The sequence below is a fragment of the Paramormyrops kingsleyae genome, chromosome 25 (assembly GCF_048594095.1).
Source record: "Paramormyrops kingsleyae isolate MSU_618 chromosome 25, PKINGS_0.4, whole genome shotgun sequence".
NCBI lineage: Eukaryota > Metazoa > Chordata > Actinopteri > Osteoglossiformes > Mormyridae > Paramormyrops > Paramormyrops kingsleyae.
Window position 1 is genome coordinate 14,069,241 of NC_132821.1, and position 72,089 is coordinate 14,141,329.

The 72,089-nt window shown below is 42.4% G+C and overlaps 1 protein-coding gene, 1 non-coding gene and 1 pseudogene across 5 annotated transcripts; all 3 read left to right on the forward strand.

Moving 5' to 3' along the window:
* Positions 1-10,364: 10,364 nt before the first annotated feature.
* LOC140582761 (uncharacterized) lies at positions 10,365-13,181 on the forward strand (annotated as a pseudogene).
* On the forward strand, positions 13,056-16,202 carry LOC140583089 (HMG domain-containing protein 3-like). 4 transcript variants are annotated; one of them, XM_072707710.1, is made up of 5 exons: positions 13,056-13,161; positions 13,449-13,762; positions 13,956-14,085; positions 14,347-15,030; positions 15,225-16,202. In XM_072707710.1, the coding sequence occupies exons 2-5, from the start codon at positions 13,697-13,699 to the stop codon at positions 15,362-15,364; spliced, it is 1,020 nt and encodes a 339-aa protein (XP_072563811.1). In that variant the 5' UTR covers positions 13,056-13,161; positions 13,449-13,696; the 3' UTR covers positions 15,365-16,202. The 4 variants fall into 4 exon arrangements, 3 of the variants coding, with proteins under 3 accessions (XP_072563811.1, XP_072563812.1, XP_072563813.1); XM_072707711.1 differs by lacking the exon at positions 13,056-13,161 and having other exon boundaries at positions 13,197-13,564; positions 13,645-13,762; XM_072707712.1 differs by lacking the exon at positions 13,056-13,161 and having other exon boundaries at positions 13,197-13,507; positions 13,645-13,762.
* Positions 16,203-25,466: 9,264 nt separating this feature from the next.
* Positions 25,467-25,550, forward strand: trnal-uaa (transfer RNA leucine (anticodon UAA)). Its single transcript has one exon. It is a non-coding gene; the product is annotated as a tRNA-Leu (tRNA).
* The last annotated feature ends 46,539 nt before the right edge of the window (positions 25,551-72,089 follow it).

Below are 72,089 nucleotides of genomic sequence, written 5' to 3' on the forward strand. Positions count from 1 at the left end.
GGGCAGATATTATTCCATTTGTTATTATCTCAGCTGAAGGGTTAGTATACAGGATCCGTACCCATTTCAAAAACCCATCCCCAAACCCCATTCTTTCCATAGTTTTAAACAGGTACTGCACTCAATCCTATCAAACGCTTTTTCAGCATCTAATGACAGAAATGCATTATCACAAGTATTCGATTTCTCATGTAATATATTTAATACTCTACGAATATTATGCAATCCTTACCTCCCCCAAACAAAGCCATTTTGATCCATGTTAACAAGCCTAGGCAAATGTATTTCTAATCTTTTTGCTAGCACCTTGCAAAGAATCTTTAAATCATTATTCAGAAGAGAGATGGGTCTATATGAACCACAAGCAGTTGGTGGCTTGCTGGGTTTTAACAGCAGAGTTATTATCGCCGTATTCAAAGAGGGAGACAAAGCCCCATTTTCCAAGGATTCCAGGAACATGTCTAAAAGGGGGCCAATTAATTTATGATGGAAAATTTTATATAACTCTATTGGTATGTCATCAGGCCCTGGGGTCTTCCCTCCTTTCATACTGGTAATGGCCTCAGACAGCTCCTCAGATTTTAGGTCCTCTTCAAGAGATGCCATGAAGCCCGAACCTGTGGATTTAAAGTCCAAAGCATCTAGAAAAGCTTTTTCTCTCACTACAGCACTTTCCGAATATTCAGAGCTGTGAAGGGTCTGATAGTAATTCCTAAAGACATCATTTATCTCAGTCTGATCCGATGTTACCTCACTCTCCTTTATCTGAATGGAATTTATGGCTCTTTCAGTTTGTATCTGCTTAATACGCCAAGCCAGTAACTTGCCCGCTCTCTCCCCCCTTCATAATAAGTCTGTTTGAGTCTTAGCAAGCTTTTCTTTACGCGTTCCAATGAAAGTTTGTTATATTTCATCTTCAATTTGTGCAGCTCCAGAAGAAGATCAGGTGAAGTTTTTTGGTATACTTCAAATTCAATTTTCTTTATTTTCTTTTCAAGGTCTACCATTTCTACTTGACAATGTTTGTATTTATAATTTGTATAGCTACTCATTCATCCTCTTATAAAGGCTTAAACTTGCTTCCCACTGGACTGAAGCAGATGTTTAATTTGTGTTCATTTCAAAATAATAATCTATCTGTTCATCAATGAACTCCAAAAATTCGGGATCTCTCAACCAGGTCATATGTAGCTGTGAAACTGCATCAATCAAACAAAAGTCCTGGCAGCAACAGGAGGACAGACTCTTTCTACAATGTGCCTAACATTTTGATGTGTTGCTCTAAAACTAGTTGGATGAAGGACAACTACATATTAAGAAGCATTAACATTAAGAGTCTTTGCTGTAGGTGAGCATATATTACACAGGTCTACAAAAAAAAAATTCAGGTGCCAAGGTTTTTTGAATGGATTTAGGGTATTCTGAGGGTGCTGAAATCAAAAATTTTGCTGAATTGGTTCTAGTTTTTGAGATAATGGAAATCCACAAAAATAATGCATTCCTCCAATGCGACTTGTGTGTGATAACAAATGCAATAGCTTTTGGTCTGTCTTTTGACTCGTTAACAGTGTCTTAGGTAATGAAATGAATGATTAGATATTTTTTATTCCTTTTTGTGTGATGTTAGACTGTTTACTTACTAGTTGTAACTAAAATAAAAACATTCTTGCAATTCTGAATGCTTTTCAAAACGTGTTGCCTTAATTAAATAACTATTAAATGTCTCCTGGGGTGGCATGTTGGTGCAGTGGTTAGCACTGTTGCCTCATACCTCTGGGACCTAGGTTTGAGTCTCCCCCTGGGTTACATGCGTGTGGGGTTTGCATGTTCGCCCCATGTTGTCGTGGGGTTTCCTCTAGGTACTCTGGTTTCCCCCCACAGTACAAAGACATGCTGAGGCTAATTGGAATTACTGAATTGCCCGTAGGTGTGCATGTGTGAGTGAGTGTCAGTGTGCCCTGCGATGGGCTGACCCCCCATCCTGGGTTGTTCCTCACCTTGTTTCCGTAGCTTCTGGGATAAGCTCCAGACACTGAAGTTTACCTTTCATATGAGAAAATGCTTTTTACATATTGATTCTCTGCAACATAAAAGTCTCATCCATAGGATTCGGACTCGGCTGTAGGACTGATAGCGGTTTTATTCTCTCCATCATGGTTGGTTTCAGTTGGCATTGGTGTCAGCGGTATGTAAACTGTGTAACATGAATAACTGGGGTAGGGGCGTCGCACCCGACGTGCTAGGTTTTGGGAGTGCAGGGTTGTCGGCAGATTATATCGGTACCCGGCCGAAAACGTATATACTTCAGGGTGCCACCGTGTCCATTTTTGTCCCCTGAACCTGCCTTCCAACACCCTCCCGCAGCAGGACGGGTAAAACATATTTGCACACGCAAATACTGGGACTAAAAGAACTCGGGGTGAGGGACTCAGATCCTCTCATTACTTAGTCTCCCTGGGTAGAATAACCGCCAGTTTTCCCCTACCAAGGCGGGGCGAAATTTCTCCGCTACAATTGCTCAGAATCGCTGTAGCTTTCCGATGGTATGCGGGGCGTTGCGGTTGCTTAGCGTGACCGACGCATAAGAAAGCAAACATTCTTTATTATCATCCTATGTATGTTAAATTACGATCTTCCACATTAATCAAGGTATTGTAAAACGGAAATTATTACAGCTCCAATAGCTTATATTAAAGTCAGCCAAGAGTCACAACATGGTTTTGAAATGGCAAACACAGACACAAATCAAATGTGTATGAGCAAGCAACATGAGGGATCTGTTGTTTGAGTAAATTATATTATAGTATACACTATATATTTGTGGTGTGGTGGCGAATTGGTGCAGAAGTTTTAGAACTGCACTATCGATTTATCACTTTATTTAGAAATATAAATTCAGTTCTTATCCTTTTTAAAAGTTACATTTTTTGAAATTGTCTTTCAAAGTGTCCCTCAGAATGACACTGGGGCTGGGGTGGGCGGGGCTACGAGGGGGGGAGGGAACGCGGTCAGAATGGTATATTAAGAGGAGACCTCCGCATGTACAGTTACTCTACCTCTGCTTCCAGCGAGACAAGAGCTCCAGATTCTGCTCAAGATTTCATCTTTTGTCGAAGAACTCGTCAAGAATGGCTTCCAAGGCGTAAGTTATGATCAATTTATGATTGCATTTGAATGTGTAGAAACTGCGGATAAACTGACACTGTGCTTAAGTCTCTTAAACTGACTACTATTGTTAAAACTTAAATTGCATCCACTACAAAACGAAAACAATATTTCGAAGCAACTTTTTTTAATTACTAAAAACTCATCTTTTTAGAAAGGCATTTTGTTAAGGTACTTTATAGATTCTCCTGTTTTATCTCTTTATTTTTTTTCTGTAGCACTTTTGAGATTGCTAAAATATAAAGTGCAATGCAAATAAAATGTATTTTATACTAATTATCATTAAATTAGTAGTAAAGATGGTATTAAAGTGTAGAATACCATTTTTTTATTTGCAGTGATCACAAAGGGCTTGTATTGCTTGATATAAATGTAACTAATTAGTAAACATGTTTCAGTATTTGTGATCATGTAGTTTACTAATTACTTTTCTCAGTCTGGGACCCATCAGGATGACAATAGATATGCAAATGTTATTTATCCAAACCACTGAGGAATGAACAATGTTGATGATGATGACTGGAATGGGTCCTGAAAATCATGAATTAAATCTAATCTTAAGTAACACTTCCTTGACTGTTACATAAAACTGTTAATTGTTTTTTTTTTTGTTTGTTTTTTTATCCGCAGTACTTCCAACAGGCATTTCCTGCTCTGCCCCGTGTGCAAGAAGACACAGGCAAGCCTCTCGGTTCATCTGACTAGGGTGTGCATGAAGAGATCTTCGAAAGAAGCCATCCAAGAAGTAGTGGAGAAGGCAAAGCAGGATGTGCTTGAAGTTCTGCAGTGGGGCAGGGTGTTCAGCTACAGGCACCTGCGAGACACTATGAGCAGGTTGGTGGGAAAACTCTTCAGTCTTTTTTACACATCTCGCTTCGTTTCTTCAGTATGACATTTACTAACAGTTTTTTATTTACTTATTTATCTGAAAGGATGATCCAGGAGCTGGAGCGTCGCCACATGGTGGTGCCTGACACCCCCTCCCCAGCAGTAGCGGCGCAGACCAGCAGTGTTCCTGTGGTGGCTGGTACAACCGTGCAGCGACCGGAGAGCTCGGCGACTGAGCAGTCGGAGGACGCAGTCAGTGTCCGCGACGGCGAGATCTTTCAAGTGTGAGTATGAGTGTCTCGGCTTTGCAGCTTCATTGATACCTTTTGCTTTTGCTTGTGGGCCAATTGAAGGTGCAATTTTAAGACGAAATATGTTTTCCACCTGGCAGTACCCGGGAGGTGCAGTGGCCACAGACATTAAATTCTTAACTAACAACAATTTACTTTGTTCTTGACAGCACACTTTGGCAGACGGCAGCCCACCGAGTCCCGGGTCGACGCTTGGATCAGGAACCCAGGCTGGAAAAGTAATGTTCCCAGCGCGGCCAGCGTTCTGAAGGACTGGAGACCAGTGGGTTCGGTGGACACTGCCATGGACTCTAGCCACATCCAGGAGCTCATCCACAACCAGAAGTGGAAGCTCTTAATTTCTAATCAATTGGCCCAAGTACATCCTGATTGCACTGTACTATTTTCTTGTATGCAGTTTTTATGTGAAATATAACTCTTTAAATGTGCAATAAAAAATATTCGGAACATTATACATTGAGCCTATCCTGCTAATATTAGTAGTCACTGTATGTCATGTCTGTGTCACAACAGTACGGATTAGAACAATATGTGGTACCATCAGTAATGCGATCTGGGCCCTTTAAGGCTGGCTCGCTCCAATTAGTGAGCGAGTGCTTTCAGGCAGAAATTTCAGGGTCAAAACGGCGAAATCGAAATTGGATCATACTGGCAATATTGCTCAGAATCGCTGTAGCTGTCCGATGGGTAAGCGGGGCGTTGCAGTTGCTTACCGCGACCGACAAATAAGAAAGCAAACATTCTTTATTATCATCCTATGTATTTTAAATTACGATCTTCCACATTAATCAAGAGAGTGTAAAACGTAAATTATTACAGCTCCAATAGCTTATATTAAAGTCACCCAAGAGTCACAACATGGTTTTGAAATGGCAAAGACAGACAGAAATTAATTGTATATGAGCAAGCAACATAAGGGATCTGTTGTTTGGGTAAATTATATTGTAGTATACTATATATATGTGGTGTGGTGGCGAATTCGTAAATTATATTGTAGTATACTATATATATGTGGTGTGGTGGCGAATTCAGGCAGAAATTTCAGGGTAAATACGGCGAAATCGAAATTGGATCATACTGCCAATATTGTGTAGCGGATATAAAGATCCGTAGTTTTTATTTTAAAGTTTCCCTGCTAGTCTCTGGGCTCGCTGGATCATGCGGTCATGCCTTAGCCTATCTAATGAGTAGCGTTGCTGGGCGGGTCTCTGGTGGTGAGGGGAGCGGTAAAATAAGGTCAGTTGGGCGAAGTGGAAGCACAGTCGCGTGAAGTTTTTTTTTTTTTTTTTTTTACTTTTTACAAGGAATCGCGGCTAGTATAGTTGGAGCCCGGCTTCGTTTTGGCAGGACGAAAGTCTGTTGTTTTTTTTTGTTTGTGTTGGAGTTGGGGATTATTGGGGCTGCGGCATCCCAAGCGGAGAGCGTGGCGGGCAGCCTGGTGTGCATACGCCGGACGCCATCTCGGTCTGCAGCGGCAGACAGAGACGCGGAGGGGCTGTTTGAGTGGTGTCGACGACAGCGGGTATGACGAGTGGCATCTTCGGGAGTCTAAGTCGTGTCCTGGCATCCGGTGGAACTGAAGGAGCTGGGGAATATAGTGGAGGAGGGCACCCGGATTAGCGGTGCTGAAGTGGAGGCAGCGCGCGCCGGTTTTGAGATCCAGGGCCCCGGAGCTGTGTTACACGGGCGTATACTCGGGCGATTTCGACCTCGGATGCAGCGCGAGTGAGTGACCCTGCCATACAGAGGCCTCCCCCTACAACTCATCTCGACCCATTCCGTCGTTGACTGGTAAACCTGCTCCTTTTCTTCACTCTCCTCAATCGGGTGAAGGTCTCGGCAAAGTTGCAGATCTGGACAATTGTATGCATAAGTGTGTGTTGGATGTAATTAAACGCAGTCGAAGTGTTTGTTTAATGTCATTTACGCGCTGTATTTTGAATAGGTGAATGACGATTGGTATTGTGCTATGCTTTGCTGTGTAACCCTGAGATGTTTTCTTTCTTTTTTTTCCGTTTTGAGTTAAATCTGTCTTTTTCTGTTATTGATGACAACGGGACAAATTGGTGAATTGCTAAAAAAAGGGGATGTTTGAATTATTCAATTTCCTCTGCGTCATCGGGGCCTAATTCAGCTCTGTGGCCTGAAGTATTTTCTTTCATGCCGTCCGTTTTATACTGAGGGGGTTCAGTCTTGAAACGGCAGCTGGCAGGAGGAAGTGACGTCACAGGCACCCGCCAAGGCAGGTAGCGGCAGCTGCCACTAAGGAGCTTGGCAACTGCCAGGTCTCAGTGGCAGCTGCCACTTCTGTCCGTCGCTAGTGGCGCTTAACTGTGGCAGGTCCCGTTCGAATACAGTGCCTGCCGAGGTACAGAGACAGCCACCGCCGCTCGTGGAAGTAAACCCGAGATGCTGTGCACGGCTACGATAAACTGGAATACGGAAATAAATTGAGGACTTGTTTAATCTTTGTATGACTACGAATTATATTATTGTTGCTGACTGTACATCTCTTTAAGATAATATTTGAGAAAGCAATGATTGTACTGTTTATTTATTATATTTATTCATTTTACAATGTAATAATATTTCTTATTACGTTGAAACATCTCTAGTTACTATTGTTATTTGGTATGTAAATTATTTAATTTCCTCAACTTGTATAGCTAAGGAAGCTTTCTATAAAATTACGTTAAAATTCCTGCATTTAGTTGTACTATTTATAATTATAACATTCACAAAATGAGCTGGTCAAACTCTGAACCAGACTTAACCAGATCCGTCCCAAATGTGGGCTAGATTCGAAGCGGAGCTGCGCCGGATCCTGCCCAGAAGTGAGCCGTATCAGCATTCATGCCATGTACTGGGCCAGAAAAGAAAAAATGGATCCGTGGTGGTATTGGCCCGTTGTGCAAAAGGACACCGGCCCAGTTATGTAGAGCGGATCTGGCCCTGATCTATCCGGACCAAGTGTTTTTTGATATCTGGGATGCATTTATTGTAAGTAATTTGCTTAGCCCGCTGAGATTCAAAAACAGAAAAAATAGTTTTTTCACCAGTCAGATATTGATGTGTGGGACCTCTGATGCAAATAATGATTTTGTCTATGATGTTTTACAACAACATTGCTTGAACAATTTAAATTGTGTAAATCGTAATATGCAAGTCGCTTATTTGTATTTATTCTATTTTGTTTGACCAGAATTTGTCATACAATTGAATTGTATAAAGTTGAATAAATTACCCAAATATATTCTTTCAGTGTAGCTGGGAGCAGAATTTGCACATAATTACACAGCACACAAGGAGCTGAACCGCTGGGAAACGGGTGAAGTTCTTGTCCATAAAGACCTTGTAGTTCTGATGTTCTAGAACATCACCTAATACTCGAAATTCGCAGAGGCTGCAATATATGTGTTGTACTGTAATTCATGCAAGCGAGTTTTCTGTGGTAGCCAATGGGCTGTGTTTAATTTACAGAAATAAAAATACAGGGCTTTAAGAAGAACAAAATGAAAAACAGGAGACCACTCAGTGAAATACTCCAAATATCAGCACTGTTATGGTGCGGAATGCTGGACCAATATACGGTTGTTTTGTGTTATATCTGAACTGTTATATTTTATTTGGAAATTTAGCTACATTTACGTTCACATTATGTTACAAAATTTATACATTATATTTTTCTTAAGTTAGCACTAAAATGCCTGACATATTTAACATTTCTTTTGCTATTTCCACGAATTTGCGGGGTTAATAATTAGTCAGGTTCTAAGGCCAAAGCTGAAGCCGTGACTTTGCGGGAAATACACAGTATAATGTATGTTCTGGTCACTCCCGGGACAAAGACGAAACTGGGTTTTCAAGCTTCAAAAAAATAAAATATTACAACTTTTTTTTTCTTTCATTTTTGGGTAAATTGGTTTGTCTACTGTTTAAGTTTAATATTTTCTATGAAAAAAATAATAACCAACATACATTTTTACTCGTTTCTAAATAGCAACTCATAAAATGTCATTCAGTGTAATAAAAAAATCCTTTAAAAATAATGTATGGTATTAGAAAATTGAAAGGATTACTTGACTTATTAAAATATTATTTAGGCTCTTCATTGAAGCTCCAATGATCTTATTAATGGCAATGTGAAATCTTTAAACAATGCTCATATTCTTCCACCCAGTAAGTTTTACCCATTCGCCCTCAGCACAGTAGGTGTGCTCAAAGGGTCTCGCCTTTCATACTCTGCATGGCGATCCGGATATTTTGATTTTATATGATAAATTAATCCCGACGTTGAGAAAGTCTTTGTGGATGCACCCCCTCTAGAAATTTCGGTCTTGCGCGCTTTACAAACGGCTTTCCATGTGTCTTTCTCAGATATATCGAAATGCGCCCACACAGCCGACATGCTGACACACACACACACACGCAGGGTGCGAACTAGGGGGGAGCAGGGGGAGCTATAGCTCCCCTAGTGGTGACATGAGCTCCCCTGGAAACATGATTTCTGAAATATTCATTTGATGACCAAATAAATGCCATTTTGGGCATGGGTTCTCTCACAGGTGTAAAATAAGTAAAATAAAATCATATTTAGAGCTTATTACTCATGAAAAAACATAGCCTGCTTGCACGCTCGTGGGGGCGCTGCCTGCAGCCCCACCCACTCCCCACTCACACGAGCTAACCACGCCCCCCCCGGCGCCGCAAAACGCCCACCCACTCCCCACTCACACGAGCTAACCACGCCCCCCCGGCGCCGCAAAACGCCCACCCACTCCCCACTCAAATGAGTTAACCACGCCCCCCCTGGCGCCGCAAAACGCCCACCGGATCTCGGCTCCCCACTCAAACGAGTTAACCACGCCCCCCTGGCGCCACAAAACGCCCACCGGCTCCCCACTCAAACGAGTTAACCACGCCCCCCCCGGCGCCGCAAAACTCCCACCAGCTCCCCACTCAAACGTGTTAACCACGCCCCCCCGGTGCCACAAAACGCCCACCGGCTCCCCACTCAAACGAGTTAACCACGCCCCCCCGGCACCGCAAAACGCCCAGCGGATCTCGGCTCCCCACTCAAATGAGTTAACCACGCCCCCCCTGGCGCCGCAAAACGCCCACCGGATCTCGGCTCCCCACTCAAACGAGTTAACCACGCCCCCCCGGCGCCGCAAAACGCCCACCGGATCTCGGCTCCCCACTCAAACGAGTTAACCACGCCCCCCCGGCACCGCAAAACGCACACCGGCTCCCCACTCAAACGAGTTAACCACACCCCCCTGGCGCCACAAAACGCCCACCGGCTCCCCACTCAAACGAGTTAACCACGCCCCCCCCGGCGCCGCAAAACTCCCACCAGCTCCCCACTCAAACGTGTTAACCACGCCCCCCCGGCGCCGCAAAACGCCCACCCGCTCCCCACTCAAATGAGTTAACCACGCCCCCCCTGGCGCCGCAAAACGCCCACCGGATCTCGGCTCCCCACTCAAACGAGTTAACCACGCCCCCCCGGCGCCGCAAAACGCCCACCGGATCTCGGCTCCCCACTCAAACGAGTTAACCACGCCCCCATGGCGCCACAAAACGCCCACCGGCTCCCCACTCAAACGAGTTAACCACGCCCCCCCCGGCGCCGCAAAACTCCCACCAGCTCCCCACTCAAACGTGTTAACCACGCCCCCCCGGTGCCACAAAACGCCCACCGGCTCCCCACTCAAACGAGTTAACCACGCCCCCCGGCGCCGCAAAACGCCCACCGGATCTCGGCTCTCCCGGAGACCGTGGTATAGTTCGCACACTGCTGACAATCCAATAAAATATATTAGATATTATTGTATTTTTATTATAATTAATTATTAGTATTATAAAAGAGCTGAACCAATTACACTGACCCTCCCTTTGTATAAATGAAGTTTTTGATGTCTGTCTAGCTTTATGTCTAGACATTTAAAACCTTAAGCGAGGTTTAAGCGATGGTCCTTTGTCTTTACAATGTCTGTTGGGAGAGGAATTTGAGAAACCAGACAGTGGTCGCCAATTCACATCCTTTTGTTAGGAGATATGGAGCCAGTCATCAAAAACCTTAAGCGATATTCAAGCGATTGTCTTTTATCTTTACAAAGTCTGTTGGGAGAGGAATGTGAGAAACCAGACAGTGGTCGCCAATTCGCATCCTAGGCAGAGGCCTAGACATCAAAAACATCATTTACACAAAGGGAGTGACCAGAACTTAATTATTATACATTAGCAATGAAACTCATCAACTTTTTTGGCTAAGTCTTACTACATATTCAACAAGGCGTGGTATATAGGATGATGACTGATCAGTTGTGACTTTGAAAGCGGAGTATCACAAGCTGGGAGCTACTAAACTCAGCAAAAAAAGAAACGTCCCTTTTTCAGGACTGTGTATTTCAACAATAATGTTGTAAAAATCCAAATAACTTTACAGATCTTCATTGTAAAGGGTTTAAACAATGTTTTCCATGCATGTCCAATTAACCATAATCAATTAATTAACATGCACCTGTGGAATGGTCATTAAGACCTTAACAGCTTACAGAAAGTAGGCATTTAAGGTCACAGTTCTAAAAACGCAGGACACTAAAGAGTATGTTTAGAGAGAAGATTGAAGATGACCGTTTGCTATAACTTTCAGAGAAGGTGTTTGAGTTTAGTTCTGAAGAGGAGCTGCTTTCACTGAGACCGGAACTTGACTGTCCTTACTGTAAAAAAGAAAAAGCTTCGCATGGCCATCTTTTACGCCGGCATTTGAAACCAGCTGTACATTATAGTGAAAATGATACTGGTGAGTATATGTGAAATTTATGCTGTAAATATTTGTTACAGTTTTTCAGTTTTTCAATGTATTTATGTTTATGTATATGCATGTTTTCCCTAGACAAGTTTACTATACCATGCTTCTGTTCTGAGAGGCAAGTAGCAAAAAGAAGCCACTGGCACTGTCCAAAGTGCCATCAAAAAATCAGCAGATCATCAGACTTTAGGAAACATCTCCAAAATCATGGTTAGTTAAAATTAATTATTTCTTTGATCAACTTGTGAATAGTTCAGTGGGGGAAAAACATAATAACCTTTTTTTGTTCAACAGGTTTAGTGGTTATTGGCAGTCCAACAAGTAAGTATCTCATGCTATGTCTTTGAACAATTTATTGCTATATATATATATATATATATATATATATCTTTTCAGAGATCCCCTTTTCATACTTTTCTTTTCACCTACAGCTCTTGATGCAAAAGACCTGCCCACTGCTCAAGACCACCCTACATTTAATCATCTGAAGTGTAAAGTTTGCCATTTAGGATTCACCAACATTTCTAATTTACGTAGGCATGAGAAGGTGCAGCATGACAAGGAAAGGCAATCAATTATTTGTATTGATGCGAAAAATGGAATTTTCGTTACTCCAAAAGATCCCCATGGACCTAGGGTGCCGGTTCATGTCTGCAAATCCGTGCTCTCTTAAACAATTTCCTGTGAACTGCCCATTTGCAAAGACTTCATGGCAATTGCTTTAAAAAGTGGTAATCCAGGGATGGAATGCCAGCATCTGGTAAGGACTAATAAAGCCTTGGCATATACTCCCCCCCTCCTCTGGCAGAAACATCAATTCAGTTAATGAGTGACAGAGGTCTAATCTCAAGAACTGCACAAAAGGAATGTCTGGACATGAATGCAAAAGCACATTCTGAAGGCATAGACTGTGTTTTCCCAGTTTTTTGGGATGAAACTAGCATTTCTGAGCGATTTATGTATTTTTCAGTGTTTACAAATAAGAAGGACAACTGGTGCAAGTTTGCAAGGACCCGTGTCACTTTTGATAGTCAGTCAGGAAAGTGGCATTGCCTGTGCAGAGTGAAGCGAAGAGCCAGTTGTACACATAGGTACCTTTCTATGTGGTACATGTTTCAGGAACATCCACATTTTTTTAAATCAACTGCTAATGTTCATTTGGAGGATACTGATGATGTGGAAGAAATAGTCTCAGAAACAGAGGAACCTCACAGGCAGTGTGCTGAAAGGTATGCAGATGTTAAGATGACAGAATATTTGTGGACACACAAAAAAATTCCAGAAGACCTCCCACATGAGCTCATCACCAAAGAAAAGCCTCTTCCAGAGTCATTTACACCATTGGAAGAAGTGTGCCCATATTGTCCTGGACCTTGTCCTCCAGCTCTGGATGAGAGCCGACTGGTGACGAAACATGGCACAGTTTATTTAATTTTGTCTGTGACCAAAGGTAAGTAAAACAATTATTAACTTTTTTGTGTTACCATTTAATACATTGTAGTCACAGCTAGGTGAATGATGAAATAAAAGTACATCTATCTTTCCAGGGGTTCCTGTTTATGCAAAACAATGCCCAGTCTGCAGAGTGCATGTGAGATTTCAAGACTATAACTCTGGGTTTCACAACTTTAATGACAGAGTCTTTCTGTCACTACCTTTATGTTCACTTATGACATCTGCAGTTTCGGTGAGCCCATTAATACACTTGCATGAAATGCAATAAAATTATGATGTACAAATACTATATAACATGTAAAAATCTTTTATAAATCAGTTATTTTGTTGCAGCTGTATTTGTATTCCATGTTAGTTAATGATATTTTTGTCATTCTTGACAGAACCATATAGCAGTTGGCCGTTTCCTGAACACACTGGAAGATCATTCAAGAATCATCATTCCTCACAACACTGTCAGACAAGCCTTCTACCCCTATTGTGCAATGAAAAGATTTTCTTATGATTTTTTCTGCTATCGCTGTGGCCACAACCCACCAATTTTAATTGCAGATACAAACTGGAAATCAGCATTTGATATACCTGGTGAGAAATTTCCGCTGTAATTTAATGTGAATTAAAGAAAAATGTATATTTCTATTCACTTTTCACAAAAGTGTCATTTTTTAAATTTTGGTGTTACTGCGGTGATCAGGAGCTGGATGTAAGATGTATTTTAATTAATTAATATGGAGCACTTAAGGCATTTTATTTTCTTCTTCGTAGTGTTATGCTTGTGTATCTTGGCAAGCAAATGAGTTATAGAGGGATCTTTCCATTTCACATTGTATATATACTTTTCAAAACATATTTTCTGTCTGTTTCTCTGTCAGTCAACCTTCTGAAACGCCCAACCATCGCCAATTCTGGTAACGAGGACATACAAGTTAATGTGAGGACAAGATGGGAGTTGCTTGAAAAGGAAATCATAGCATCAGGATTTTGCGATGTTGAGCATTTAGAAGTCTACTGTTTTCCGAGGATACAGATATTGATTCTTAAATGAAAAATTAAATTATTTTCTCTTAGACACTGCAACCATCAATCCATTCACAAGTATGACTACATATTCTGCGTTCACATGCACCATGGATTGGAGGACACACAAGAATTCAAGACATCATCCCCAAGACAGAGGTTTTTAAAGGTCTCTCTGAAAAGGATCGTGCATCAGTATCAAGGGGAACATACAATATTGACGAAGATAGAATATTAAGCGTGTTGGACTCAAAATTGGTGAAGTTTCAGCGAGGTTCACCTTTTTGTGAAGACATGGTGACTATGCTCAAATATTGTTTTTCGTGTTAATAACTAACAGATTTTAATTTTCACTTACACAGCCAAGGAAAGAGGATTTAATTGCAGCATGCAATGCTCTTGGAGTGTCAGAAGCTGGGTCGCGGAGTGACCTAATAAATAGGCTTGAAGAGCTTCTACTTTACAAGTTCATCAAACTTCAGAAGACTGGAGGTAAGTCCAGTGATTTCAGCAGGGTTTGCCAGCCCTGGTTCTGTAGGAGCCTCTGAGCATTTCATTCTACCCTGCTTTTAACACAGCTGATCACAAGTTATCAACACTGTGTAAATAACAGATGTGCTTATTTATCAAAATTTTACATGGACATTTGCAAGGTTACTATTTACTTCTATTAGAAGTTTTTTTTTAATGGTTTATGCTCAATGGTTTTTAATGGTTTTTGGCGATTGTGAACAATTTATTTCTTTTTTTAAGGTGGTGTTTTGCACATGGGGTGTACACACTCTGTTGTGTACTATGAATCTCCATTGTGGTGGCAAGAATCAGCCCGTGACCATGGGGATGCCCTGTTGAGCTTCCGGCATCCTCCTACAGTCTATATTTCAGATATTGCTGGACGTGTGGCTCGACATGTGAACAATCGCACCAATCAACGCTTCTTCCAACCAAATGATGGACGGCTTTGTGCTGCTACAGACAGCAACATTCAGGATGCTGCCAACAAAAAACTGGAAATACATTTACCCTGGGTGACTAGCATTGGATTTATGTCCACAACCACCATTGCAAAAGACAGTCCAGGGGACAGGTTGTCCTCTGCTCACCCAGAGACTGGATCCACCAACAGATTTTCCCTCTATGACCGGTTTCACCAGAAAAACCAAAAAAAACCCGAAGAGCTTCTGAGGAGTGTAAAGGTAGTGCCAGATCTAGCAGCTTTAGTGAATTCATCTTCCGCAGAACAGATAAACAGGGAGCTCTCATCCAGCAAATATTCATTGTGCCAGATGAAGGACATCCATTTCATGTTTTCCCTGCGACTTTATTTTCATCTTCACAACACGAAGATAAATAAAAAATATATCAAAGACTTACAGAGACAGACCAAAGAAGTCCTGGAGCTGTGTCCCAGTGGAAAACTTACATTTGGTAGACCAGGTACCCCAGTGCATACAAAGGCTGTATTTATTGTTTTGCTTAGTGATTCAATCACTGTTTAAAAGTAGTGTTTTATGAATGCTTTGTAAAGTTGGTGTAACTAATTTAAGCTTCATCATATGAAATCATTGTATGATGCATGCTAATGCTAGACATATACAATTTACATATTTCTCGTCCTTTTTTACTTACAGAGAGGAGAAAAATCAGTTTTCCAACTTCGGAATCTCAGAGAGAAACAGAGACCCTGAGATCCCCTGACAGCACATTTTCAGTGGCAATGTTTCCAACAGAACCTGAAAATTTGGTGATTACTGTTTTTCAACTTGCATAAATAGATATATGTTGCAACTGCCTACTTAATTGTTATATTGTGTGTTGTTGAGTTCACTAGGGCTGAAACGATTCCTCGAGTAACTCAAGTAACTCGATTACAAAAAATCATCGAGGCAAAATCCTCTGCCTCGAAGCCTCTATTAATTCATTTTAAAGTTCATGTCACGTTTTTTCGCAATGATTTTTGCATTACTGTGACAATGCACTTACGCTTACGTCACCCACGAAGCGGAAGGAGACGGCGGTGTTTTGATTTGAGGGCGCGAGCGCGGACTACTGTGGGCTGCGTAATGGAAGGGAGCAATGGCGATGAGCAAAGAGAAAACAGAAGAAAACGACAAAAAATGTCAAAAGTTTGGAATCATTTTAAATTAAAAAATAAAGAGAACGCTGTAGTATGTGTCCACTGTAAGGTCGAGCTAACTTACCACAATAGCACGTCGTCCATGCTGCAGCATCTCAACAGGAAACATCCGCTCTACTCAGAGACCGGAGGAGGACGCTCACCCGAGACCAGGTAAATAAATTCAATGTAGCGTTAAATCAATGCGATTGTTAATCGAGATAGGGGCTGTTAAATAATGTACGTTAATTATGTAAGGGATAAACCACAACGGTCAGTGCAATACTGCACGACGGATGTAGAGCTAGGATACTAGTAGCCTTGATAGCTAGCTAGCGATGCAAACTTGGGCTAACCTAGGTTACTTAAAACACAAAACACAAATGCTCCTGACCTACAAACTATAGCCTACACATGATAGATGGTGTGCCAGCTGCAAGACACCACAAATCAAAGCCTGCAGTGGGTTGCACCAGCTAAGCGTAAGTTCGATCTTAGCCTACGATGGACGTAAATTGGCCCTACGTTCGAGTTTACGCACTACTAAAAAATAATCTGTTGCACCACGCTCTTAGTTTCAACGTAATACTAAGTTATAGCGTAAATTTTACACTACCTTAACATTAGGTGTAAAGTCCATCGTAAGAAAGACGTTAAAAAGTGGTGAAAATGGCTATCCGTTTTGAACGGTGGGAAGACTAAATTAAACGCGGTTTACGTCGAGAAAGAGTCATTCGTGACCGGTTACATCCCTTTGAAGAATATGATGATGTTGATCTGTATACTCGGTTTCGTTTTCGCCGTGCCGAATTACAAAAAATTACCGATCTGTTAGCTGCTGATCTACAGCATGATACTGACAGAAACGGAGCCCTCAGTCCGGCTTTACAAGTATGTCTGGCACTTAGGTACTTTGCCACCGGCTCTTTTCAAAGTCTTGTGGGCGACTCGATGCATGTACACAAGTCCACCGTGTGCAGAGCCATGAGAGCAGTGGCAGTGTCGCTGAATAAACACATAAACACGTACGTGCATTTTCCTCTGCTGCCTGTGCAACAAAACACAACCCGTCAGAAGTTTTTTCAGATCGCCGGTTTTCCAGATGTGTTAGGATGTGTGGATGGCACGCAAAACGTCGGTAAAAACGTCATTCTTTGCGACAGTAACTTTATTTAGTAGCTACTAACTACGATGTAACTTAAGTGGCAGTAGTGCAACCGACAAAGAATGCGGCGCTAGTTTCAAACTATCTAGTTTCAACGTAAGACTTAAGGTATACTTTACACCATACTTTAGGATCGAACTTACGCTAAGCTGGTGCAACCCACCACTGGATACTATTAACTAAGTAGTAGTACAAGTTCTCTCGTGTCATACAGGGTGGCTAGCTGCCTGCCAATCTGACACTCCACTCACTGACAGAAAACACGAGTAACCCAGCAGATATAAAAAAATGTTGATTTTCTTTTTCAAAGAAGAAATCAATTAGTTGTTCATTTTAAGAGACCTGTCTTATTTTCTCTTACATATTTAAGATTGCTCTTTAAGTAACCCCTTAAGTGTACCCAACTTTAAAAGCTCACAGCTCCCTCATACTTTGGTCTTTTTGCATGTTGTCGGTCCATTTGAAAGCTAAGACCTTGAAGTTTCATGTGCAAGAAAAAACCAATATGTACAACCTTCTGTTACAAAGCAACACAGGTTGGAACAAAGGATTTCATAAACGTTGGTCAAACGTCTGGCATTGTACACTGGGCTGAAACACCTTTAGGCCATAGCCACAGACCTTGTGAACTTATGTTCAAAATTTGAGCTCAGAAGAATAAGAAATGAATATTTTACAACTGTTTTAGTAAAGGCAGGCACTCAGAGACTCCAAAGTCCTTTTGTAGAGTCAAAGAATCTTTTGCTTACTACTTGAAAACCACTTCAGCTGTATTTATTATCTTGGTCTATAATGAAAGACACCCTTTGAGGTGTCTTGTGCACTGTTCTTGGCCCCTTGGACCTTTCATAATCCATCCGATATGAAGAGAAGACTTGTTATAAGTGTGTATTTTTGGAATTGTGGCTTGGAATAGGTCAAAGACATTTCTGTGTGCAAAGTACATTTTTTATTTGTGCAAAATAGAGAAATATAAAATCCTAACAATAAATGACAAATAGAAAATTACACATAGAAAAATTACAAATAACAATAATAAAATATCTAGAGAAATATTAAAACTATCTATAAAATAAACAATATAAATGAATAAATTAAAAAAACAAACAAGTAATTTACAAAGGCCTGCATATGAGCTGCATACTGTACTTCCAGATCGAGACCCAGACGCCCCCTGGTGGCGACTATTCGTATTGACGCAGTAGCGGATCGGCTCCGAGTTTCACTTTCTGATTCCCTAAAATATGTGCGCCTCAAATATGTTTTATCCGATTACTCGATTACTTGATGGAATTTTCAGTAGAATACTCGATTACCAAAATATTCGATAGCTACAGCCCTAGAGTTCACCCTAACCCGAACATGAATTCATTTTGTAAAATGCAGGATAAACTCTTAACACTGTTCAAGGGGACAATGAGCGACCGCCAGACAATTCTCAGGTTCACTGACAACACCATCCTAAATATCAAAGAGCTGATGAGTATCTGTCCACAGAGCCTCATTGACTTGACAGTGTCCCAGGCATCAAGGCTTCCCTGGCTTACCGATGATGTAAGTTAAACATTTGTTGGCTTTTTTTTATCCCTTCTTGATGACATTTATAATAGGTTGCCAGCACATTTCCCTAATAAAAAAAATAACCTTGTTATTTTTTGTTTTTGGAAGGCTGTTAATTCCCGTGTTGCCCAGATTGCCAAATACAAAACCAATGTAAGTATGTTGAGTTACACATAAATCCCCAAAAAATCCCACACTTATTTAATACATTCCAATACTTAATACTCATCAATTTCTTAGAAAAAGCACGAACTTACTGAGTTATTCTTGAGTGAAGCTTGCCATTTAAGTGTGATCCATGACCTATGAGAATAGATCAACTTTTCCCGAGTTTTTAAAATCAGGGACTCCCAGCCCGACCTTTGTTCTGCTCAAAATCTTCATTAACTTTTTTCTCCTTCTTGTTGTCTCGCCCGGCTCGTACGATACTCGTGTGTGCCACGCCCCCCTCGTTACCTCGTGTTGATTCCCGATTGTAATCAACCTGTTACGTTCAGCATGTCCTGTGTATTTAGTCCGCGTCTGAGTTAGTTTCCCGAGATACGTCATTGTATTGTTGTGCTGTTGTTAGTGGATGTAGTGCCTGTCTGCCCTCTCGTCCTGATTGAACCCTGTTACCTCCGTCCACCCGTCTGTTCTCGCCTGCTTTTTGCCTGCCCGCTCCATGCTACGTGACAAAACGTGACCCTTGTTCTTCCTTTGTTCACATTGCTGCGAGGATTGCTGGGATTGCTGCGAGAGAGTGGTGTTGAGCTGCAGCGATTGTTTGGGATTGTTTTTTGGAGTGTTTTGAGTGTTTGTGTGCTTTACCTGTTTACGTGGGTGGCTGTTTATTTCTATTTATTGTTCTTATTTCGGTCAGCGTGAGTGCTTGTCTGTCCTGTCTGTTAATTAACAGCGCGATTTTTCTGAGCGGCGTTTTTCTGTCCGCGTTTAAACTCCGTAGCAAACACCCGCGGGGCGATAATAACTAATAATATCTAACGTCGGTATCGCTACCCAGCGTCGGAAAAGGACAGTTGCTCCTGAGCTTTGCTCGGTCGCAAGTCGGGGCCGGGAGGACATTTTCCACTTTTTTCCCGCTTCGGCAGTAGCCTGCTGTGAGGGGGGTTTTGTGGTTTTTCGACCTCCCAAGAGCAACTTCGATTTCGCCTTGTTTTTAGTTCATACTTGGTTCAGGCAGAAGTTCTTCTGGTAAGTAGTAGTAAATTTATCAGGTTTAAAATTTTAAATAAAATAATAATTAAGTTCCATTTTAACACAAGTAATAACTTATTTTAGTGTACTCCGCACGTTACTGCATTTATTGTTACGCAAATTAATCTTTATAGTTAAATACACTATATAAATTTACTGGGCTGGGAGTACGGGGTCATAGTGAGTTAGTTAATTATGGGGCCGGCTCAGTGTTGCGTTTGCAAGATGTTTGCCCTTCTGGACGTTAGTGTCCAGTCGGACTTCATCTGCGAGCGATGTAAGCTAGTGGACTCACTCATGGTCAAGGTTCGCGACCTTGAGGAGCAACTGGCTCGCATCCAATGCAACAGTGAGTTAGATGAGCTAGTTGATACGCCGTTTAGGGAGATGGTGTGTATGCCACTAGCGGGGGGGAGGGAGAATGAAGAGCAGAGAGGTCGAGAGAGCTGGGTGACCGTAGGTCGTAGACGCAGGAAAAGGCGTACACATGTTACAGAGGCGGCATCACCTGAGGTGTCTGTGTCTAACAGGTTTCAGGTGCTTCCAGCTTTAGAGCCGGAAGGGACTGGGGAAGCAGGTGGGCCCTTGGGCACTGAGGAGCCCCCTCCCCCCAGAAAAAGGGAGGTTGTGGTAGTGGGGGATTCAATTATTAGGGGAGTAGACAGTTATGTGTGCATGCGTGATAGAGGGTCCCGTACGGTGTCTTGCCTGCCTGGTGCCCAGGTAGGAGACCTTCCAGATCGTGTGGACAAGCTTTTGGCCCCAGCTGGGGTGGATCCAGTTGTCGTGGTGCATGTTGGCACCAATGACATAGGCAAGGGTAGAAGGGCTGTTCTGCAGGATAAATTTATAGAAGTCGCCAATAAGCTTAGAAGCAGAACGTCCATGGTGGTATTTTCTGAAATACTCCCCGTGCCACGCGCAAGTCAGGCTAAGTTAACTGAGATAAGGAGATTAAATGCGTGGCTAAAAGGATGGTGTAGGAAAGAGGGGTTTAGGTTTATGGGGCACTGGAGGACCTTCTGGAACAGGTGGGACCTGTTCAAGCCGGATGGGTTGCATCTGAACCGGAGGGGAACCAGTGTACTGGGAAGGCGTATTTGTAGAGTAGTTGAGGAATGTTTAAACTAGGGACTGGGGGGGCAGGGAGGTTAGTTAAGTATGTAACTGGGGGGAAACGGAAAGCCCCAAAAAATCATATTATAAGTAGGCACTGTAATAGGCCTACCCTTTGTTGTCTGTATTTAAACGCCAGGAGTATTAGGAATAAAATTCATGATTTAGAGGCTCTTATCTCATCAGACTCTTATGATATTATAGCAATAACTGAAACGTGGTTGAGTGATAAGGATGGACAAGAATATAATATGGATGGTTACACATTGTTCCGTAAAGACCGTATAGGTAAGAAGGGAGGTGGTGTTGCAGTATATGTAAAGGAAAACTTGCAGGCAAGGGAGCTTACTGATATAAGTAAAAGTACGGAAGCTATATGGGTAAAATTAGATGCTACAAACTCAAATAGCCTAATTGTCGGTGTTTGTTACAGAGCACCCAATGTAGCTGCTGAGGAAAGCAGATTGTTATACAGTGATATTAGGATTATGAGCAATAAAAATTATGTGGTAGTTATGGGTGATTTTAATCTACCGGGGATGCAGTGGGACATTGTTGCTGGCTCTTCTGAAAATGAACTTGACATGGTGGAATTAGTACAGGATTGTTTTTTTACTCAGTTTGTTAACACCCCTACCAGGGGAGATGCCATTCTTGATCTTGTTTTGTCTAATAACCAGGACAGGATTGGTAAATTAGACGTTTTAGAACCACTTGACAGTAGCGATCATAACATGGTTAAATTTGAGGTTAAGTTTAGTGCCCGAAGAGCAAAGTCCAAATCAAAAATATATAATGTTAGGAAGGCTAACTTCAATTGTATGAGATTAAAACTAGAAACTGTGAACTGGATGGAGTTAATTAACAAAACTGTTGAAGAGGCATAGGAATTTTTTAAAAGCACATTATTGCAAGTACAAGAGGACTTCATACCTGTTTCTAGCAAGAATAAATCTAGGAAATTGCAACCTAGGTGGTTTAATAGGGACATAAAGTATAAAGTAAGGATGAAAAGGGCTTTGTTCCAGAGATGGAAAATAACTGATGATGACATAATAAAGCAAGAGTATCTAAATCTACAGGCTGAATTAAAAAATGACATTAGACGAGCTAAAAGGAATGTCGAAAGGAAGATCGCATTGGAGGCTAAGGATGACGTTAAAAGTTTCTTCCAGTATTTTAACTCTAAAAGAGCTCTAAAAGCTGAAATCACTAATCTGCAGGATAGTAAGGGTCTTATAATTGAAAACGACATTGACATAGTAAATGAGTTCAATGATAGTTTTGCACGGGTATTCACTGTTGAGGACACTAGTAACTTACCAGTTCTTATTACTAATCCAACATCGTCTATAACTAATATATATAAGAGAGATAGAATGCCGCTTCTTTCAAAAAGATTTATGACCCAAAGGTCATAAAGGTCACGGGTCAAAAGTTCACTGGATGGGCGGTTCTGGGGCGTGACGTCACCTGGCTGTGACGTTGGGATAGGGGTTTATTTGTATATAGTTTATTTATTTATTATAATTATTATAATTTAATTATGTATTATAATTTAATTATGTATTATTATTTAATTATTATTTTATATTGAGGAGAGTGCTTATGAGTGTGTTGTTTTGTCTGCATCCACCGGGTGCCGAGCAGGGGACTGAGCAGGGGGGTTGGTGCGTTAAGGTCCCAAACACTGGGTCTGAGTGGGGGTGGGTTACCTGATGGAGTGTGAGCGTACGCTGTACCACCGTGGTAAGGTCCGTGGCTTTGGAGAATCTGTAGAAAAGGGCTCGGAGAGAGCGATGCTGTGTCTGGTGCGGTACCGTGGTAAGGTCCCGTGGCTTTGGATAATCCGCAAAGGACTCGGAGAGAGCGATGCCGGAGAGCTGAGAGTTGTGCTGCGCGAGACTGAAAGAAACCCTGTGAGAATGAACAAGTTGGAGCTAAGAATGAGAGGAGGAGGAGGAGGGTCTGACGTTCAGTAAAAAACGCTTAGCAGTAGTTTGACCATCTGTGTGTGTCTGTGTGTGTGTGTGTGTGCGTGAAAGCCGACACCCCCCTGCAGCAGCAGTAGCAGTTTGGCCTTGTGTTTTTCCTCATGCAACCTATGTACATCCCGATAGGTCAAATCCCGGTCAAACTGTAATTTGGGCCACAGATCAAGTTTGACATTTTGTATTTCAGTAAATTTTGTTTGAAATTTTGTCTTTTCCCCCCGTCTCCCCGCCACACATCAAGTTTGACATTTTGTATTTCAGTAAATTTTGTCTTTTCCCCCCGACTCCCCCCATACCGTCTGCGCAGTTAAAACGTACATCGAAATAGACAACAGATAAAACTTGACAGGACGTATATTTCTCCTTAAATAAATCCTAAAAAGTAAGCAACCGCTGAAATTTTTATTACCTTGAGCAGGGTTTCCCTCCTTTGGTAGACACAAGTACCCCACACCCAGTATCATCATGGCCTTACCATGCGTGCCACGCCCCCCACCATCAGGCCGTGGAGAATATAGGGAGCTTTGCGCTGTAGGGCCAACACTGATTTTTTAAGAAACACAGACATGTCTGGCACTATGGAAATGAACGATTCAGCCTCAACACCACCTAAGACTCAGCAGGAGCAGGAGGAGGCTGTTATGCGGCCTCCGGGGGCTCCCAAGAAGAAGACTCCTACGAGGCATAGACGGGTACTTTTGATGCAGCCGTCTGGAGACCTGAGAGTTACCTGGGAGCTGCCCAACGGGGATAAAGTGGTCTGCCTCTTTGACAATGTTGCGGAGGAACTACGCATCTTTCAGGTCAGCGGAGATGCCGCAGACCCGGGGAAAGATGACCCGCATCTGGCATGTTTTTCTGAAATGGAATGGGGAAACTTGAAGACTGTCGTTATCCCGATGATGAAGGAGAGCACCGACCCCGACTTTGAGACAGAGACCGCTAGAATGGAGATGCACTATAGAGATGCTGACACTGGTAAACAACGGAGCACCTTTATGAAGTGGGACGCGACCGGGGAGCTGGACAAGAGAATGCTGAATATATGGCAGCTGCCTAAATGCGACTGTTGTGGAATGAGAATTCCGTTCATGATTTGGATGCGGCTGATTGAAGAAAAGAGCGATTACTTCCAAGCGCTGTTCAAGGAGAGTCGGGTACGTAAGGAGATGCAAAAACCTACGCCCTAAGGATCACCCCCCCTCCCCTCACCCTCCGCCTGTATATAACTGGACGCCTTTACAACCCCCTTTCACAAACATCATCATCATCATCATGGCAGCAGCAGCAGCAAATTACAGCGACAAAGTGTTCTCCGACGACGACGACGAAAGCGGCGGGGAGAATGAGGCCTTTTCACCCCCTTCACCAGCAGCATCACAGGCCTCTGATGCCGGAGAGCTCCCTCCGACCCCTCCACCGACACCGGCCTCTGTTCCTGGAGAGGTCCCTCCGACCCCTGAGATCTGCACGCTTCTCTCCAGACCGGCTTTGTGCATAGGGATGCTCAGCTGCATAAAAGCCATGATAGTGGGGCTTTTAGCCTCAGTCATCAGGAAGCATCAGCAGAAAAACTGCTACGGCTGCGAGGTGGATCATCCCAGTCAAAGACAGCACCCTTGCCTGTTTCCCGCCGGCAGGAATTACTTTTACATACACTTTGACTCTGTGCTGAGTGACCTGTGGACCAGCCGGCTGACACCCGCCTTGATTCACGTTCTGACGACCCTGGGCATCCGAGCTTCCATCGGCAGGTTGGAGGGGACCGTGGAAGCTATCCTGTATGATCTACGCGAGGCCCGCGACGGAATGCTGGAAATCACTCGCCTGGAACAGGATCTGTTTGAACAGACCCCCGCGCTTAAGCAGATCCTGGAAGAAGAGTTTCTGAGTCGTTGGGAGGCCCAAGACTAAAACAAAACGCAATTTGTAATGGGGAACGGTATCGGCAGCGTTTTACGGCGGTTTATGTTAAATGTTTTTTTAGAAAAAGTTAGCCCACTGTTGTTGCATGCTATCGATAAAAAGAAAAGCGATTGTCGGGATGATTATACTTGTTGCTGCTTTCATAGACTGATATTTGAGATTGCTCAAGTCGGAGAACATTATCAGCGGGGAATAGTTTTACTTACTCAGCCGATGGCAGAGAGAGAAGGCCAATCGTCAGAAAGTCTCATACGCGCGTGTCTATCTTGTATTCCCGATGATGAATTTGACTGTAATCACATTTTTATATTTTATGCTTTAATCGTAGATGTAGTTGCCTTTAAATTTCATAATAAGCAGCCTTTCGATGTTAATCAGATGCTTTCTACTCTGCATACATGCATCGCTGAAAAGGCCTCTATACGGACCTTACTGCATGTGACATCGCTAATCTACCTCAACAACTGTCACGGCTGTAACTACCTGTAATTGTGTGCCCTTGTAATAATGTTTTTAAACTATATCTACCTCAACAACTGTCACGGCTGTAACTAATTGTATGCCCTTGTAATAACGTTTTTAAAACTATATCTTTCACTAAATGTGTACCCTTGTAATAGCATTTTTAAAACTATATTTTTCACAAAATGTGTACCCTTGTAATAGCATTTTTAAAACTATATCTTTCACAAAGAAAATGTATACCAGCATTTTGAAAATGTATCTTTCACTAAAATGTATGCCCTTGCAATAAAATTGAGTTGAACAACATTGCAATAGTCTTTGTATATACATGTTCAGCAGGGTGGCCGAGTGGTTTAAGGCGTTGGACTTAAGATCCAATGGACGTATGTCCGCGTGGGTTCGAATCCCGCCCCAGCTAAAACTCTTTTCTAAACTCTACACATATTGGGAAAAAAACACACAATTTCATTAATGTGTTCACTCACCCCCCTCCCCAGACAGCTATAAAACGCCGCATCCCTGCTCTCACCCCCCACACTCTCGCTGTGTGAAAAAGCATGTCTGTTGCCAAGACTACAGCTCGTGTCTTGAGCCGTTCGTACTATGACCCCAGCCAGCCGGGGTCATACGGGGGTGTCTCCAGACTGCAGAGAGCCGTGGAGGATGATACGGGGAAAAAAGTGGCTTCTGATGACATCAGAGAGTGGCTGTCTATGCAAGACAGTTATACTTTACATAAGCCGGCTAAAAAGAATTTCCCCAGGAACAGAGTGTTTGTACCGAGAGCCATGTATCAGTGGCAGGCCGATTTATGCGACATGCAAGGGCTGGCCACGTACAACGACGGGTTAAAATACCTCCTTACGGTGATTGATGTTTTTTCTAAAAAGGCCTACGCGCGTGCCATAAGAAACAAGACGGGGGTGGTCGTAACGGAGGCCTTTGATGCTATTTTAACTGAGGGGGGTGTGCCCCTCAAGTTACAGACGGATGCCGGTAAGGAGTTTTTAAATGGGACTTTTCAGAAACTTTTAAAAAGTCATAAAATCACCCATTTCACCACGGGTAGTGAACTTAAAGCTTCAGTCGTAGAGAGATTTAACCGAACGTTAAAAGAGAGGATGTACAGGTACTTTACGGCTAAAAACACTCGACGATACGTGGATGTGTTGGACGATCTAATAAAGGGGTACAACCAGTCATTTCACAGCGCTATTAAAATGAAACCTTTCGAGGTCACGAGCGATAATGCTCATCTAGTATTTGATAATCTATACGGTCCTCTGAAGAAGAAGAAGAAAAGCAGACGGCCACGTTTTAAGTTTAACATAGGGGACACTGTGAGAGTCTCCAAGCACAGTCAGATATTTGACAAAAAGTACGAGCAGACATTTACTGACGAGTACTTTGTCATATGCGAACGTGTACCCAGATCCCCGTCGGTGTATAAATTGAGGGACGTGCGCGGTGAAATACTCAAGGGGACATTCTATGAAGCTGAGCTGCAGAAAGTCAAAATATCTCCGAAACGCGCGTTCAAGGTCGAGAAGGTTATAGGCTCAAAGACCGACGAAAAGGGGAAAAAGTGGATTTTAGTACGCTGGCAGGGTTGGCCCTCGAGGTTTGATTCGTGGATACCGCGGTCGGACTTGATACGGATTTAATTTTTAAAAGAAAAGGGGAAAAAAAAATGGAGGATCGCCCCTCTTTTTACCTCACGCTACCGTCAAACTCTTGTCTCTCCATCTTCCCCGATAACCAGAGTTCGGATTACACCGTGATGCTCTCGCGACCTATAGAGCTACGGGGGCCTTACGAAGTAGGACTGGCTGAAATCATGTATTGTTACACGTGGCGTAATATTACACACCCCGAAAATACTTTTGAATTGCGGGATACGGAGGTGCAGGCAAGAAGAGACGCCGATCCTCTAGTGGATTTGCCTTACCTGTACCCTCGGAAAATTAAAGTCGGATATTATGAATCCGTTTCACAGATTGTGTCAGAAATCAACGCTTCGTTAAAAAAGTTAGGTACGGAAGTTTTCTTCGCATACAACGAGATTACGCGAAGGGTTAATATAACCGGAAATCAGAAATACAAGATCAAATTTAAACCTACTTTGGCCTACATGCTGGGCTTTGAGCCGGGTGGCTGGTATAACGTAGGAGGTACCATGCCAACCTCACCCTACCCGTCCGACATTCACGCGGGATTCTATAATATGTACGTCTACTGTAACATTGTGGATCCACAGCACGTGGGGGAATTTGTAGTGCCGCTCCTGAGAACCGTTAAAATAGACGGTGGGTTCGGCGACGTAGTCACTTTGCCGTTCCACAAGCTGCACTACGTACCGGTGAACAAGCAGAGCCTCCAGAATTTGCATATTGAGATAAAGAACGATCAGAATACTCTGATTAATTTCTCCTACGGAAAAACGATCGTCAAGCTGCACTTTCGCCCAGTGCCAAAGATCCCCGTTTTAAAAAAAAAAAAAGAGAGAAAGCTGAGGGGGTGGGAGAGCATGGCGTACCACAATTCGCAGAGATTTATTCAGTATTACACCAGTCAGGCGGGACATGGGCTCCCCGGTTTTGCGGGGAGCCCCGTGATGTACGGGCGTGGGTTGGGCTCCATGCTCAGTAGGGCTTTTAGATTCATTTTACCCTTTCTTAAGCGTGGAGTTGATTTAGCGAAACCTCATTTGAAATCGGCGGCCAAAGGAATAGCTTCGGATCTCGCCAGCTCTGTAATCAGCGGCCGTTTTACAAACACCGGTGACCCCAAGCAGGAAGGCTCTGGTCTGCTGTTGCTATCTCAGAGGGGTAGGAAGAGAGCCCCAGCGCCTTTACCCAGGCAGCACGGTCATAAAAAACCTCGCAGCAGCAGAGCTGTCAGGATTCCCAAGTCTCGACCTTCAAAGAGAAACAGGAAACCCCCCGGGGACATATTTTAAGAGCGTAAGGAAGAATGGCTCTAGCTCACCGCCTCTTGGCCGAATGCACCAAATCTGAGCTGGACCTGTTTGCGGCCCCTATGACGCAATTATCCATAGATCAGACCAATTATGTAGAAATCAACCCATTAAATTCCATTACCGATCAGGATGTTTTGGATTTCCTAATACCGGGGTCGGGCAATTTCTATCTGGACCTCAACTCTACACTGCTATATCTAAGGCTCAAGATCGTTAGGGCGGACGGCGCCCCCCTGGTTGACGCTGACCCCTGCGGTATTATACAGTACCCGCTAAACTGTATATTCTCTCAGCTGGACGTGAGTCTGAACGACGTCCTGATCAGTTCCTCATCGGCCACGCACCCCTATAGGTCATTCATAGAGACCCTGCTCAATTTTTCTACGGATACGCTAGAGAGTCAGTTTTCGGCAGGGCTCTGGTACAAAGACGGCGGAGCCGACTTGGATAGCGTGGACATCACCCCCCAGGGCCCTAACGTGGGGTTGCAGAAGCGAGCTGCCTTCTGTAGAAACTCTCGGGAATTCTCTCTGATAGGCCCTATACACGCTGATATTTTTTTCAGCGAACGAATGCTGTTAAACAATGTGGATATACGCTTAAAATTTGTAAAGGCTAAAAGCGATTTTAGTCTCATGTGTAGAAATGACGCCGATTATGAGCTGAAAATACTGAGGGCCAGCCTGTTTGTGAAAAAAGTGGACGTCTCCCCGGCGGTGTCACTGGGTCACTCGGCCGCTCTCATGAAAGCAAACGCCCTGTACCCTATAAGCAGGATAGTCGTTAAACATTACACGCTGCCCGCGCAGTCGCGGGTCTGCCCGCAGGACAATCTTTTCCTGGGCAACTTACCACGCTACATCGTTTTGGGGATCGTGGACCACGCCGCGTTCGTGGGCACGCGAAACAGAAACCCATTCAGGTTTCAGCATTGTGACCTGGAATTTCTGAGTCTCTCTGTAAACGGTCGACACATACCCAGCAAACCGTTCCAGCCCGATTTTAACGCGAGGCAGTCGGTCAGAGAGTTTTACAACCTTTTCCTGGCTACAAACAGGCATTTAAGGGATTCGGCGCTATGCATTAACCGTGAGGATTTTGAAAACGGATACTCGCTATTTGCTCTCAATCTCTCCCGAGACGACGAGCTGGACGGAGGTGCCCTGTCACCCGTCATCAGCGGCACGTGCCGTCTGGATTTAAGGTTCAGAGCCCCGCTACCTCGAACAATGAGTCTCATCGTCTACGCCTGCTTCGACACCGTGATTGAAATAAACTCCAAGAGACAGGTTTTGGTGGACTTTTAATCATGAACACTCACCAGCTGGAATGCCTTTTACGACCCCTGCTGGGGGATGCTTTTGGAGGTGTGTGGCCTAGCGATTTATTACCCACCAGCGTACAGACGAGGCCCACTTTTCTGGTCGCAAACACGCACGACAGCAATAGAGAGGGTGAACACTGGATCGGGATAATTTTGGAGCCCCAAGAGGGGAAAGCCTCCTTCTTTGATTCTTACGGTTATCCCCCCGATTCCCCTTACTACCCTAAAAGTTTTATGCGCTTCTTGGGGAGGCACGCTAGCGAAATAAGGTATAATACGCGTCAAGTTCAACACGACTTTTCCTCCACGTGCGGGGCCCACGTCTCCTTTTTCCTCTACCACCGCTTCAAGGGACTTTCATTTCAAGAGACTATGATGCTGTACTCTGATGACTTGAGGAAAAACGACGCTCTAGTATCCAAGTTTATCAAGAAATATTCAAACTGTATTAGCCGTGTTAATGCCGATAAACTTTCAAAGCCGCAAAATGTATGTTCCTTAAAACTATTTAAAGATTGTTATAGTTGTTAGATTATTGTAGAGAAAAATAAAAAAAAAAACAGCGTGACACCATTTATTCAATAAAATCAACATTTTATTAACCATCTTTTTTCGTTGTTACAGGCGTCTTTTTTTTTCCCCACTCGCATAAAACACTTAATCGCTGTAATCTATCCACGGAGAATAAGGGGTACCCTTTAAAGGCCATAAACGATATTCAGGGGAGGAATCACGCGGTGTGTGAGGGGTACCCACAAGCGGAGAGTCGTCCGTACTAAATTTTGCACGTCTCTTGCGCTTCTTTTTCGCAGGAGGGGGCGAGGAGGGTGGCGCGGGACCCCTCGCCGTGGCGTTTCCAGCGCCGTAATCTTTAAGATGGCTTAGGGCTTTCCTAGCTTGAATGTTACCGACGGTCGTGAGGGGGATGTTTAATTCGGATATTACGTTTAAAAAGGGTTCCCAGCCTTTAGGATATCCGACGGCCTGGGATTTCGGCTGGGATAAAGTTTTCATCAAATCCAAAATATGGGAACCTTTAATGGGACTATCTCTGATGATGAGTTCACCCGACTGGGTCCAACGTACTGCCCCGTCGGAATCGAGCAGTTTCTGCATGATGTACCCCACGTTCTTTCTAGCCCTGGGCGCCACTTGCTGGACAACTTCCTGTACAGATTTGTCCCTAGTCGCGCCGCCGGGCTGTCTCTCCTCCTCCTCCTCCTCCCCCGGCACATCTCTCTTTTCCTCATCCGTTTTTTCTTTCCGCTCGGTAAGGATAATTTCTCGCCCCTGATTTTCCTCTTTTCGGACTAAATTCAGATACCTCTGTAGCAATTGGTTGTATCTCTTTACTTTTTCGTGCGAGTTCATACCCGGCTGATTTAATAAACCGTGCATCTGGGTTTCAAGTTCACCCAGGGCCGATTCCCCGATGGTGGTGGTATGCGGGGTCGCCCTCTGGGTCAGCATACGGAGTTGTTGGGGGCTCAACAGGAACATTTTTTTTACCTCGCTCATGCCGGTGGTGGAAAAAACACACAAAAGCTAGTTAGCCGTCTTACTGGTGAACAGGCTTGTGATGAATGGCAGAGCCACTGACAACAGCGGTAACAAAAATCCTCCTTTCTGAAGCACGGCCTTGCGTTTCCTCGCGACGCTGTTTTTCTTACAGGCGAAAAGCTTAATCAGCCTTTTCTGCTTCTTAACCCCCTGGGACCGGCGATCCCGCCGGCGGGATCTGACAGAATTCTCGCGAGACCGTTTAAATAACTCCGCGAGTTTTTGTCATATACACATTTTAAAAATACCCTCAGAAACTTTGGACGGTCTACTTTTCAAATATATATAGGTAGAAACTAAATATATTTTTACAGCTTCGTGATACGAATAGAAAGAACAAGAGTGACTGACTTAAGCGTCTGCGTCTCGAAGCGGCTCTGATCACCCACCCACTTGCAAATCGCGCTATTCGCATGATAATAACATGATAATCCGACAGTTAGTATTGGGTGAAGAAATATGTGAATACGCCCATTGTGACCGAAATAAACAAGAGCACATGTCTGGGTAGTGTTTACACTGATCGGCTACAATATAGCACACGGATACGTCTCTGCCGCTGAAGCTTTGCGCCAGTGTTGCCACTTTCAGCAGCGAAGCTCATACCTGTGTTCATAGCTCAGTGGGCTAAGCCTGTGTGCCTGCAATCACGTGGTCGCCGATTCAAACGCAGCGTATTTAGAACGTGAATAGCGATCTTCCGCTGAGAGCGGTCCTACACGCTCCCGACGCAAGTAAAACAAAGAAAGGTGACACGATTTGCTTTTTTGCCTATTTAACCTAATTTTAAAAACCTTAATACTTCTGACATTGGAAGTTTTGAAAAGAAGACAGATAACGGATTTAGTCAGTGTTTTTTTCATGATTCTACATAATGATTTCAGCGAGATATAAACTGAAATACACGAGAAAGATACGCGGTCGATGATGCCCTCGTCCCCAGAGCGTCAATTATAGTCACTGCATCATATTTATCGCTTTCTATATTTATATAGTCACAGTTTTTCATTTTTCATTCCATCTATCAATAAACTGTGAAAGGGATTTTATTGTTGCTACTTTTCTTGCGTTTCAAACTGCCTTTCCAAAGTGATGGGTGTGGGGTGCAGTGACATTCCAGACTGATGGGCCATTGACAGTATGCAAACTACTACAGGTGTGAGGACACCTATCTCATCAATATTCATTGTGAAGACCACTGACTTTGAGAAAAAGAGTGTCACTCCAAAGTTCTAACACTTTAGTAATCAAACCATATAAAATTTCTGAATGTCACTTTCACCTATGTGTAGCCAACCCCTGTGTCTATAAGTTTCAGAGCTCAAAAGTCTTACCTAGAAATGTCTATAATGTGATTTTTTACAATTTCTCAGCATGTCTGAAAATAGGTTTTTGAAAAGTATATGTTTAAAGTTGATTTTAACAAAAAATAGAATAATAACATTCTAAGAGGTCTCAGATTATTGGTGCTGAGTTTGTGCTGAATAAAAGCAAATGTATCACTTTGGGATAAGTGTTTTTTAGATAGGTGAAATATTTAAAAATGTCAAGGCATGTCAGACTACTTCGAAAGTGGAAAAAAGGCCTCAGGCCCCAGGGGGTTAAGCTTGTTAAATTGAGCTACAGATAAAGGTATACGGCCTCTTATAAGATTGAGACAGATTTCGGAGAGAGCCAAAATTATGTTATTAGATGGGTCCGAAAGAATCTTTTTACGTTTCACCCCCCTCATCCTCTGTAAAACTTTAAGGGTCGGCAGTTGTTTCCTGAGATGCTCGGACATGGCTCAGTAATGTTAAATCAAGCAATCAATGGCTCTCTGGTAGAAAGAGGACGGGGAGCGTCCCCGGTAATAAACCGGTCCTGAGTCGGAACTCTTCTGGGCACGTGGCTCTTAAATCGACCAATAAATACCCGTGCGCGGGTCGAGTGGCCTCTTCATAGGCATCTAGAAAAAACTTTTTCTGCCAAGGAAACATTTGCTGAGCTAAAACTTTGATTTGCATTCTGTCCCACACATTCTTAAACAGACAATAATAAGTAGTATTTAGGCCTATAGTCCTACTGTACTTGCCCTGGTGAAATACGTTCTGCACTAGGTATATGACCGAGATTTGACGGTGATGTCTGAATCTCGTGAACGCTTCTGCCACAAGTTTATTTTCGGACGCGCTGTCCATCAAATCATCGATGATTATCAAGGAGCCGGAGGGGAAACGCTCCTCATCTTCCCAGCTTTTAGGCAGCCCTTGTATAAATTCAATTTCGCTGATCCGATCACGCAATTCATCATAAAGCGGCTGATGGGAAGCGTAACACCACACAATTTTTTTAACGGGTCCCCCTATGAAACAGTGACTCTGATTTAACAGCAATTCTTTAGTAAAATAGGTTTTCCCCGAAGAACTCGCCCCGGCGATTATCGCCGTAAACGGCAATTCTAAACGGTGATCAAAGTCGACCTCTCTCACGTCGCTACCCATCATCTTCCAAAAAAACACTGATGAAACGGTAAACACTACCCTATTGTTTTAAATCCTTTCCACACACACACACACACACACACACACACACAAACCCAAAATGCGTGTATAAAAGTTTTTTATAAAATCTTGTGATAAATGTACAAAACATTTTCGTACACAAGTTACATTTTAAAACAAATGAACATCTTTGAAAAAAACAACTTTAAAAAACATCTTACTTTCATGATACATTTTAAAAAACTTTCATTTTAAAACATCTTACTTTCATGATACATTTTAAAAAACTTTCACTTTAAAACATCTTACTTTCATGATACATTTTAAAAAAACATCTTTAGAAAAACTTTCATTTTAAAAAACAAATGTACATCTTACTTTGAAAAACTTTAAAAAACATCTTACTATGAACATTTTAAAAAAACATCTTTGGAAAAACTTTTAAAACATCATACTATGAACATTTTTCATTTTAAAACAAATGAACATCTTTGGAAAAGCTTTTCATTTTAAAACATCTTTGAACGTTTTACATTTCAGTAACCAAAAGGCAGAGTTTCCCCGCTAGTCAACAATCTGCGTTTGTCATAGACGACCCTGACCTTTTTGTCTAGAGGCCTATTAAACAGGCGAAAACTTTTCATGTCGCGGTCGATTTTGTTGTAGTGCGTCATTATAGGGGGATCATTCCTACATCCACCGATGTAGTTTTCAATCAATCCAATCATACTGTCAAGGTTTACCTTTTGACAGGTTTCATAATTTAGAGTTATACCCTTACATTTCAACTGTGTTTTCCCGTTGTTGAGTCGGTAACAGTAACTTTTTGGTCCCAGCGCACCCCACGAAGCAATGTATTCGTCGGGGGCTAATTCGGACGTGAGCTCCCCCAGGTAATTGCCTAAGGCCGGCTCATATTCACCCGGCCTGCTTATGTACACGATGCTGTCTGTGTCGTGATACAGCACCCTACGCCCCAATTTTTCCAGTTCTTTGTAAAGCGTCAGCCGCCCCCACGCGGTAGTTTGACACGCTATGAATATGTTGGTCTTTCCCGGCGGCACTTTGTAGGAAGACCTGTATCGCCAGCGGATGAGGGCGACCTCGTCGTTGACAAACGCGAAGCTGGAAATCTCGTACAGCTCCGAGCATAAAAAGTTAAAAAACTCCCCCGGGTCAGACACTATACATGTCTGGAGCATGTTGTTCCTCTGCGCCAGTTTACCCCACAGAGAGTTAAGCAGAAGCTTGGCCACCTGCCTCTTACCACCATTAGACACTATCTTATCGGGCTCCAATTGGATCCCCTCGCGCTCGAGATAGTTTTCAATGTAGTCCCTGCGACCCGCGTCATCGGTCGCGTCGTCGGGGTAGCCCGAAGCCTGCTGCTTCACTTTGAGAAAGGTTTTAATGTATTCTCTAAACAGGTCGCCGCTGGTCTGGGGAAAATGCCACACTTCGTGCACCTTCACGACAGTATAGCCCCTGTCTAAAGCCAGATTGAACTCCGGAGAGACCCACACGCCGGTCAGCGCACGCTCTGCGTCAGAATGGGGGCATGCCCCCTCTTGCCTGTTGTCGATCGCGCACGTCCTGCACAGTGTAAACACGAGTTTCCCATTTGGCAGTCTGCTGGGTAGGACGGGGAAAAACAGCTCGCGCGGGGTGTTCACAGTGGCTTTGATCAGGCCAAAGTATTCATTCAGAGGTTTAAAATTTGAATGAATGATTTCCGGGTGCCCCACGGGGAATTCACATTTAGCCAGAGTGTACGGGTACAGCGACGTGAAATCCACGTAGTGGACGCGCTCTTCCCCGTGACGTCGTAACGCAGGCGAATCGCCGACATCCGACCCCCAAACAGCGCTTCTCGCGGCCTAAGGGGGTCAGGGGGTTGAAAGTCTGACAGGAAACTCTGCACTTGTGGGTCGTGAGTTTTAGCGTGAGCCCATTCGTGTTCCCAGATGGATTCTACGTTCATATTAAACTCTTGGCGCAACACCTCGAGTTTTTCCCTTGTTTTAACGTACAGGGCACCGAAGCTCTCGCGGGTCAGGGGGCAGACATCGTGTTCATTGTTGCACTTAGGACAGCCGTGAAACTGGCAGCCTAGAAACTCGAAAGCCCATTTCTCTCCCTCTATCTCAGCGTATCCGTCTAGGTGAAAGCGCCCCACGCGCACTTCACCCCCGCGCAGCGCGTGTCGAATTTCTATGCCGCGCGTGCGGCCCACGAATTCCAGCCACTGGATCGAGACGTTGGAATAACTTTTGTATTGCCTCCTGTAATCCCAGACGTCCGGGATCGCGATCGTATCTCTGGGCAGGAAATTTGTCCTGTAAACCAGCAACGCGGCCGAAGCGATGGTCGCCGTGGAGAAGGGGTCGCAACCCGTGAGCGTTTCAAACTCCCGCAGGAAGCGCAAGCAGCCCTCTCTCAGAATCTCCACGTCGTTCTTACAGTAAGCGATCATCTCTTTGTGAAAATTAAAGGTCTGGTGCTTTACACCGTCGTACCATTGATAAAACTTGTCGCGTTCTTTGCCGGGCATTTGCTCGGGCCCATACTGATCGGGAGGGGGGAAGGGGCCCACGTAACTAAACTTTTCCATGTCTGTGAAAAGATGCGGAAAATAGCCTTTTCGCATCTGAGTCGAGCACCCCATTGCATCGGGGATTTTTCTCAACGGCATGCTTAGAAAGCAGTGACTGTCGATGTACCTTTGCTCAAACACGCTGTCCAGGATGAGAATGATTTTATTCCCCTGTGACACCACACGCGGTTCCACTCCTTCCTTCACCATAGCGTTCAGTATTATGTAATTATCGAACGCCTTTCCATAGTGACTAATGAAACACGTCCCTGTATAGTAGGGCGTCCTGAAATGTCTGAGAAAGTGCAGCGCGCAGTCTGGCCCCTCGGCGGTCATTGTCTCATTCTGATCGGAGATGGCGCACACGTAAACCGGGATATGGGTACCCGAGCTCTGGGATGTTTCAAAGTCAAAAAACACATATTTGGGGGACTTTTTACTGCCCTCGCCGCTTTGGGCGACCGCTTTCCCTTTGTTAGATTTCTCGATTGGATTTAAATAGCAGAGATGTGGGGTGGATATGTCTGATTCTGCTGACTGCAACTTAGCGTCGCATATATTACATTTTACTGTTTTACACGAGTGCGGTTTTGGGTTCTCGGGACTTTGGTAGTAGTTGAGCCCGCAAGCTTTGCATTTTTTGAACTTGTCACAGGGGCTAGCAATCTCACCCCTAATGGGGCAGACCCTCGGCGTACGGTGACGCTCGAAGCACATGTTATTTAAGCATCTGAGATTACACCGCTCACACACTATCCCCGGTGTGATTTCACCTTCTCTACAATTAGTCTGACAGACGTTGCAAAAATGTTTGCAGCGATGAGAATGAGGCGAGTCGTACCCTTTGAAACAGCTAGTGCAAACGTAGCTCGCCCCTAAGAAGCCCTTGGCGCTTTTAATGCCGTAAAAATGCTGTTTGTGTAAAAAGAAATACACCACCCGTCTACCGTCGGTAGGTGTGGGTGTCTGGTAAATTTGGAGATTGTTTGAATAAGGTTGTTGATAATACACCACTGCTTTGCAATCAATGAATTTCTCAAAATTGATAATGTCATTCAAAGCGACTGCGTAGTCGGGGGTGAATCCCGCTTTCTCCTGTAACTCCAGGCCGAGCTTTTCAGCCTCTGCGTCAGTGAAGTTTTCGTGCAGCAGATGAGCCAAGTTTATGGCGAAACACGCTCTGCTGTCGTTCTGAATGATAAACATGTGTTTGGCTTTTTTAGAAATTATTTCTGAAGCTAACATGGTCTGTAGTTTACGTTTGTTTCCAACGCCGCCACCGCGTGGGATATTTATTACGTCTACTATTACTTCTAGGTTGGAATCGTTTAAAATCTCTTGATTAGACTGAACCAGGCGATCCAGCAGTTGTTGCAAGTCTGTCAGCTCCCCTTCCCCATACCGTACAATTTGCGACAGCTCGTCGTTTAAAAAGTCACCGCGCAGGGTGACCTGTATATAAGCTCCCCATGCGGCGTAAGGTATCGCCTCATTCACAATATTTTGAAACCCCTCGAATACATTTTCATAGTACTCGCGGAAATTGGCTTCGTTTCTAGGTCGCGGAATATTTAGAATCCGCCTAATCTGTACATTATTGAATCTGCGGCGATGCACGACCCCATCAGGCTGGGGATCCACGTCACCAACACCACCGGCACCTTCCTGTTCAACATTTTCAAATTCCCCCAGTCCCAAGTCATTTTCAATCTCCTCTGCATCGAGAAGAAATTCTACGTCTGACAAGGCTTCCCACAATTCAGAATCCGCGGGGGACCATGCGACCTCGTCGTCGGGCAGCACCGCTTCTGCTTCAGAGCCCCTTTCATTTAACATGCTTATTAATGTATCTAAGGACGGTAGGAAACAGGGCTCTTGGGCCCTGGACTCACCAGATGCCGCGGGTGGCGAGTCGTGTTGATAAACCGCATCATTTTCATCATTATTAGCGTTGTTGATGATGTCTATTTCATTTAATAACGCTTCGGGTATAGGCGCTGGTGGTGGTGCTGGCGAGTCGTGTTGATAAACCGCATCATTTTCATTATTATTACCGTTGTTGATGATGTCTATTTCATTTAATAGCGCTTCGGGTAGAGGAGGGGGTGTTGCTCCGTCCATATCTGCCGATTCAGGTCTTGCGTAGATTTTCTCTTGACCGGTCCGCGCCGTCTCTCTTGTACATAAAAAAAAAAGAGAATACCTATTATTAGAATAAGTTATTTTTAATGAAATAAGTTATTTTTAATGAATAGCGTTTTTATCACATGTATAAAAGAAATAATATACTCACTATATGGAGTTTTCTATCCGCAGCGTCTCCCGTAGAGAAAAAAACAAACCCAAAATAGCTGAATCTCTAAAAATAAAATAATTATTTTAAGTTATTTTATTGTATGGTGTTTATCATAAAACACGCATAAAAGAAATAATATACTCACTCTATGCAGGTCCCGAGTAGTTTTCTCTTTCCAGTAGGGCAAGGCCTTGATGATACAGGGTGTGGGGGTACTTGTGTCTCTTTACCAAAGGAGTGAAACCCTTCTCGGCATACTAAAAATTTCAGCGGTTGGTTACTTTTTGGGATTCTTTAAGGAGAAATATACGTCCTGTCAAGTTTTATCTGTTGTCTATTTTGATGTACGTTTTAACTGCGCAGACGGTATGGGGGGAGTCGGGGGGAAAAGACAAAATTTACTGAAATACAAAATGTCAAACTTGATGTGTGGCGGGGAGACGGGGGGAAAAGACAAAACTTTTAACAAAATTTACTGAAATACAAAATGTCAAACTTGATCTGTGGCCCAAATTACAGTTTGACCGGGATTTGACCTATCGGGATGTACATAGGTTGCATGAGGAAAAACACAAGGCCAAACTGCTACTGCTGCAGGGGGGGTGTCGGCTTTCACGCACACACACACACACACACACACCCAAACTACTGCTAAGCGTTTTTTACTGGACGTCAGACCCTCCTCCTCCTCCTCTCATTCTTAGCTCCAACTTGTTCATTCTCACAGGATTTCTTTCAGTCTCGCGCAGCACAACTCTCAGCTCTCCGGCATCGCTCTCTCCGAGTCCTTTGCGGATTATCCAAAGCCACGGGACCTTACCACGGTACTGCACCAGACACAGCATCGCTCTCTCCGAGCCCTTTTCTACAGATTCTCCAAAGCCACGGACCTTACCACGGTACAGCGTACGCTCACACTCCATCAGGTAACCCACCCCCCACTCAGACCCAGTGTTTGGGACCTTAACGCAACAACCCCCCTGCTCAGTCCCCTGCTCGGCACCCCGGTGGATGCAGACAAAACAACACACTCATAAGCACTCTCCTCAAATTAAAATAATAATAATTACATTATAATAAATAATTAAATTATAATTAAATTATAATAAATAAATAAATAAATAAACTATATACAAATAAACCCCTATCCCAACGCTCAAATCGCTCAACTGGCTCACAGCCAAAAAAAAAGCCCCCCCTCCCACTACCTCATGACGTCACCCGGCTTGCAGCCACCGCCTGTCACTTTTTGATTTATTTGACCTTTGTGACCTTTGACCCAACCTGTCATTTTGACGAATCCGGCATTCTCCATCTCTCTCGCATTTTCTTGGATCACACTATCCTTAAGATTACTGTGTTTTTTTACTGCAGAACACAGATGTCCTGTGGATTGGAAAAGTTTCGATTTAAAATGTTATTACATCTCTAATACAAAGAACAACTGGGTCGACAGTCAGAGGGACTGTAGACAGAGAGGAGCAGATCTGGTGGTTATAGACAGCAAAGAGGAACAGGTAAGAGAGAGAAAAATGTAACAGTTGATTATATTCAAAGGAGTTTCTTTTATGTAAGATTATAAATGATGTCAAAAGACTGAGATGGAGTCCTGAATGTGACAGGAAGCAGGCAGAGGACCTGTAGATTCAACCCTTTTCACACTTTGCATTACGAAATGAATTTGCATTTTAGTAAATCAGATGTGTCATCATAATCATGCACAGATATTAATACAGCGTTTTCCAAACTCTAGACTTTTTTCAGTCAGTACCAGAGAACCTGGATTGGTCTGACAGACAGAGAACAAGAAGGCGTCTTTAAATGGGTGGATGGGACAGCAGTGGCCACGAGGTGAGAGAGATCGATATTAAACCGTACTGCTGCCTCATAAATGCTCATAAACATGACATTTTGTTACATCTAAATCAGTGAGCTCCGACTGGTTCGTACCAGTTCGTTCATGATTAGCTCTCATCATTTTGATGTCTCTTCTCCTAATTGGTTATTCTTCACGGGAATGAATAATGGTTTGCCTTTGTTGTAGTGTAAATGATTCAAAATATATACTTTGGCACTTCTATAATAACAAAAAAATTTGGTTGGACAAAAAACATGCAAATAACATGTACTCGATCTATAACAAACTAGAGGTGGAGATTGCAGGTCCAGAGAGTACAAATCCAGACCAAGATTTCAACCAATCAGTTGAGTATAAAGAGTCACAGTCACAGAGTACTGGACCAACCAGTTGAGTACTCTGTGACTGTGACTCTTTATACTCAACTGGTTAGTCCAGTACTCTGTGACTGTGACTCATTATACTCAACTGGTTGGTACACCTCTGCAACAAACAAACTATAAACTGTGCCACTTCTAAAAATATATTATAACAATATATTAACAATCACTCATATACAATATATACAATTACACAAATGCTAAAGCTAATTATTTGTGTAGTCGTAAGCTATGTCATTTGCCATTTTTCTAAACTAGTGATAACGGTAGTGTGGACGCAGTTCTTTTTTTCAGAAACTCCTGTAAAAAAATTAAATGTAATAGGGCAGCTGCATGTAGCCTTAGTTTCTTTTTATCAGGTTTGTTTTGACCCCTTGTGATGCCTTTACTTTCTGGTTCTCCCTTTGTGTTCTGGTTCATTAAATAAGACGCTGTTATGCTGGAGCCGCTACGTGGATTGTCTATCCCCTGCCATGCCACGCCGTAGCACTAAGAAGCCAAAGATTTACATGACGCTCATACTCAGGGCAGACGTTAATGAAGACACATACTCTACAATATAACACTACATGTGTACAGCACTTATTTGCAATATAAAATACATGGATACACACATTAAATACAATTACAAATATGAGCAGCATAAACATGCCAGTAATCTTCATAATCCGACCGACCACATGCCATCACAATAAGTTTGGTTATGGTGTATTTTGTTTCAGGACAAATATTGAACTCCTTCTTTGTTTTATAATTATCATTTTCTTGCAAAAATGTAAACTTATTCCGGTAACATTTTATTTGAGTGGACACTAATACACAATTATTTTCTTTATTAATCATAAATCAACTCCTACGTAATGTATTAAACTAAGTGTTAGTTACAAGCAAATTAGTGATTTTGTACTTAGTAGCAAGTCGGTGTCAACATAAAATTTAGTTAACTATTATTTAATAAGGGACATAATCATTATCTATCTAATAAAGACTGGTAATTATGGTTCTAATGAACCAAAAAGTAAGTTTGCTTAAGTAAAAAAAACGACGTTGGAAATTACCATTACTTATTTATTTGTTCCATTAATTAATTTAGTTATCTACTATATACTAACCATTAAGTTAAGTATTCTTGATCAAGAGATGTGCAAGTCACAAGATGACACAGTCTCTGGCTCTTCTGAAAATGAACTTGAGATGGTGGAATTAGTACAGGATTGTTTTTTTACTCAGTTTGTTAATACTCCTACCAGGGGAGAAGCCCTTCTTGATCTCGTTTTTTGTAATAACCAGGATAGGATTGGAAAATTAGAGGTTTTAGACCCATTGTATGGCAGTGATCATAACATGGTTAAATTCGAGGTTAATTTTAGTGTCCGAAGAGCAAAGTCTAAATTAAAAGTATACAATGTTAGGAAGGCTAACTTTAATGGTATGAGACGGAAATTAGAAACTGTAAACTGGACAGAGTTAAATAGCAAAACAGTTGAAGAGGCATGGGAATTTTTCAAAAGCACATTGTTGCAAGTGCAGGAGGACTTCATACCTGTTTCCAGCAAAACTAAATCTAGGAAACGACAACCAAGGTGGTTTACTAAGGAAATTAAGAATAAAGTCAGGAGGAAAAGGGCTCTGTTCCACAACTGGAAAATAACTAATGATTTCAAAATCAAGCAGGAGTATCTAAGTCTACAGGCAGAGTTAAAAAATGACATTAGGCTATCAAAGAGGGATGTAGAAAGAAAAATTGCATTGGAGGCTAAGCATGACAGTAAAGGTTTCTTCCAATATTTTAACTCCAAGAGAGCACTAAAAGCTGAAATCACTAATTTCCAGGATAGTAAGGGCCTTATAATTGATAACGAAATTGATATGGTAAACGAGTTTAATGATTATTTTTCAAGGGTGTTCACAATAGAGAACACAAGTAACTTACCACCAATTAATACGAATACAGCATCGTCTATGACCAATATATGTATAACTGAGGTTGATGTGATACTAAGCCTAGCTAAACTCAAAATAAATAAATCGCAGGGGCCTGATGGCATCTTACCTTTAGTCTTGAAAGAGATGAGGGATATTATTAGCCAACCTTTGACTTTAATATTCCAGAAATCGTTATCTGCGGGTGTGGTACCATCAGATTGGAAGCATGCTAATATAACACCCATATTCAAAAAAGGGGATAGAAGTAATCCAGCACACTATAGGCCAATCAGTTTAACTAGCATTACTGGAAAAATAATGGAAGCTATAATTCAAGTGAAAATGGTAGATTACCTAGATGCAAATAACATTATAAAGGATAGCCAACATGGATTTAGGAGAGGTAGATCCTGCTTAACGAATCTGCTTGAGTTCTTTGAGGAAGCTACAAGTGAAATTGATCACAAAAAGGCCTATGATGTGATTTACTTAGATTTCCAGAAAGCCTTTGATGTTGTCCCCCACAAACGGCTCTTGTTAAAGCTTAAAGCTGCAGGAATTTTAGGAACTGTGGCAGCTTGGATCAAAAACTGGCTAACTGATAGGAAGCAGCGAGTAGTTATTAGAGGCACTATGTCACAGTAGGCCTCCGTTTATAGTGGGGTACCGCAGGGTTCAATTTTAGGACCACTATTGTTCCTAATTTACATTAATGATATTAACACGAATACATACAGTAAACTGGTTAAATTTGCAGACGACACTAAGGTGGGCGGGGTAGCAGATACTAATCTAGCAGCAGAGAGGCTTCAACGGGATCTGGATTTAATTAGCGAATGGGCTGATACTTGGCAGATGAAATTTAACACAGATAAATGTAAGGTAATCCATGCAGGGAGCAGAAATATACAGTACAGATATTTTATGGGTTCCACTGAAATAAAGGTAGCTGATTACGAGAAAGATCTCGGTATGTATGTTGATGCTTCCATGTCCCACTCTCGCCAATGTGGGGAAGCAATAAAAAAGGCGAACAGAATGTTGGGTTATATCTCTAGATGTGTGGAGTTTAAGTCAAGGGAGGTGATGTTACACTTATATAATTCCTTGGTAAGACCCCACCTAGAATACTGTGTGCAGGTTTGGTCACCATACCTCAAGAAGGACATTGCTGCCTTAGAAAAGGTGCAACGAAGAGCTACGAGAATGATTCCTGGTCTTAGAGGAATGTCTTACGAGGAGAGGTTAGCGGAACTGAATCTGTTCAGCCTTGAGCAAAGGAGACTAAGGGGGGATATGATTCAGGTCAATAAGATTCTAACGGGTCTGGATGCTGTTCAGCCAAATGACTATTTCAATATTAGTCTAAATACTAGAACTCGTGGCCATAAGTGGAAATTAGCGGGAGAACATTTTAAAACAAATTTGAGGAAGCACTTCTTTACACAGCGTGTAGTCAGAGTATGGAATAGTCTTCCTGCTATTGTAGTGGAAGCTAAAACCATGGGTTCCTTTAAATCAGAGCTAGATAAGATTTTAACAACTCTGAGCTATTAGCTAAGTTCTCCCCAAACAAGCTTGATGGGCCGAATGGCCTCCTCTCGTTTGTAAATTTCTTATGTTCTTATGTTCTTATTTACAGAATATTTTTGCAAAATTAAAAAAATGGAAAAATTCCAAATTGTATATTATTATTATTGTTGTTGTTGTTATTATTTTTATTATTAATATTATATTTCAACAATAAGTATTACAACACCACCACCAAAAACGACAATAATAATATAAATTATTATTATCATTATTTTTATATATCATTACTATCATTATTATTATTAGGCTATATCGTATATTATTTGTGTTGTCTCAAGTAAACTGTGCCCCTTATTCCAATATCGTTCCGCCCTACTCCATACGTACAATACATTCTCAAAAAATATTATTTAGTTATTATGTACTGTTTTTTTTAGACCTATTATGTAAGATGATACATAAGTGACGGGACTGACCTTCGTAAAGTAAATTAAAGCAAAGTAATTTCAATCAAAGTGATGACAGAGACAGCTGTCTATTGTTATCTATGGCTAACCACGCGATGTTGATTTTAGTTTATCAAAATTGAATGTCTCCTTTTAGTATTGACAGCATTTTCATTCACTTTTAAGGTGAATCAACAGGTAGTTGGAAAGTAGGCAATATGCTACTAAAGCAAGCTGAATTGTGGTTTCTCATCCGTGTGGGGAGCAGAACTGTCATAAAAACACATGTTGATGTCTGGATATGCCATAGTTTTTCTAACCATAACCCTAGCCTGAGTTTGCTAACCCTAATTCGGGGCCTTAGGGTGAATCAACAGGTAGTTGGAAAGTACTCAATATGCTACTAAAGCATGCTGAATTTTGTTTTCTCATCCTTGTGGGGAGCAGTACTGTCATAAAAACACATGTTGATGTCTCGATATGCCATGAGTTTGCTAACCCTAATTTGGGGCCTTAGGGTGAATCAACAGGTAGTTGGAAAGTAGGCAATATGCTACTAAAGCATGCTGAATTTTGTATTCTCATCCGTGTGTGGAGCAGAACTGTCATAAAAACACATGTTGATGTCTGGATATGCCATAGTTATTCTAACCCTAACCGTAGCCTCAGTTTGCTAACCATAATTTGGGGCCTTATGGTGAATCAACAGGTAGTTGGAAAGTAGGCAATATGCTACTAAAGCAAGCTGAATTGTGGTTTCTCATCCGTGTGGGGAGCAGAACTGTCATAAAAACACATGTTGATGTCTGGATATGCCATAGTTTTTCTAGCCCTAACCCTAGCCTGAGTTTGCTAACCCTAATTTGGGGCCTTATGGTGAATCAACAGGTAGTTGGAAAGTAGGCAATATGCTACTAAAGCAAGCTGAATTGTGGTTTCTCATCCGTGTGGGGAGCAGAACTGTCATAAAAACACATGTTGATGTCTGGATATGCCATAGTTTTTCTAACCATGAGTTTGCTAACCCTAATTTGGGGGCTTATGGTGAATCAACAGGTAGTTGGAAAGTAGGCAATATGCTACTAAAGCAAGCTGAATTGTGGTTACTCATCCGTGTGGGGAGCAGAACTGTCATAAAAACACATGTTGATGTCTGGATATGCCATAGTTATTATAACCCTAACCGTAGCCTCAGTTTGCTAACCCTAACCCTAATTTGGGGCCTTATGGTGAATCAACAGGTAGTTGGATAGTAGGCAATATGCTACTAAAGCAAGCTGAATTGTGGTTTCTCATCCGTGTGGGGAGCAGAACTGTCATAAAAACACATGTTGATGTCTGGATATGCCATAGTTTTTCTAACCGTAACCCTAGCCTGAGTTTGCTAACCATAATTTGGGGCCTTATGGTGAATCAACAGGTAGTTGGAAAGTAGGCAATATGCTACTAAAGCAAGCTGAATTGTGGTTTCTCATCCGTGTGGGGAGCAGAACTGTCATAAAAACACATGTTGATGTCTGGATATGCCATAGTTTTTCTAACCGTAACCCTAGCCTGAGTTTGCTAACCCTAATTTCGGCCTTATGGTGAATCAACAGGTAGTTGGAAAGTAGGCAATATGCTACTAAAGCAAGCTGAATTGTGGTGTCTCATCCGTGTGGGGAGCAGAACTCATAAAAACACATGTTGATGTCTGGATATGCCATAGTTTTTCTTACCCTAACCCTAGCCTGAGTTTGCTAACCCTAATTTGGGCCTTATGGTGAATCAACAGGTAGTTGGAAAGTAGGAAATATGCTACTAAAGCAAGCTGAATTGTGGTTTCTCATCCGTGTGGGGAGCAGAACTGTCATAAAAACACATGTTGATGTCTGGATATGCCATAGTTTTTCTAACCATAACCGTAGCCTGAGTTTGCTAACCCTAATTTGGGGCCTTATGGTGAATCAACAGGTAGTTGGAAAGTAGGCAATATGCTACTAAAGCAAGCTGAATTGTGGTTTCTCATCCGTGTGGGGAGCAGAACTGTCATAAAAACACATGTTGATGTCTGGATATGCCATAGTTTTTCTAACCCTAACCGTAGCCTGAGTTTGCTAACCCTAATTTCGGCCTTATGGTGAATCAACAGGTAGTTGGAAAGTAGGCAATATGCTACTAAAGCAAGCTGAATTGTGGTGTCTCATCCGTGTGGGGAGCAGAACTCATAAAAACACATGTTGATGTCTGGATATGCCATAGTTTTTCTTACCCTAACCATAGCCTGAGTTTGCTAACCCTAATTTGGGCCTTATGGTGAATCAACAGGTAGTTGGAAAGTAGGCAATATGCTACTAAAGCAAGCTGAATTGTGGTGTCTCATCCGTGTGGGGAGCAGAACTGTCATAAAAACACATGTTGATGTCTGGATATGCCATAGTTTTTCTAACCGTAACCCTAGCCTGAGTTTGCTAACCATAATTTGGGCCTTATGATGAATCAACAGGTAGTTTGGAAAGTAGACAATATGCTACTAAAGCAAGCTGAATTGTGGATTCTCATCCGTGTGGGGAGCAGAACTGTCATAAAAACACATGTTGATGTCTGGATATACCATAGTTTTTCTAACCCTAACCCTAGCCTGAGTTTGCTAACCATAATTTGGGCCTTATGGTGAATCAACAGGTAGTTGGAAAGTAGGCAATATGCTACTAAAGCAAGCTGAATTGTGGTTTCTCATCCGTGTGGGGAGCAGAACTGTCATAAAAACACATGTTGATGTCTGGATATGCCATAGTTTTTCTAACCCTAACCTTAGCCTGAGTTTGCTAACCATAATTTGGGGCCTTATGGTGAATCAACAGGTAGTTGGAAAGTAGGCAATATGCTACTTAAGCAAGCTGAATTGTGGTTTCTCATCCTTGTGGGGAGCAGAACTGTCATAAAAACACATGTTGATGTCTGGATATGCCATGGTTATTCTAACCCTAACCGTAGCCTCAGTTTGCTAACCATAACCCTAATTTGGGGCCTTAGGGTGAATCAACAGGTAGTTGGAAAGTAGGCAATATGCTACTAAAGCAAGCTGAATTGTGGTTTCTCATCCGTGTGGGGAGCAGAACTGTCATAAAAACACATGTTGATATCTGGATATGCCATAGTTTTTCTAACCCTAACCATAGCCTGAATTTGCTAACCCTAATTTGGGGCCTTAGGGTGAATCAACAGGTAGTTGGAAAGTAGGCAATATGCTACTAAAGCAAGCTGAATTGTGGTTACTCATCCGTGTGGGGAGCAGAACTGTCATAAAAACACATGTTGATGTCTGGATATGCCATAGTTATTCTAACCCTAACCGTAGCCTCAGTTTGCTAACCCTAACCGTAATTTGGGGCCTTAAGGTGAATCAACAGGTAGTTGGAAAGTAGGCAATATGCTACTAAAGCAAGCTGAATTGTGGTTTCTCATCCGTGTGGGGAGCAGAACTGTCATAAAAACACATGTTGATGTCTGGATATGCCATAGTTTTTCTAACCATAACCGTAGCCTGAGTTTGCTAACCCTAATTTGGGGCCTTATGGTGAATCAACAGGTAGTTGGAAAGTAGGCAATATGCTACTAAAGCAAGCTGAATTGTGGTTTCTCATCCGTGTGGGGAGCAGAACTGTCATAAAAACACATGTTGATGTCTGGATATGCCATAGTTTTTCTAACCCTAACCCTAGCCTGAGTTTGCTAACCATAATTTGGGCCTTATGGTGAATCAACAGGTAGTTGGAAAGTAGGCAATATGCTACTAAAGCAAGCTGAATTGTGGTTTCTCATCCGTGTGGGGAGCAGAACTGTCATAAAAACACATGTTGATGTCTGGATATGCCATAGTTTTTCTAACCCTAACCATAGCCTGAGTTTGCTAACCCTAATTTGGGGCCTTATGGTGAATCAACAGGTAGTTGGAAAGTAGGCAATATGCTACTAAAGCAAGCTGAATTGTGGTTTCTCATCCTTGTGGGGAGCAGAACTGTCATAAAAACACATGTTGATGTCTGGATATGCCATGGTTATTCTAACCCTAACCATAGCCTCAGTTTGCTAACCCTAGCCGTAATTTGGGGCCTTAAGGTGAATCAACAGGTAGTTGGAAAGTAGGCAATATGCTACTAAAGCAAGCTGAATTGTGGTTTCTCATCCGTGTGGGGAGCAGCACTGTCATAAAAACACATGTTGATGTCTGGATATGCCATAGTTTTTCTAACCATAACCGTAGCCTGAGTTTGCTAACCCTAATTTGGGGCCTTATGGTGAATCAACAGGTAGTTGGAAAGTAGGCAATATGCTACTAAAGCAAGCTGAATTGTGGTTTCTCATCCGTGTGGGGAGCAGAACTGTCATAAAAACACATGTTGATGTCTGGATATGCCATAGTTTTTCTTAACCTAACCCTAGCCTGAGTTTGCTAACCATAATTTGGGCCTTATGGTGAATCAACAGGTAGTTGGAAAGTAGGCAATATGCTACTAAAGCAAGCTGAATTGTGGTGTCTCATCCGTGTGGGGAGCAGAACTGTCATAAAAACACATGTTGATGTCTGGATATGCCATAGTTTTTCTAACCGTAACCCAAGCCTGAGTTTGCTAACCATAATTTGGGCCTTATGGTGAATCAACAGGTAGTTGGAAAGTAGGCAATATGCTACTAAAGCAAGCTGAATTGTGGTGTCTCATCCGTGTGGGGAGCAGAACTCATAAAAACACATGTTGATGTCTGGATATGCCATAGTTTTTCTTACCCTAACCATAGCCTGAGTTTGCTAACCCTAATTTGGGCCTTATGGTGAATCAACAGGTAGTTGGAAAGTAGGCAATATGCTACTAAAGCAAGCTGAATTGTGGTTTCTCATCCGTGTGGGGAGCAGAATTGTCATAAAAACACATGTTGATGTCTGGATATGCCATAGTTTTTCCAACCCTAACCCTAGCCTGAGTTTGCTAACCATAATTTGGGGCCTTATGGTGAATCAACAGGTAGTTGGAAAGTAGGCAATATGCTACTTAAGCAAGCTGAATTGTGGTTTCTCATCCTTGTGGGGAGCAGAACTGTCATAAAAACACATGTTGATGTCTGGATATGCCATGGTTATTCTAACCCTAGCCTCAGTTTGCTAACCATAACCGTAATTTGGGGCCTTAAGGTGAATCAACAGGTAGTTGGAAAGTAGGCAATATGCTACTAAAGCAAGCTGAATTGTGGTTTCTCATCCGTGTGGGGAGCAGAACTGTCATAAAAACACATGTTGATGTCTGGATATGCCATAGTTTTTCTAACCCTAACCATAGCCTGAATTTGCTAACCCTAATTTGGGGCCTTAGGGTGAATCAACAGGTAGTTGGAAAGTAGGCAATATGCTACTAAAGCAAGCTGAATTGTGGTTACTCATCCGTGTGGGGAGCAGAACTGTCATAAAAACACATGTTGATGTCTGGATATGCCATAGTTATTCTAACCCTAACCGTAGCCTCAGTTTGCTAACCATAACCCTAATTTGGGGCCTTAAGGTGAATCAACAGGTAGTTGGAAAGTAGGCAATATGCTACTAAAGCAAGCTGAATTGTGGTTTCTCATCCGTGTGGGGAGCAGAACTGTCATAAAAACACATGTTGATGTGTGGATATGCCATAGTTTTTCTAACCATAACCGTAGCCTGAGTTTGCTAACCCTAATTTGGGGCCTTATGGTGAATCAACAGGTAGTTGGAAAGTAGGCAATATGCTACTAAAGCAAGCTGAATTGTGGTTTCTCATCCGTGTGGGGAGCAGAACTGTCATAAAAACACATGTTGATGTCTGGATATGCCATAGTTTTTCTAACCCTAACCCTAGCCTGAGTTTGCTAACCATAATTTGGGCCTTATGGTGAATCAACAGGTAGTTGGAAAGTAGGCAATATGCTACTAAAGCAAGCTGAATTGTGGTTTCTCATCCGTGTGGGGAGCAGAACTGTCATAAAAACACATGTTGATGTCTGGATATGCCATAGTTTTTCTAACCCTAACCATAGCCTGAGTTTGCTAACCCTAATTTGGGGCCTTATGGTGAATCAACAGGTAGTTGGAAAGTAGGCAATATGCTACTAAAGCAAGCTGAATTGTGGTTTCTCATCCTTGTGGGGAGCAGAACTGTCATAAAAACACATGTTGATGTCTGGATATGCCATGGTTATTCTAACCCTAACCGTAGCCTCAGTTTGCTAACCATAACCCTAATTTGGGGCCTTAGGGTGAATCAACAGGTAGTAGGAAAGTAGGCAATATGCTACTAAAGCAAGCTGAATTGTGGTTTCTCATCCGTGTGGGGAGCAGAACTGTCATAAAAACACATGTTGATGTCTGGATATGCCATAGTTTTTCTAACCCTAACCATAGCCTGAATTTGCTAACCCTAATTTGGGGCCTTATGGTGAATCAACAGGTAGTTGGAAAGTAGGCAATATGCTACTAAAGCAAGCTGAATTGTGGTTTCTCATCCTTGTGGGGAGCAGAACTGTCATAAAAACACATGTTGCTGTCTGGATATGCCATGGTTATTCTAACCCTAACCGTAGCCTCAGTTTGCTAACCATAACCCTAATTTGGGGCCTTAGGGTGAATCAACAGGTAGTTGGAAAGTAGGCAATATGCTACTAAAGCAAGCTGAATTGTGGTTTCTCATCCGTGTGGGGAGCAGAACTGTCATAAAAACACATGTTGATGTCTGGATATGCCATAGTTTTTCTAACCCTAACCATAGCCTGAGTTTGCTAACCCTAATTTGGGGCCTTATGGTGAATCAACAGGTAGTTGGAAAGTAGGCAATATGCTCCTAAAGCAAGCTGAATTGTGGTGTCTCATCCGTGTGGGGAGCAGAACTGTCATAAAAACACATGTTGATGTCTGGATATGCCATAGTTTTTCTAACCGTAACCCTATCCTGAGTTTGCTAACCATCATTTGGGCCTTATGGTGAATCAACAGGTAGTTGGAAAGTAGACAATATGCTACTAAAGCAAGCTGAATTGTGGTTTCTCATCCGTGTGGGGAGCAGAACTGTCATAAAAACACATGTTGATGTGTGGATATGCCATAGTTTTTCTAACCCTAACCCTAGCCTGAGTTTGCTAACCATAATTTGGGCCTTATGGTGAATCAACAGGTAGTTGGAAAGTAGGCAATATGCTACTAAAGCAAGCTGAATTGTGGTTTCTCATCCGTGTGGGGAGCAGAACTGTCATAAAAACACATGTTGATGTCTGGATATGCCATAGTTTTTCTAACCCTAACCCTAGCCTGAGTTTGCTAACCCTAATTTGGGGCCTTATGGTGAATCAACAGGTAGTAGGAAAGTAGGCAATATGCTACTAAAGCAAGCTGAATTGTGGTTTCTCATCCGTGTGGGGAGCAGAACTGTCATAAAAACACATGTTGATGTCTGGATATGCCATAGTTTTTCTAACCATAACCCTAGCCTGAGTTTGCTAACCATAATTTGGGGCCTTATGGTGAATCAACAGGTAGTTGGAAAGTAGGCAATATGCTACTAAAGCAAGCTGAATTGTGGTTACTCATCCGTGTGGGGAGCAGAACTGTCATAAAAACACATGTTGATGTCTGGATATGCCATGGTTATTCTAACCGTAACCCTAGCCTGAATTTGCTAACCCTAATTTGGGGCCTTAGGGTGAATCAACAGGTAGTTGGAAAGTAGGCAATATGCTACTAAAGCAAGCTGAATTGTGGTTACTCATCCGTGTGGGGAGCAGAACTGTCATAAAAACACATGTTGATGTCTGGATATGCCATAGTTATTCTAACCCTAACCGTAGCCTCAGTTTGCTAACCCTAACCGTAATTTGGGGCCTTAAGGTGAATCAACAGGTAGTTGGAAAGTAGGCAATATGCTACTAAAGCAAGCTGAATTGTGGTTTCTCATCCGTGTGGGGAGCAGAACTGTCATAAAAACACATGTTGATGTCTGGATATGCCATAGTTTTTCTAACCCTAACCATAGCCTGAGTTTGCTAACCCTAATTTGGGGCCTTATGGTGAATCAACAGGTAGTTGGAAAGTAGGCAATATGCTACTAAAGCAAGCTGAATTGTGGTTTCTCATCCGTGTGGGGAGCAGAACTGTCATAAAAACACATGTTGATGTCTGGATATGCCATAGTTTTTCTAACCGTAACCGTATCCTGAGTTTGCTAACCATAATTTGGGCCTTATGGTGAATCAACAGGTAGTTGGAAAGTAGGCAATATGCTACTAAAGCAAGCTGAATTGTGGTTTCTCATCCGTGTGGGGAGCAGAACTGTCATAAAAACACATGTTGATGTCTGGATATGCCATAGTTTTTCTAACCCTAACCATAGCCTGAGTTTGCTAACCCTAATTTGGGGCCTTATGGTGAATCAACAGGTAGTTGGAAAGTAGACAATATGCTACTAAAGCAAGCTGAATTGTGGTTTCTCATCCGTGTGGGGAGCAGAACTGTCATAAAAACACATGTTGATGTCTGGATATGCTATAGTTCTTCTAACCGTAACCCTAGCCTGAGTTTGCTAACCCTAATTTGGGGCCTTAGGGTGAATCAACAGGTAGTTGGAAAGTAGGCAATATGCTACTAAAGCAAGCTGAATTGTGGTTTCTCATCCGTGTGGGGAGCAGAATTGTCATAAAAACACATGTTGATGTCTCGATATGCCATAGATTTTCTAACCCTAACCCTAGCCTGAGTTTGCTAACCATAATTTGTGGCCTTATGGTGAATCAACAGGTAGTTGGAAAGTAGGCAATATGCTACTAAAGCAAGCTGAATTGTGGTTTCTCATCCGTGTGGGGAGCAGAACTGTCATAAAAACACATGTTGATGTCTGGATATGCCATAGTTTTTCTAACCCTAACCCTAGCCTGAGTTTGCTAACCGTAATTTGGGGCCTTAGGGTGAATCAACAGGTAGTTGGAAAGTACTCAATATGCTACTAAAGCATGCTGAATTTTGTTTTCTCATCCTTGTGGGGAGCAGTACTGTCATAAAAACACATGTTGATGTCTCGATATGCCATAGTTTTTCTAACCATAACCCTAGCCTGAGTTTGCTAACCCTAATTTGGGGCCTTAGGGTGAATCAACAGGTAGTTGGAAAGTAGGCAATATGCTACTAAAGCAAGCTGAATTGTGGTTTCTCATCTGTGTGGGGAGCAGAACTGTCATAAAAACACATGTTGATGTCTGGATATGCCATAGTTTTTCTAACCGTAACCCTAGCCTGAGTTTGCTAACCCTAATTTGGGGCCTTATGGTGAATCAACAGGTAGTTGGAAAGTAGGCAATATGCTACTAAAGCAAGCTGAATTGTGGTTACTCATCCGTGTGGGGAGCAGAACTGTCATAAAAACACATGTTGATGTCTGGATATGCCATGGTTATTCTAACCCTAACCGTAGCCTCAGTTTGCTAACCATAACCCTAATTTGGGGCCTTAGGGTGAATCAACAGGTAGTTGGAAAGTAGGCAATATGCTACTAAAGCAAGCTGAATTGTGGTTTCTCATCCGTGTGGGGAGCAGAACTGTCATAAAAACACATGTTGATGTCTGGATATACCATAGTTTTTCTAACCCTAACCATAGCCTGAGTTTGCTAACCCTAATTTGGGGCCTTATGGTGAATCAACAGGTAGTTGGAAAGTAGGCAATATGCTACTAAAGCAAGCTGAATTGTGGTTTCTCATCCGTGTGGGGAGCAGAACTGTCATAAAAACACATGTTGATGTCTGGATATGCCATAGTTTTTCTAACCCTAACCATAGCCTGAGTTTGCTAACCCTAATTTGGGGCCTTATGGTGAATCAACAGGTAGTTGGAAAGTAGGCAATATGCTACTAAAGCAAGCTGAATTGTGGTTTCTCATCCGTGTGGGGAGCAGAACTGTCATAAAAACACATGTTGATGTGTGGATATGCCATAGTTTTTCTAACCCTAACCCTAGCCTGAGTTTGCTAACCATAATTTGGGCCTTATGGTGAATCAACAGGTAGTTGGAAAGTAGGCAATATGCTACTAAAGCAAGCTGAATTGTGGTTTCTCATCCGTGTGGGGAGCAGAACTGTCATAAAAACACATGTTGATGTCTGGATATGCCATAGTTTTTCTAACCCTAACCCTAGCCTGAGTTTGCTAACCCTAATTTGGGGCCTTATGGTGAATCAACAGGTAGTAGGAAAGTAGGCAATATGCTACTAAAGCAAGCTGAATTGTGGTTTCTCATCCGTGTGGGGAGCAGAACTGTCATAAAAACACATGTTGATGTCTGGATATGCCATAGTTTTTCTAACCATAACCCTAGCCTGAGTTTGCTAACCATAATTTGGGGCCTTATGGTGAATCAACAGGTAGTTGGAAAGTAGGCAATATGCTACTAAAGCAAGCTGAATTGTGGTTACTCATCCGTGTGGGGAGCAGAACTGTCATAAAAACACATGTTGATGTCTGGATATGCCATGGTTATTCTAACCCTAACCCTAGCCTGAATTTGCTAACCCTAATTTGGGGCCTTAGGGTGAATCAACAGGTAGTTGGAAAGTAGGCAATATGCTACTAAAGCAAGCTGAATTGTGGTTACTCATCCGTGTGGGGAGCAGAACTGTCATAAAAACACATGTTGATGTCTGGATATGCCATAGTTATTCTAACCCTAACCGTAGCCTCAGTTTGCTAACCCTAACCGTAATTTGGGGCCTTAAGGTGAATCAACAGGTAGTTGGAAAGTAGGCAATATGCTACTAAAGCAAGCTGAATTGTGGTTTCTCATCCGTGTGGGGAGCAGAACTGTCATAAAAACACATGTTGATGTCTGGATATGCCATAGTTTTTCTAACCCTAACCATAGCCTGAGTTTGCTAACCCTAATTTGGGGCCTTATGGTGAATCAACAGGTAGTTGGAAAGTAGGCAATATGCTACTAAAGCAAGCTGAATTGTGGTTTCTCATCCGTGTGGGGAGCAGAACTGTCATAAAAACACATGTTGATGTCTGGATATGCCATAGTTTTTCTAACCGTAACCGTATCCTGAGTTTGCTAACCATAATTTGGGCCTTATGGTGAATCAACAGGTAGTTGGAAAGTAGGCAATATGCTACTAAAGCAAGCTGAATTGTGGTTTCTCATCCGTGTGGGGAGCAGAACTGTCATAAAAACACATGTTGATGTCTGGATATGCTATAGTTCTTCTAACCGTAACCCTAGCCTGAGTTTGCTAACCCTAATTTGGGGCCTTAGGGTGAATCAACAGGTAGTTGGAAAGTAGGCAATATGCTACTAAAGCAAGCTGAATTGTGGTTTCTCATCCGTGTGGGGAGCAGAATTGTCATAAAAACACATGTTGATGTCTCGATATGCCATAGATTTTCTAACCCTAACCCTAGCCTGAGTTTGCTAACCATAATTTGTGGCCTTATGGTGAATCAACAGGTAGTTGGAAAGTAGGCAATATGCTACTAAAGCAAGCTGAATTGTGGTTTCTCATCCGTGTGGGGAGCAGAACTGTCATAAAAACACATGTTGATGTCTGGATATGCCATAGTTTTTCTAACCCTAACCCTAGCCTGAGTTTGCTAACCCTAATTTGGGGCCTTAGGGTGAATCAACAGGTAGTTGGAAAGTACTCAATATGCTACTAAAGCATGCTGAATTTTGTTTTCTCATCCTTGTGGGGAGCAGTACTGTCATAAAAACACATGTTGATGTCTCGATATGCCATAGTTTTTCTAACCATAACCCTAGCCTGAGTTTGCTAACCCTAATTTGGGGCCTTAGGGTGAATCAACAGGTAGTTGGAAAGTAGGCAATATGCTACTAAAGCAAGCTGAATTGTGGTTTCTCATCTGTGTGGGGAGCAGAACTGTCATAAAAACACATGTTGATGTCTGGATATGCCATAGTTTTTCTAACCGTAACCCTAGCCTGAGTTTGCTAACCCTAATTTGGGGCCTTATGGTGAATCAACAGGTAGTTGGAAAGTAGGCAATATGCTACTAAAGCAAGCTGAATTGTGGTTACTCATCCGTGTGGGGAGCAGAACTGTCATAAAAACACATGTTGATGTCTGGATATGCCATGGTTATTCTAACCCTAACCGTAGCCTCAGTTTGCTAACCATAACCCTAATTTGGGGCCTTAGGGTGAATCAACAGGTAGTTGGAAAGTAGGCAATATGCTACTAAAGCAAGCTGAATTGTGGTTTCTCATCCGTGTGGGGAGCAGAACTGTCATAAAAACACATGTTGATGTCTGGATATACCATAGTTTTTCTAACCCTAACCATAGCCTGAGTTTGCTAACCCTAATTTGGGGCCTTATGGTGAATCAACAGGTAGTTGGAAAGTAGGCAATATGCTACTAAAGCAAGCTGAATTGTGGTTTCTCATCCGTGTGGGGAGCAGAACTGTCATAAAAACACATGTTGATGTCTGGATATGCCATAGTTTTTCTAACCCTAACCATAGCCTGAGTTTGCTAACCCTAATTTGGGGCCTTATGGTGAATCAACAGGTAGTTGGAAAGTAGGCAATATGCTACTAAAGCAAGCTGAATTGTGGTTTCTCATCCGTGTGGGGAGCAGAACTGTCATAAAAACACATGTTGATGTGTGGATATGCCATAGTTTTTCTAACCCTAACCCTAGCCTGAGTTTGCTAACCATAATTTGGGCCTTATGGTGAATCAACAGGTAGTTGGAAAGTAGGCAATATGCTACTAAAGCAAGCTGAATTGTGGTTTCTCATCCGTGTGGGGAGCAGAACTGTCATAAAAACACATGTTGATGTCTGGATATGCCATAGTTTTTCTAACCCTAACCCTAGCCTGAGTTTGCTAACCCTAATTTGGGGCCTTATGGTGAATCAACAGGTAGTAGGAAAGTAGGCAATATGCTACTAAAGCAAGCTGAATTGTGGTTTCTCATCCGTGTGGGGAGCAGAACTGTCATAAAAACACATGTTGATGTCTGGATATGCCATAGTTTTTCTAACCATAACCCTAGCCTGAGTTTGCTAACCATAATTTGGGGCCTTATGGTGAATCAACAGGTAGTTGGAAAGTAGGCAATATGCTACTAAAGCAAGCTGAATTGTGGTTTCTCATCCGTGTGGGGAGCAGAACTGTCATAAAAACACATGTTGATGTCTGGATATGCCATAGTTTTTCTAACCCTAACCATAGCCTGAGTTTGCTAACCCTAATTTGGGGCCTTATGGTGAATCAACAGGTAGTTGGAAAGTAGGCAATATGCTACTAAAGCAAGCTGAATTGTGGTTTCTCATCCGTGTGGGGAGCAGAACTGTCATAAAAACACATGTTGATGTGTGGATATGCCAGTTTTTCTAACCCTAACCCTAGCCTGAGTTTGCTAACCCTAATTTGGGGCCTTATGGTGAATCAACAGGTAGTTGGAAAGTAGGCAATATGCTACTAAAGCAAGCTGAATTGTGGTTTCTCATCCGTGTGGGGAGCAGAACTGTCATAAAAACACATGTTGATGTCTGGATATGCCATAGTTTTTCTAACCCTAACCCTAGCCTGAGTTTGCTAACCCTAATTTGGGGCCTTATGGTGAATCAACAGGTAGTAGGAAAGTAGGCAATATGCTACTAAAGCAAGCTGAATTGTGGTTTCTCATCCGTGTGGGGAGCAGAACTGTCATAAAAACACATGTTGATGTCTGGATATGCCATAGTTTTTCTAACCATAACCCTAGCCTGAGTTTGCTAACCATAATTTGGGGCCTTATGGTGAATCAACAGGTAGTTGGAAAGTAGGCAATATGCTACTAAAGCAAGCTGAATTGTGGTTACTCATCCGTGTGGGGAGCAGAACTGTCATAAAAACACATGTTGATGTCTGGATATGCCATGGTTATTCTAACCCTAACCGTAGCCTCAGTTTGCTAACCATAACCCTAATTTGGGGCCTTAGGGTGAATCAACAGGTAGTTGGAAAGTAGGCAATATGCTACTAAAGCAAGCTGAATTGTGGTTTCTCATCCGTGTGGGGAGCAGAACTGTCATAAAAACACATGTTGATGTCTGGATATACCATAGTTTTTCTAACCCTAACCATAGCCTGAGTTTGCTAACCCTAATTTGGGGCCTTATGGTGAATCAACAGGTAGTTGGAAAGTAGGCAATATGCTACTAAAGCAAGCTGAATTGTGGTTTCTCATCCGTGTGGGGAGCAGAACTGTCATAAAAACACATGTTGATGTCTGGATATGCCATAGTTTTTCTAACCCTAACCATAGCCTGAGTTTGCTAACCCTAATTTGGGGCCTTATGGTGAATCAACAGGTAGTTGGAAAGTAGGCAATATGCTACTAAAGCAAGCTGAATTGTGGTTTCTCATCCGTGTGGGGAGCAGAACTGTCATAAAAACACATGTTGATGTGTGGATATGCCATAGTTTTTCTAACCCTAACCCTAGCCTGAGTTTGCTAACCATAATTTGGGCCTTATGGTGAATCAACAGGTAGTTGGAAAGTAGGCAATATGCTACTAAAGCAAGCTGAATTGTGGTTTCTCATCCGTGTGGGGAGCAGAACTGTCATAAAAACACATGTTGATGTCTGGATATGCCATAGTTTTTCTAACCCTAACCCTAGCCTGAGTTTGCTAACCCTAATTTGGGGCCTTATGGTGAATCAACAGGTAGTAGGAAAGTAGGCAATATGCTACTAAAGCAAGCTGAATTGTGGTTTCTCATCCGTGTGGGGAGCAGAACTGTCATAAAAACACATGTTGATGTCTGGATATGCCATAGTTTTTCTAACCATAACCCTAGCCTGAGTTTGCTAACCATAATTTGGGGCCTTATGGTGAATCAACAGGTAGTTGGAAAGTAGGCAATATGCTACTAAAGCAAGCTGAATTGTGGTTACTCATCCGTGTGGGGAGCAGAACTGTCATAAAAACACATGTTGATGTCTGGATATGCCATGGTTATTCTAACCCTAACCCTAGCCTGAATTTGCTAACCCTAATTTGGGGCCTTAGGGTGAATCAACAGGTAGTTGGAAAGTAGGCAATATGCTACTAAAGCAAGCTGAATTGTGGTTACTCATCCGTGTGGGGAGCAGAACTGTCATAAAAACACATGTTGATGTCTGGATATGCCATAGTTATTCTAACCCTAACCGTAGCCTCAGTTTGCTAACCCTAACCGTAATTTGGGGCCTTAAGGTGAATCAACAGGTAGTTGGAAAGTAGGCAATATGCTACTAAAGCAAGCTGAATTGTGGTTTCTCATCCGTGTGGGGAGCAGAACTGTCATAAAAACACATGTTGATGTCTGGATATGCCATAGTTTTTCTAACCCTAACCATAGCCTGAGTTTGCTAACCCTAATTTGGGGCCTTATGGTGAATCAACAGGTAGTTGGAAAGTAGGCAATATGCTACTAAAGCAAGCTGAATTGTGGTTTCTCATCCGTGTGGGGAGCAGAACTGTCATAAAAACACATGTTGATGTCTGGATATGCCATAGTTTTTCTAACCGTAACCGTATCCTGAGTTTGCTAACCATAATTTGGGCCTTATGGTGAATCAACAGGTAGTTGGAAAGTAGGCAATATGCTACTAAAGCAAGCTGAATTGTGGTTTCTCATCCGTGTGGGGAGCAGAACTGTCATAAAAACACATGTTGATGTCTGGATATGCTATAGTTCTTCTAACCGTAACCCTAGCCTGAGTTTGCTAACCCTAATTTGGGGCCTTAGGGTGAATCAACAGGTAGTTGGAAAGTAGGCAATATGCTACTAAAGCAAGCTGAATTGTGGTTTCTCATCCGTGTGGGGAGCAGAATTGTCATAAAAACACATGTTGATGTCTCGATATGCCATAGATTTTCTAACCCTAACCCTAGCCTGAGTTTGCTAACCATAATTTGTGGCCTTATGGTGAATCAACAGGTAGTTGGAAAGTAGGCAATATGCTACTAAAGCAAGCTGAATTGTGGTTTCTCATCTGTGTGGGGAGCAGAACTGTCATAAAAACACATGTTGATGTCTGGATATGCCATAGTTTTTCTAACCGTAACCCTAGCCTGAGTTTGCTAACCCTAATTTGGGGCCTTATGGTGAATCAACAGGTAGTTGGAAAGTAGGCAATATGCTACTAAAGCAAGCTGAATTGTGGTTACTCATCCGTGTGGGGAGCAGAACTGTCATAAAAACACATGTTGATGTCTGGATATGCCATGGTTATTCTAACCCTAACCGTAGCCTCAGTTTGCTAACCATAACCCTAATTTGGGGCCTTAGGGTGAATCAACAGGTAGTTGGAAAGTAGGCAATATGCTACTAAAGCAAGCTGAATTGTGGTTTCTCATCCGTGTGGGGAGCAGAACTGTCATAAAAACACATGTTGATGTCTGGATATACCATAGTTTTTCTAACCCTAACCATAGCCTGAGTTTGCTAACCCTAATTTGGGGCCTTATGGTGAATCAACAGGTAGTTGGAAAGTAGGCAATATGCTACTAAAGCAAGCTGAATTGTGGTTTCTCATCCGTGTGGGGAGCAGAACTGTCATAAAAACACATGTTGATGTCTGGATATGCCATAGTTTTTCTAACCCTAACCATAGCCTGAGTTTGCTAACCCTAATTTGGGGCCTTATGGTGAATCAACAGGTAGTTGGAAAGTAGGCAATATGCTACTAAAGCAAGCTGAATTGTGGTTTCTCATCCGTGTGGGGAGCAGAACTGTCATAAAAACACATGTTGATGTGTGGATATGCCATAGTTTTTCTAACCCTAACCCTAGCCTGAGTTTGCTAACCATAATTTGGGCCTTATGGTGAATCAACAGGTAGTTGGAAAGTAGGCAATATGCTACTAAAGCAAGCTGAATTGTGGTTTCTCATCCGTGTGGGGAGCAGAACTGTCATAAAAACACATGTTGATGTCTGGATATGCCATAGTTTTTCTAACCCTAACCCTAGCCTGAGTTTGCTAACCCTAATTTGGGGCCTTATGGTGAATCAACAGGTAGTAGGAAAGTAGGCAATATGCTACTAAAGCAAGCTGAATTGTGGTTTCTCATCCGTGTGGGGAGCAGAACTGTCATAAAAACACATGTTGATGTCTGGATATGCCATAGTTTTTCTAACCTAACCCTAGCCTGAGTTTGCTAACCATAATTTGGGGCCTTATGGTGAATCAACAGGTAGTTGGAAAGTAGGCAATATGCTACTAAAGCAAGCTGAATTGTGGTTTCTCATCCGTGTGGGGAGCAGAACTGTCATAAAAACACATGTTGATGTCTGGATATGCCATAGTTTTTCTAACCCTAACCATAGCCTGAGTTTGCTAACCCTAATTTGGGGCCTTATGGTGAATCAACAGGTAGTTGGAAAGTAGGCAATATGCTACTAAAGCAAGCTGAATTGTGGTTTCTCATCCGTGTGGGGAGCAGAACTGTCATAAAAACACATGTTGATGTGTGGATATGCCATAGTTTTTCTAACCCTAACCCTAGCCTGAGTTTGCTAACCCTAATTTGGGGCCTTATGGTGAATCAACAGGTAGTTGGAAAGTAGGCAATATGCTACTAAAGCAAGCTGAATTGTGGTTTCTCATCCGTGTGGGGAGCAGAACTGTCATAAAAACACATGTTGATGTCTGGATATGCCATAGTTTTTCTAACCCTAACCCTAGCCTGAGTTTGCTAACCCTAATTTGGGGCCTTATGGTGAATCAACAGGTAGTAGGAAAGTAGGCAATATGCTACTAAAGCAAGCTGAATTGTGGTTTCTCATCCGTGTGGGGAGCAGAACTGTCATAAAAACACATGTTGATGTCTGGATATGCCATAGTTTTTCTAACCATAACCCTAGCCTGAGTTTGCTAACCATAATTTGGGGCCTTATGGTGAATCAACAGGTAGTTGGAAAGTAGGCAATATGCTACTAAAGCAAGCTGAATTGTGGTTACTCATCCGTGTGGGGAGCAGAACTGTCATAAAAACACATGTTGATGTCTGGATATGCCATGGTTATTCTAACCCTAACCGTAGCCTCAGTTTGCTAACCATAACCCTAATTTGGGGCCTTAGGGTGAATCAACAGGTAGTTGGAAAGTAGGCAATATGCTACTAAAGCAAGCTGAATTGTGGTTTCTCATCCGTGTGGGGAGCAGAACTGTCATAAAAACACATGTTGATGTCTGGATATACCATAGTTTTTCTAACCCTAACCATAGCCTGAGTTTGCTAACCCTAATTTGGGGCCTTATGGTGAATCAACAGGTAGTTGGAAAGTAGGCAATATGCTACTAAAGCAAGCTGAATTGTGGTTTCTCATCCGTGTGGGGAGCAGAACTGTCATAAAAACACATGTTGATGTCTGGATATGCCATAGTTTTTCTAACCCTAACCATAGCCTGAGTTTGCTAACCCTAATTTGGGGCCTTATGGTGAATCAACAGGTAGTTGGAAAGTAGGCAATATGCTACTAAAGCAAGCTGAATTGTGGTTTCTCATCCGTGTGGGGAGCAGAACTGTCATAAAAACACATGTTGATGTGTGGATATGCCATAGTTTTTCTAACCCTAACCCTAGCCTGAGTTTGCTAACCATAATTTGGGCCTTATGGTGAATCAACAGGTAGTTGGAAAGTAGGCAATATGCTACTAAAGCAAGCTGAATTGTGGTTTCTCATCCGTGTGGGGAGCAGAACTGTCATAAAAACACATGTTGATGTCTGGATATGCCATAGTTTTTCTAACCCTAACCCTAGCCTGAGTTTGCTAACCCTAATTTGGGGCCTTATGGTGAATCAACAGGTAGTAGGAAAGTAGGCAATATGCTACTAAAGCAAGCTGAATTGTGGTTTCTCATCCGTGTGGGGAGCAGAACTGTCATAAAAACACATGTTGATGTCTGGATATGCCATAGTTTTTCTAACCATAACCCTAGCCTGAGTTTGCTAACCATAATTTGGGGCCTTATGGTGAATCAACAGGTAGTTGGAAAGTAGGCAATATGCTACTAAAGCAAGCTGAATTGTGGTTACTCATCCGTGTGGGGAGCAGAACTGTCATAAAAACACATGTTGATGTCTGGATATGCCATGGTTATTCTAACCCTAACCCTAGCCTGAATTTGCTAACCCTAATTTGGGGCCTTAGGGTGAATCAACAGGTAGTTGGAAAGTAGGCAATATGCTACTAAAGCAAGCTGAATTGTGGTTACTCATCCGTGTGGGGAGCAGAACTGTCATAAAAACACATGTTGATGTCTGGATATGCCATAGTTTTTCTAACCATAACCCTAGCCTGAGTTTGCTAACCATAATTTGGGGCCTTATGGTGAATCAACAGGTAGTTGGAAAGTAGGCAATATGCTACTAAAGCAAGCTGAATTGTGGTTACTCATCCGTGTGGGGAGCAGAACTGTCATAAAAACACATGTTGATGTCTGGATATGCCATGGTTATTCTAACCCTAACCGTAGCCTCAGTTTGCTAACCATAACCCTAATTTGGGGCCTTAGGGTGAATCAACAGGTAGTTGGAAAGTAGGCAATATGCTACTAAAGCAAGCTGAATTGTGGTTTCTCATCCGTGTGGGGAGCAGAACTGTCATAAAAACACATGTTGATGTCTGGATATACCATAGTTTTTCTAACCCTAACCATAGCCTGAGTTTGCTAACCCTAATTTGGGGCCTTATGGTGAATCAACAGGTAGTTGGAAAGTAGGCAATATGCTACTAAAGCAAGCTGAATTGTGGTTTCTCATCCGTGTGGGGAGCAGAACTGTCATAAAAACACATGTTGATGTCTGGATATGCCATAGTTTTTCTAACCGTAACCATAGCCTGAGTTTGCTAACCCTAATTTGGGGCCTTATGGTGAATCAACAGGTAGTTGGAAAGTAGGCAATATGCTACTAAAGCAAGCTGAATTGTGGTTTCTCATCCGTGTGGGGAGCAGAACTGTCATAAAAACACATGTTGATGTGTGGATATGCCATAGTTTTTCTAACCCTAACCCTAGCCTGAGTTTGCTAACCATAATTTGGGCCTTATGGTGAATCAACAGGTAGTTGGAAAGTAGGCAATATGCTACTAAAGCAAGCTGAATTGTGGTTTCTCATCCGTGTGGGGAGCAGAACTGTCATAAAAACACATGTTGATGTCTGGATATGCCATAGTTTTTCTAACCCTAACCCTAGCCTGAGTTTGCTAACCCTAATTTGGGGCCTTATGGTGAATCAACAGGTAGTAGGAAAGTAGGCAATATGCTACTAAAGCAAGCTGAATTGTGGTTTCTCATCCGTGTGGGGAGCAGAACTGTCATAAAAACACATGTTGATGTCTGGATATGCCATAGTTTTTCTAACCATAACCCTAGCCTGAGTTTGCTAACCATAATTTGGGGCCTTATGGTGAATCAACAGGTAGTTGGAAAGTAGGCAATATGCTACTAAAGCAAGCTGAATTGTGGTTACTCATCCGTGTGGGGAGCAGAACTGTCATAAAAACACATGTTGATGTCTGGATATGCCATGGTTATTCTAACCCTAACCCTAGCCTGAATTTGCTAACCCTAATTTGGGGCCTTAGGGTGAATCAACAGGTAGTTGGAAAGTAGGCAATATGCTACTAAAGCAAGCTGAATTGTGGTTACTCATCCGTGTGGGGAGCAGAACTGTCATAAAAACACATGTTGATGTCTGGATATGCCATAGTTATTCTAACCCTAACCGTAGCCTCAGTTTGCTAACCCTAACCGTAATTTGGGGCCTTAAGGTGAATCAACAGGTAGTTGGAAAGTAGGCAATATGCTACTAAAGCAAGCTGAATTGTGGTTTCTCATCCGTGTGGGGAGCAGAACTGTCATAAAAACACATGTTGATGTCTGGATATGCCATAGTTTTTCTAACCCTAACCATAGCCTGAGTTTGCTAACCCTAATTTGGGGCCTTATGGTGAATCAACAGGTAGTTGGAAAGTAGGCAATATGCTACTAAAGCAAGCTGAATTGTGGTTTCTCATCCGTGTGGGGAGCAGAACTGTCATAAAAACACATGTTGATGTCTGGATATGCCATAGTTATTCTAACCCTAACCGTAGCCTCAGTTTGCTAACCCTAACCGTAATTTGGGGCCTTAAGGTGAATCAACAGGTAGTTGGAAAGTAGGCAATATGCTACTAAAGCAAGCTGAATTGTGGTTTCTCATCCGTGTGGGGAGCAGAACTGTCATAAAAACACATGTTGATGTCTGGATATGCCATAGTTTTTCTAACCCTAACCATAGCCTGAGTTTGCTAACCCTAATTTGGGGCCTTATGGTGAATCAACAGGTAGTTGGAAAGTAGGCAATATGCTACTAAAGCAAGCTGAATTGTGGTTTCTCATCCGTGTGGGGAGCAGAACTGTCATAAAAACACATGTTGATGTCTGGATATGCCATAGTTTTTCTAACCGTAACCGTATCCTGAGTTTGCTAACCATAATTTGGGCCTTATGGTGAATCAACAGGTAGTTGGAAAGTAGGCAATATGCTACTAAAGCAAGCTGAATTGTGGTTTCTCATCCGTGTGGGGAGCAGAACTGTCATAAAAACACATGTTGATGTCTGGATATGCTATAGTTCTTCTAACCGTAACCCTAGCCTGAGTTTGCTAACCCTAATTTGGGGCCTTAGGGTGAATCAACAGGTAGTTGGAAAGTAGGCAATATGCTACTAAAGCAAGCTGAATTGTGGTTTCTCATCCGTGTGGGGAGCAGAATTGTCATAAAAACACATGTTGATGTCTCGATATGCCATAGATTTTCTAACCCTAACCCTAGCCTGAGTTTGCTAACCATAATTTGTGGCCTTATGGTGAATCAACAGGTAGTTGGAAAGTAGGCAATATGCTACTAAAGCAAGCTGAATTGTGGTTTCTCATCCGTGTGGGGAGCAGAACTGTCATAAAAACACATGTTGATGTCTGGATATGCCATAGTTTTTCTAACCCTAACCCTAGCCTGAGTTTGCTAACCCTAATTTGGGGCCTTAGGGTGAATCAACAGGTAGTTGGAAAGTAGGCAATATGCTACTAAAGCAAGCTGAATTGTGGTTTCTCATCTGTGTGGGGAGCAGAACTGTCATAAAAACACATGTTGATGTCTGGATATGCCATAGTTTTTCTAACCGTAACCCTAGCCTGAGTTTGCTAACCCTAATTTGGGGCCTTATGGTGAATCAACAGGTAGTTGGAAAGTAGGCAATATGCTACTAAAGCAAGCTGAATTGTGGTTACTCATCCGTGTGGGGAGCAGAACTGTCATAAAAACACATGTTGATGTCTGGATATGCCATGGTTATTCTAACCCTAACCGTAGCCTCAGTTTGCTAACCATAACCCTAATTTGGGGCCTTAGGGTGAATCAACAGGTAGTTGGAAAGTAGGCAATATGCTACTAAAGCAAGCTGAATTGTGGTTTCTCATCCGTGTGGGGAGCAGAACTGTCATAAAAACACATGTTGATGTCTGGATATACCATAGTTTTTCTAACCCTAACCATAGCCTGAGTTTGCTAACCCTAATTTGGGGCCTTATGGTGAATCAACAGGTAGTTGGAAAGTAGGCAATATGCTACTAAAGCAAGCTGAATTGTGGTTTCTCATCCGTGTGGGGAGCAGAACTGTCATAAAAACACATGTTGATGTCTGGATATGCCATAGTTTTTCTAACCCTAACCATAGCCTGAGTTTGCTAACCCTAATTTGGGGCCTTATGGTGAATCAACAGGTAGTTGGAAAGTAGGCAATATGCTACTAAAGCAAGCTGAATTGTGGTTTCTCATCCGTGTGGGGAGCAGAACTGTCATAAAAACACATGTTGATGTCTGGATATGCCATAGTTTTTCTAACCCTAACCCTAGCCTGAGTTTGCTAACCATAATTTGGGCCTTATGGTGAATCAACAGGTAGTTGGAAAGTAGGCAATATGCTACTAAAGCAAGCTGAATTGTGGTTTCTCATCCGTGTGGGGAGCAGAACTGTCATAAAAACACATGTTGATGTCTGGATATGCCATAGTTTTTCTAACCATAACCCTAGCCTGAGTTTGCTAACCATAATTTGGGGCCTTATGGTGAATCAACAGGTAGTTGGAAAGTAGGCAATATGCTACTAAAGCAAGCTGAATTGTGGTTTCTCATCCGTGTGGGGAGCAGAACTGTCATAAAAACACATGTTGATGTCTGGATATGCCATAGTTTTTCTAACCCTAACCGTAGCCTGAGTTTGCTAACCCTAATTTCGGCCTTATGGTGAATCAACAGGTAGTTGGAAAGTAGGCAATATGCTACTAAAGCAAGCTGAATTGTGGTGTCTCATCCGTGTGGGGAGCAGAACTCATAAAAACACATGTTGATGTCTGGATATGCCATAGTTTTTCTTACCCTAACCATAGCCTGAGTTTGCTAACCCTAATTTGGGCCTTATGGTGAATCAACAGGTAGTTGGAAAGTAGGCAATATGCTACTAAAGCAAGCTGAATTGTGGTGTCTCATCCGTGTGGGGAGCAGAACTGTCATAAAAACACATGTTGATGTCTGGATATGCCATAGTTTTTCTAACCGTAACCCTAGCCTGAGTTTGCTAACCATAATTTGGGCCTTATGATGAATCAACAGGTAGTTTGGAAAGTAGACAATATGCTACTAAAGCAAGCTGAATTGTGGATTCTCATCCGTGTGGGGAGCAGAACTGTCATAAAAACACATGTTGATGTCTGGATATACCATAGTTTTTCTAACCCTAACCCTAGCCTGAGTTTGCTAACCATAATTTGGGCCTTATGGTGAATCAACAGGTAGTTGGAAAGTAGGCAATATGCTACTAAAGCAAGCTGAATTGTGGTTTCTCATCCGTGTGGGGAGCAGAACTGTCATAAAAACACATGTTGATGTCTGGATATGCCATAGTTTTTCTAACCCTAACCTTAGCCTGAGTTTGCTAACCATAATTTGGGGCCTTATGGTGAATCAACAGGTAGTTGGAAAGTAGGCAATATGCTACTTAAGCAAGCTGAATTGTGGTTTCTCATCCTTGTGGGGAGCAGAACTGTCATAAAAACACATGTTGATGTCTGGATATGCCATGGTTATTCTAACCCTAACCGTAGCCTCAGTTTGCTAACCATAACCCTAATTTGGGGCCTTAGGGTGAATCAACAGGTAGTTGGAAAGTAGGCAATATGCTACTAAAGCAAGCTGAATTGTGGTTTCTCATCCGTGTGGGGAGCAGAACTGTCATAAAAACACATGTTGATATCTGGATATGCCATAGTTTTTCTAACCCTAACCATAGCCTGAATTTGCTAACCCTAATTTGGGGCCTTAGGGTGAATCAACAGGTAGTTGGAAAGTAGGCAATATGCTACTAAAGCAAGCTGAATTGTGGTTACTCATCCGTGTGGGGAGCAGAACTGTCATAAAAACACATGTTGATGTCTGGATATGCCATAGTTATTCTAACCCTAACCGTAGCCTCAGTTTGCTAACCCTAACCGTAATTTGGGGCCTTAAGGTGAATCAACAGGTAGTTGGAAAGTAGGCAATATGCTACTAAAGCAAGCTGAATTGTGGTTTCTCATCCGTGTGGGGAGCAGAACTGTCATAAAAACACATGTTGATGTCTGGATATGCCATAGTTTTTCTAACCATAACCGTAGCCTGAGTTTGCTAACCCTAATTTGGGGCCTTATGGTGAATCAACAGGTAGTTGGAAAGTAGGCAATATGCTACTAAAGCAAGCTGAATTGTGGTTTCTCATCCGTGTGGGGAGCAGAACTGTCATAAAAACACATGTTGATGTCTGGATATGCCATAGTTTTTCTAACCCTAACCCTAGCCTGAGTTTGCTAACCATAATTTGGGCCTTATGGTGAATCAACAGGTAGTTGGAAAGTAGGCAATATGCTACTAAAGCAAGCTGAATTGTGGTTTCTCATCCGTGTGGGGAGCAGAACTGTCATAAAAACACATGTTGATGTCTGGATATGCCATAGTTTTTCTAACCCTAACCATAGCCTGAGTTTGCTAACCCTAATTTGGGGCCTTATGGTGAATCAACAGGTAGTTGGAAAGTAGGCAATATGCTACTAAAGCAAGCTGAATTGTGGTTTCTCATCCTTGTGGGGAGCAGAACTGTCATAAAAACACATGTTGATGTCTGGATATGCCATGGTTATTCTAACCCTAACCATAGCCTCAGTTTGCTAACCCTAGCCGTAATTTGGGGCCTTAAGGTGAATCAACAGGTAGTTGGAAAGTAGGCAATATGCTACTAAAGCAAGCTGAATTGTGGTTTCTCATCCGTGTGGGGAGCAGCACTGTCATAAAAACACATGTTGATGTCTGGATATGCCATAGTTTTTCTAACCATAACCGTAGCCTGAGTTTGCTAACCCTAATTTGGGGCCTTATGGTGAATCAACAGGTAGTTGGAAAGTAGGCAATATGCTACTAAAGCAAGCTGAATTGTGGTTTCTCATCCGTGTGGGGAGCAGAACTGTCATAAAAACACATGTTGATGTCTGGATATGCCATAGTTTTTCTTAACCTAACCCTAGCCTGAGTTTGCTAACCATAATTTGGGCCTTATGGTGAATCAACAGGTAGTTGGAAAGTAGGCAATATGCTACTAAAGCAAGCTGAATTGTGGTGTCTCATCCGTGTGGGGAGCAGAACTGTCATAAAAACACATGTTGATGTCTGGATATGCCATAGTTTTTCTAACCGTAACCCAAGCCTGAGTTTGCTAACCATAATTTGGGCCTTATGGTGAATCAACAGGTAGTTGGAAAGTAGGCAATATGCTACTAAAGCAAGCTGAATTGTGGTGTCTCATCCGTGTGGGGAGCAGAACTCATAAAAACACATGTTGATGTCTGGATATGCCATAGTTTTTCTTACCCTAACCATAGCCTGAGTTTGCTAACCCTAATTTGGGCCTTATGGTGAATCAACAGGTAGTTGGAAAGTAGGCAATATGCTACTAAAGCAAGCTGAATTGTGGTTTCTCATCCGTGTGGGGAGCAGAATTGTCATAAAAACACATGTTGATGTCTGGATATGCCATAGTTTTTCCAACCCTAACCCTAGCCTGAGTTTGCTAACCATAATTTGGGGCCTTATGGTGAATCAACAGGTAGTTGGAAAGTAGGCAATATGCTACTTAAGCAAGCTGAATTGTGGTTTCTCATCCTTGTGGGGAGCAGAACTGTCATAAAAACACATGTTGATGTCTGGATATGCCATGGTTATTCTAACCCTAGCCTCAGTTTGCTAACCATAACCGTAATTTGGGGCCTTAAGGTGAATCAACAGGTAGTTGGAAAGTAGGCAATATGCTACTAAAGCAAGCTGAATTGTGGTTTCTCATCCGTGTGGGGAGCAGAACTGTCATAAAAACACATGTTGATGTCTGGATATGCCATAGTTTTTCTAACCCTAACCATAGCCTGAATTTGCTAACCCTAATTTGGGGCCTTAGGGTGAATCAACAGGTAGTTGGAAAGTAGGCAATATGCTACTAAAGCAAGCTGAATTGTGGTTACTCATCCGTGTGGGGAGCAGAACTGTCATAAAAACACATGTTGATGTCTGGATATGCCATAGTTATTCTAACCCTAACCGTAGCCTCAGTTTGCTAACCATAACCCTAATTTGGGGCCTTAAGGTGAATCAACAGGTAGTTGGAAAGTAGGCAATATGCTACTAAAGCAAGCTGAATTGTGGTTTCTCATCCGTGTGGGGAGCAGAACTGTCATAAAAACACATGTTGATGTGTGGATATGCCATAGTTTTTCTAACCATAACCGTAGCCTGAGTTTGCTAACCCTAATTTGGGGCCTTATGGTGAATCAACAGGTAGTTGGAAAGTAGGCAATATGCTACTAAAGCAAGCTGAATTGTGGTTTCTCATCCGTGTGGGGAGCAGAACTGTCATAAAAACACATGTTGATGTCTGGATATGCCATAGTTTTTCTAACCCTAACCCTAGCCTGAGTTTGCTAACCATAATTTGGGCCTTATGGTGAATCAACAGGTAGTTGGAAAGTAGGCAATATGCTACTAAAGCAAGCTGAATTGTGGTTTCTCATCCGTGTGGGGAGCAGAACTGTCATAAAAACACATGTTGATGTCTGGATATGCCATAGTTTTTCTAACCCTAACCATAGCCTGAGTTTGCTAACCCTAATTTGGGGCCTTATGGTGAATCAACAGGTAGTTGGAAAGTAGGCAATATGCTACTAAAGCAAGCTGAATTGTGGTTTCTCATCCTTGTGGGGAGCAGAACTGTCATAAAAACACATGTTGATGTCTGGATATGCCATGGTTATTCTAACCCTAACCGTAGCCTCAGTTTGCTAACCATAACCCTAATTTGGGGCCTTAGGGTGAATCAACAGGTAGTAGGAAAGTAGGCAATATGCTACTAAAGCAAGCTGAATTGTGGTTTCTCATCCGTGTGGGGAGCAGAACTGTCATAAAAACACATGTTGATGTCTGGATATGCCA

Excerpts from the sequence above, each read along its gene's own strand:
- LOC140583089 (XM_072707710.1), top strand. The coding sequence starts at position 13,697 with ATGCACCATGGATTGGAGGACACACAAGAATTCAAGACATCATCCCCA. Across the intron at positions 13,763-13,955 it reads CAAGACAGAGGTTTTTAAAG|CCAAGGAAAGAGGATTTAAT; the intron begins GTCTCTCTGAAA and ends TCACTTACACAG. Across the intron at positions 14,086-14,346 it reads CAAACTTCAGAAGACTGGAG|GTGGTGTTTTGCACATGGGG; the intron begins GTAAGTCCAGTG and ends TCTTTTTTTAAG.